The 72089-nt window shown below is 36.4% G+C and overlaps 1 protein-coding gene across 7 annotated transcripts; it reads left to right on the top strand.

Annotated features, from left to right (window-relative positions):
* Positions 1–47837: 47837 nt before the first annotated feature.
* Positions 47838–71255, top strand: LOC145057687 (homeobox protein knotted-1-like 7). Of its 7 annotated transcripts, none has more exons than XM_079005557.1 (8): positions 47838–48556; positions 58353–58655; positions 59179–59299; positions 59411–59604; positions 59832–59963; positions 60072–60208; positions 60342–60464; positions 71018–71255. In XM_079005557.1, the coding sequence occupies exons 1-7, from the start codon at positions 48059–48061 to the stop codon at positions 60379–60381; spliced, it is 1425 nt and encodes a 474-aa protein (XP_078861683.1). In that variant the 5' UTR covers positions 47838–48058; the 3' UTR covers positions 60382–60464; positions 71018–71255. The 7 variants fall into 7 exon arrangements, with proteins under 7 accessions (XP_078861683.1, XP_078861684.1, XP_078861688.1 ...); XM_079005558.1 differs by lacking the exon at positions 71018–71255 and adding an exon at positions 61438–61669; XM_079005562.1 differs by having other exon boundaries at positions 47840–48556; positions 60353–60464.
* The last annotated feature ends 834 nt before the right edge of the window (positions 71256–72089 follow it).

Here is a 72089-nt window from a genome sequence, read left to right as displayed (position 1 = left end):
TGGAAGAAATGATGGAGCATTACCCCGAGCTGTTTCAGGATCGAGCAGCAGACTTCGAGGATGAAGTCTAAAATAAGTAGAGGAGATTTGTAGCACCTGGTTCCTGGTACGTAAAATTTATCTAAGTATCTTACATTTTTAGCCTTGGACTCGGCGAGTTGTAGGCCCGAATCGCCGAGTAGAGACGGGTTTGGGGGCACGTTTAAGTTGGCGACTCGGCGAGTCCACATTCTGGACTCGGCGAGTCCCCGCTGTTTGATGAAACCCTAAATTCCATGGGTTTGCACCCTATTTAAACCAACCTTATGCGCCCCAACCTCGCCCCCTTCACCCTCAGAGCTCCCAACATTGTTCAAACCCTTATTCCTTGTGAGATTGAAGTGCTTTGGTGTGTTTCTTGAAGATTTTGAGAAGAAAGAAGAGTAGATCAAGAAGAGAAGAAGGAGGCCAGGCATCCTTGTGTTATCTCAGTGATTTCCTTGAGGTATAACTCGGTTTCCCTCTGTTTTCATGCTTGTAGTCCCTTATAGCTCCATTAAAGTCCTTCTTGAGCCTTTCCCCAAGCTTGAATGTGTATTAGGGTTTGTAATAAGTTGCTTAGCCTTTAGATCTAGGCATGATTGAGCTCCAGGAGCTTGCATCTACTGCCTTTATGGAGCCATATTGCATGAAATCCCTAGATCTACCCTTTTAGTGCATTTTGAGCCCTAAAACCATCTTTGGTGATTATTTACACGTAAAGTTGGAAACTTTACGTGTTATTCATGCCCTAGAAACCCAGATCTATGAATGGCATGAGCTGGATTCAAGCAAAATCGAGTATATAGTATTTGCATGTGACAGACTCGGCGAGTTGTTCATCGGACTCGGCGAGTCGAGTCGCGAGTCCCCGAGTTTTCCCCCTTTTAGTGTTTGCGGGGTGGAGTAGTGAGTTATGGGGTGTGACTCAGTGGGTCGGAAGCCGGACTCACTCATGAAGGAACTCGATGAGTTGATGCCCTGACTCGGCGAGTTCAAGGCAATCTTCTTGCCTCAAGAACAAACTCAGCGAGTTGTTCATACAACTCGACGAGTCACAGCATAGAATGTTCTTCTGATGAAGATGAACTCGGTGAGTTGTTCATACAACTCGGCAAGTAGGATGAAGGACTATTGGCCTTTGGTTTAGAAGGAAAAGTCGTCGAGTCAATGCCTAACTCGACGAGTAGAGACGGGTTTATGGTCAGACTAAGGGATAGGGATGTTGGGTTTTGAGCATTCTAACACTCCTATGGTGTACATGCAACCCTATAAACCTTGGATCTATGTTTTCTCTATTATACATGCAAATAAGAACTTTCCAAGGCTTTAATCCTAACTAGCATATTATGAAGTTCTTATACTACAAAGTACTAGTTAGATGACATACCTTTTGATGTAGCTTGATGTCTTCAAGCTTTAAGAGCTTAGCGCCAATAGTGTGGAAGCCTCAAATGGAATCACAAATCACCAAAACACCTTGGAAGACTTTAGAGAATATGAATACTTGGTTCTCTCTAGCCCTCTTAGTGTACCCACACTAGTGCCCATTTCACCAACCAAAGACATCTTTATATAGTGTGGAGAATTAGGGTTAAACCCTAATACCCATGACCTTTCATTTCCTAGGATCCATGGGTTAATGTTCCATGGACTATCCATGAAGACTTAGCCCAAGCTAAATGAACTTGGCCCACTACACATATATATCTAAGAGTCCATATTTAATTAGTTCATTTTGATCACTTAATTAATTATAAATTAATTCTTGATCAATACTAATTAAATAATATGATTATATTAATATATTAGAACTTATAATATATTAATATAAATCATAAATATACTATTCTCAAAATACTATCCATATAAATTGTGTCGGTGAAGTGCAACCCAAATGGACCATGCCAGGTCGGGTCAAGTACATACCAAATATAGTTATGGACTTAGACATTAATCCAACAGTCTCCCACTTGGATAAGTCTAAAACTATTATTGAGTATGACTTCAAAACCTAACTGGCAATCGTAGCTCTTACAGCCGCTGTCGAACTCTGATCTTGTCAACGAACTTGTGCATTAGATAAGGGATCAAATATTCCTCCATTCTAGATATCATATGGACTGAGACATGGATTATAATCATGCCATTTGTTGTTTCCCGATTTCCGATTCATGATGACTGACTGATTGAACAAATCAAATCAGTCCTGGCTTGGCCAAGCACTCACATGTATCATCATTAAATCATCGAGGGGCCCATAGATATCGCTTTTATCCTGAAGGTAAAAGGAATGGATAAACTTCGACTCATATGGCTTGTTCTACTACTTGTTGAATCATACACAAAGGCACGTTTTATAACACTGAGTTACCGAATGCGTTTTCGTGCAATCAATGTACAACCAACTCATAGTAACAACTCATATCTCTAGGTTTGAAGAATATAAGATATTATCGTCTCATGATCACTCGTGATAAAATCCATGAAGTGATTCCAATGAACGCGGGTTGAATCCAATACTCATAACTTATGAGCACTCATGAGTGTTGTAGCCTTTTGTCCAACATCTTAGACCTCTACAAGCCAACCCGTGAAAGTCTTAATTCATATCTACTTCCAACATATGACCGACTGTGGATGGTTTGAATAACTTAGTCATTCCAGAAGAATAACCTAGTTTATTCTGGAAGTCAAAACATGCAAAGTGAAACACAAGAATAATTGAATCAAATATGGTATCAAACCCTATGAATATAAATAAACACTTTTATTTATCACCATACTTATTACGGCTTATTCATTGTTTCGGTTTTATCAACTTTATACTTGAATTTAAACAATAGTTGTCCCATGCTCCAAGCATGTACACTATGTTTTCTAAACACTAGTCATGCCATACACAAAGTATGCATAAAATGTTTGTCTATGATCTTTACTTTGTGAAATATATCAATTGATCATAACTCCAATGATCATCTTTTCACAGTCCCAAACCCTTACTGCAAATGCAAGAATTCCAAATTCATGCCATTTACTGAAATCTGTTAGATTCTAAACTTATATGAATTGATCCTCTTGTAATGATTATGCACAAATTCAACCAGACTTGGCAACAATCATTAAAGAGTATTCCAACGGAGATCAACTCCTTGGAAACATCCTTCTTGCATTAAGTTTCCTAATCTTACAGATTGAATACTTTCTAACTTTGAACCATTTCCATATTCCATTTTGACTATCACTTCCGAACAAGAGTTGCCTCTTTTCAGACTATATCAATATGGTCCTTCCAAATTCAACACTATACTTCCAACTATCCTTGAGCAACCAATCCTTGGTAAACCTTAGATTATCCTCAACAATTGCTTAATCATTTAGTCATATCCAATTCTAGACCTTTACCCTTCTTAATGCCCCAGGCATTTGGAAAATTTTAGAAAGGATGAATATAGCACATGTAATCGATCCTATATCCGAAGCATATGGGACACGATTCATGATGTCTCACATAAAGACTAAACCAGTCTTTTGCTATAATATTTCCATTTCTATTTGCCAAGTTCTCATAATTCAAATTATGAAAAGGGATGCCGTAATCATAATCGAATTTTAGAACGCAAATAATGAACCCATACATAGAATTTCCTTATGTTGAGCCATTCCAACATGAAATTCATATATATATATATATATATATATATATATATATATTCTCGACTAAATACGATTAAGACCTCAATCTAATCTTTTAGATTTGAGATGAAGTATAACTTCCTCTCCCTTAATTATAGCAAAACAACTTTTCCCAATTGAGACCTTTTGTTTTCTATAATTAACATTGCTAACTTGCAACCTTTATCATGCTCCCACTAACATGATGATTAATAGCATAAGACTTATGCTCCCACTAGCTTCGACATGTACCCAAAAATCAACTGGACTTCTATAAATCAATACTTTATTGACTTTCTTACCAAAGTTCAGATTTTTGATACTAGATTTCCTTGATAAGACTTTATCAATATCATACACCTCTCTTAGATAGCTCACATGTGTGTCTAAACAATTTCAGAACTATGAAAAGGGATGTCGTAATCATAGTCTAAATTGTTTAGACCATTTTCCATTTCTCATAAGTCAATGTTAGTGTGCCGGTTAACCACGCACGCTCCACTAACGACTTTGAGAACTGCAAATATCACAATTGCTATCTACTTAAAATCTACTTAGTGAAAGAGTTTCCTTACCATCATTTTCATGAATCGAAGAGAAACCTTATGACACTTAGATTTTATGGTGTAAGCGTTCCTATCCATGTGAATTTGTCAAAACCATAACCGCATGACTAGGTTAGTGACAAATCCTAATTCATATGGATTGAACTTGTGCAATCTTAACTTCTTGCCACCTGGCAGCTCAACGGCCTGCCATTGCTTCCAAGTAGTTATCCAAACAATTGAGAACATGTAGAACTCAAATGTATAGCCAATTTAACTGGAATGGGCACAGAAATGTCAACACGATAGGTTATAAACCTCTAGTTGTGTGCTAGTGATGAAATACATGTTTTTGTTCTTGATTACTTCTTGAAACCTTTTCTGGATCTTTTAGACTCCCACTGTCTCCTTGACCTATAAGACTTTCTTGCCAAATATTCAAGAGATAGTGTGTGGATTCTAATCAAGATAGACACTTAACACAATTAGCCTTAGTTGATCTTTGTTTTATCCAAAACATCACAACTTACCTATTTCAAATGTACAAGAGTAGAAAAATTTTACTCTTACATTTGACAAGTGTTTTAAACCTTCTTTAAGATATGCCACTCAAGTTACAATCTTAGAGTATAACTCTATGAACTGTTTTCGAATGAAGTATGAATCATCTTCTTGATTTAACCACTTCAACAATTCATAACTCCTCTTCTTAACTCTCAGAATGTACTTAGAGGATGAATTGTGATAAGGTCTCAAAATCATTAAGATGATCTTAAAACATGATACTAAAGTACTCTCCCACCTTTTCAGATTTGAGAAACTTTTATCCTTCTACCTAATTTGATTCTTCTTATTCGCTCTGCCTTACATTGGAACCTTTTCCAATGTCTCATAATTACACTTTAAGCTTGTAAGTATAACCATATTTACTGAGCTTTAGTAAATTATGATGAATAATCTTATCGATCTTTTGTGGTGGACTTGACCAGTGCACAAGAATGTGTACTCGATCCCTTAGTCCTTCACTTGACTCACACATCCATGTGAACAAGTAATTAGTATTAATTTTCCAATACTTGAAAGTTCTCATTCATCATACTATACAACTTGCATGATTCCAAGTTTCTATCCAACTGAAACTTGGGTGATGAGAATCTTTCCTTATTTGGTAAATTTGGACACTACCACAAATGAAAGAATCAAATTCATATTTCCAATATTGCTATCAATGGAATCATATAAACAACATCTTTTTTCCCAAATGCCATTGTAAGGATATTCTAAAATAAATAAAATTAAAAACTTTTCTTTTATTTTAAAACTTTGCGGAAAAACTAATCCTTACAATGCAGATGTATATGAAAACTTGTTGTCATCTATTCTTAAGCAATCTATCATAACTCTTAAGCACGTGCTCAAAATTCTGATCACCGAACCATGCGATTGAAATCCATCTTCGCGATCAGAATCAGCATATACTTCCTTTAAGTTTCTTTACTTTCTTTGATTCTTAAAACATCAACATGTGACCCAGCCACATCATGTAATAAGAATCTCCAAGTAGGAACTTAACAGAGTTAGACAATGGACTTTACCTGAAATAAAGTCAAACTTATTGACTTTACCATCCTTAGGTAAGTTTGGCAGCTTCGTAACCAAAGCCCCTTTCTTTGGCAATAGAAACATATGGACCCTTAGGTAATAGTACATGGGACTATCTCAGACTCAGCCTTTCTCTTTACCATTTGGTCAACCAAGTTGATTATGACCAATCCCTTTCCATTGGGAAGAGAATGCATTTCTGGATTTCCTGTATTACTATTGTCCCTGTCCATAAAGTTTTGGGAAGTTGATCTCCTAATCAAATTTGCTTTACTAGTACACTGAATCATTTCTAATTTAGTAGCACCAAGCAAATAGATAAGATCATTAAGGGTCTTGTCATAGTCTATTTCATAGGAGTCCCAAAGGAACTCACTATGTGACTTAGAAAGTGATTGAACCAATAATTTTCTCAAGACTTTGACACCCAACTCTCCCGGCTTGTCAGTATGTGACTTCATCTCCAAGATGTGATCACACCTAGACCTTGACTTGCCAATAGGGTTTGAGTGACCTTGAACTTGTGGGTTAGGGAGAATAATTGGAGGAGGTGGAGGAAGTAAAGTTCCAAGATATCTGAGAAGATCATAGATGTCTGAACTAGACATCTTTTGGGAGATATTCAAGATAGTTGATTTAAAGTCTTTAATATAACACTCAATATGAAATATTAAGGCTAGGACCAACAAACTATTTTATAACTTGGAAGAGGGATGCCGTAATCCAAGCTATAGAATATTTGAAGGTAGGTGAATGACGATTCACCAATTTCCACCATGAAAAACGAAATAATTAATTAGGTTTTAATTGGATTTGAAATTCCTAGATCTTTGAGATTCATTAAAATTTCAATGGCATGTTTCAATCTCGAGTGTGCCCTTCAGGTTTTGTGACTGGGATGCCGAGGATCACAAAACAAGGTGTGAAGTAACCATGCAAATTACTTGGTACACTTAAGTGTTTACCCCTCAATCGATGTGCCGGTTAACCACACACGCTCCATCGATACTATGATAAGCATTAAGTTACCCTTTTCCTACCTTGTTAAATACGAGTTAGTGTGTCGGTTAACCACACACGCTCCACTAACTGACTTAAACAAAGTGCAAAGTCTAATTTCATGGATTAGCACCTTATTCACATTTTCCTAAGTAACTAAGATTGGGTATTATTAAGAGTTTAGTTACTTAGTATTTATCATTAATACTTTTAATGAAGGGATAATTATAGTCCTGTCAAACCCGTTCGGCTAACGACCCTCCACCAGTCAAGGAAGCAGTGGGTGAGAGTGGACACCCATTAAACTGCCATTTTATAGGCAGTAACCTTATACCCCCCTTATAGACCGGCTTCGTGAATGAGACATACTAACGGTAAGACTAACTTTACTCTTATACATAGATATATATATATATATATATATATATATATATATATATATATATATATTATTAACTTATAAAATTATAAAGTATAAAGGTTGAATTTTAACTCTTTAAAATTCTAAGGGCTTAACATGGAATTAAAGTATTCATAAAAGAAAACTTTTCAAATTCCAAAACTTGAGGGAAAGTTTTGAAACTATTCAAAACTCTTGGATTTTCATAACTTATGAGTTTTAATTAAAGTATTAAAACTTTTAACGAAGAGACTCTTGGACATCCATAACTTGAGTACAAGTTATGGAGCCATAAAAACTATTTATAAGAAAAGTCTCTTCATTTTTTTATAACCTAAGGCATTTTTATGAGTTTTTAAGATTCATAAATGTGAATTTTCATATAACTTGAGGACAAGTTACAAAAACACATTTTATGAACAACTTTTAGATTAATTTGGATTGAAAACATCTAACACATATTTTTCATTAATCTAAAAAATAACTCATAAAACAAGGAAACATAAAACTTTTGGTAATGCATAACTTATGGAGTTTAATGTTTCTTTTATGATGAAACTTTTCATGTTCCATAACTTAAGAACAAGTTATGGAATTCTTTAAAACATTAAGACCAAGTTTTGTAACTCCATAAAAAACTTTGAATCAATTTTTTTTTAAAACCTTTTCATATCCATAACTTATGGAGGTTTCAAAAAACTCTTTAGATCAAACTTTTAAAACTAATAAAATAATCATATAATTTTATCTTTTACTAAATTTGACCTAATCCAACTCATATAGAAAATGATTCAAAGTTTACAAATAATTAGTTTTTCACAAAAACAAGTAATTATGTTAAAATTTGACAAACGTCATGTTTTTTTTCCTTTTTTTTCAACTTTGAAAAAAAAAACATTTGCATTAATATAACAGAAAACAACCCATGGCTCTGATACCACTGTTGGGTTTTGAGCATTCTAACACTCCTATGGTGTACATGCAACCCTATAAACCTTGGATCTATGTTTTCTCTATTATACATGCAAATAAGAACTTTCCAAGGCTTTAATCCTAACTAGCATATTATGAAGTTCTTATACTACAAAGTACTAGTTAGATGACATACCTTTTGATGTAGCTTGATGTCTTCAAGCTTTAAGAGCTTAGCCCCAATAGTGTTGAAGCCTCAAATGGAATCACAAATCACCAAAACACCTTGGAAGACTTTAGAGAATATGAATACTTGGTTCTCTCTAGTGAAATTGGCTAGCCCTCTTAGTGTACCCACACTAGTGCCCATTTCACCAACCAAGGACATCTTTATATAGTGTGGAGAATTAGGGTTAAACCCTAATACCCATGACCTTTCATTTCCTAGGATCCATGGGTTAATGTTCCATGGACTATCCATGAAGACTTAGCCCAAGCTAAATGAACTTGGCCCACTACACATATATATATCTAAGAGTCCATATTTAATTAGTTCATTTTGATCACTTAATTAATTATAAATTAATTCTTGATCAATACTAATTAAATAATATGATTATATTAATATATTAGAACTTTTAATATATTAATATAAATCATAAATATACTATTCTCAAAATACTATCCATATAAATTGTGCCGGTGAAGTGCAACCAAAATGGACCATGCCAGGTCGGGTCAAGTACATACCAAATATAGTTATGGACTTAGACATTAATCCAACAAGGGACTCGGCGAGTTGGCAAGCCAACTCGGCGAGTCGGGTCAACTGGCAGTTGACTTTGACTTTGAATTTGACCCTTGGTTTGGTTAGGGGTAAATGGTCATTTTACCCTGAGGTCGGTTAGCAGTATTTGACTAAGTGTTTTGTGGGAATTATTAGCCGGAGGATTTCCGGAGCAGCGGCAGCAGAAGACAGTCAGTTCCCACACAGATCAGCAGCTACTTTGAGGTGAGTTACCTTCCAGTAGCGGTGGGTCTACAGACACAATGTCGGCCCACCAGTAGGACTTGTATGTTAGATGATTGTCTTTGTGATATCATCTAGGTTTGCTACTACCTGATATGTTATATGATGGCATGATATGTATATGTGATAGTAGTAGAGTTCGGTTGTCAGAACCGAAGGGTAGGTCAGACACCCCAGATATGTTTGACAGTATGTAATGATATGTTTATATGCTGGCATGATATGTTATATGTAATAGTGGTAGTAGGAGGGGAATAGTCCCCAAGTTTCGATCGTTAGGACCGAAGGGTAGATTGGACATCCCAGATATGTCTGATAACATGTAATGTTATGATATATGTGATAGTAGCAGTAGGGGGTGAAATAGTCCCCGAGGATCGGTTGTTAGGACCGATGGGTAGTCAGCACCCCAGAATGGCTTGACATGGGTAGTCAGCACCCCAGAACGGTTTGACACGGGTAGGTCGGCACCCCAGAATGGCCGTACCGGGTAGGTTGGGCACCCCAGAATTGTCCGGCAGTATGTATGATATGTGATTGTATGGTATGTGGTATGATGGGGGAACTCACTAAGCTTCGTGCTTACAGTTTTCAGTTTTGGTTTCAGGTACCTCTTCTTCGAAGGGGAAGGAGCTGGCACGGTAGCGGTACATCACACACATGCTTTGTATTCCGCATTAATAGATCTTCCTGGGGAATTGTACTCTGACACTTTTATGTTTTATAAAAATGTTTTCCAGACATGCAATATCTTTTGTGAAATGATATGATCGTTGAACGTTTTATTCCTAATGTTTTGCTAAGTACATGTTTTAAAAATGAAATTTTTGGCTTGTATTTTTGGGACGTTACATTACAAAAGGTAAGTGTCTCATGGCTCAAATCCGTGAGTGTCACACCCCCAAACCGGAACGACGGAAACGTTTAGGGGCGGAGGATGTCATATGTAGTATCACAACACATGTATCATAGTAATCGTAGTAACAAACAACTATTGTATTAATATTAAAGTGTTTACAAAGTAGTGATTCACAAAAGATTGAATCCAAAAGCAGATAACAAAACAAGACATTAAGCTACTATGCTCCATCTTCTGAATCCCAGTATGCGTACATGTCTACTAGTTTCCTGAGAATACAAGTTATTTTGAAAGAGTAGATCAACATTTAAGCTGGTGAGTTCATAAGTATTTTAGTGATGTAAAGTATGTTGAAGTTCTTTTTTAGAAAAGTTCGCCCGTTCCTCCAGAAAATCCTATATTTCTTGATAGGATAAATGAAAGTAAAATGAATCTACAATTCCTTTTATGAGTACTAAATGGATACAAGTTATATACAATTTAGAGTAAACAGACAATCGATTGTGTGAATCTACCCTAAGCCCACAACCAAACAAAGAACAAGAAATGAGTCGGAAATCACACATCCAATTGTTTGTTAGATCTTCACTGTATATAACCCTGGTGTATTCATTTGGTACTTACAGAGTTAATTGTAATAGTTCCTTTATTTGATGAAAACATTCTTTAAGAAAATCATATATTTCCTTTAGGAAAAATGGTAACCACAATAGTTTCTTCTATAATCAATTATTTATACTAGCTATATATAATCTAATATCGAACGGATAGTTAGTTGTGTGGATCTGCCCTAAGCCCACAACCAAACAAGGAACATTAAATGAGGCGGAAAGCACACATCCAACTACCTATCGGATATTAATTATATATAACCCTAATGTATAAACTAAGGTTTTATAGAATTAACCACTAGATGTCATTTAAGTTATATTGGTTTAATGAAATCAATTAAACCCTTTCACTGATAAGTTTCTAGTTTAGCCTACTAAATGTCCTGTTTGAAAAGTATGTTTTTGTACGAGAAAACAGTGTATTGAATTTGTATGTTATGACCTGACCTACACCTTGTACTCTTTATGATTACTTGGTGTATATGGAATATATATATATATATATATATATATATATATATATATATATATATATATATATATAGCTAAGATCGAATAGATAGTAGACTGGGTGAATCTGCTCTAAGCCCACAACCAAACAAGGAACATGAAATGAAGCAGAAAGAACACATTCTACTGTCTGCCGGATCCGATTAATATATATCCCTGATGTATCTACCGAGGAATCATAAAGTTAGCATTATAGGGCCCTTTCTAAATGAATGTACTAAGACTCGAGTGTACTGTTTGTCCTTTTTAAGTTTTCCCAAGTTTAAGACTATCTTTGCTAGAAAATAGTTTGCATTACCTTTTATGTGAGAAGATCACAATATGAATGTAATGGGAAAAAATGAAAGTATTCAGTAATGTTGTATAAAGTAACTACTAAACACTTGTTGGGTTTTGAGCATTCTAACACTCCTATGTTGTACATGCAACCCTATAAACCTTGGATCTATGTTTTCTCTATTATACATGCAAATAAGAATTTTTGAAGGCTTTAATCCTAACTAGCATACTATGAGGCAACTAGACTACAAAGACTAGTTAGATGACATACCTTTTGGTGTAGTTTGATGTCTTCAAGCTTTAAGAGCTTAGCCCCAATAGTGTGGAAGCCTCAAGTGGAATCACAAATCACCAAAACACCTTGGAAGACATTGAGAATAAGAATACTTTTGTTCTCTCTAGTGAAATCGGCTAGCCCTCTTAGTGTACCCACACTAGTGCCAATTTCACCAACCAAAAACATCTTCATATAGTGTGTAGACTAGGGTTAAACCCATGACCTTTCACCTTTGATTTCATATGATCCATGGGTTAAACACTCCATGGACTATCCATGAAAGCTTAGCCCACCCTAAATGAACTTGACCCATCACACACATATATCTAAGAGTCTATATTTAATTAGTTCATTTTGATCACTTAATTAATTCTAAATTAATTCTTGATCATTACTAATTAAAATAATATGATTATATATTAATATATTAGAATTTATAATATATTAATATAAATCATAAATATACTATTCTCAAAAGACTATCCATATAAAATGTGCCGGTGAAGTGCAACCCAAATGGATCATACCGTGTCGGGTCAAGTACATACCAAATATAGTTATGGACTTAGACATAAATCCAACAACACTTACTACATTAAAACCATTTTGTTAATTAACGTTAAAATGTGAGATGGTTGTAACTATAGTGATATGACTAGTGTTTAACACGACGACCTAATGGCGCCGAAACTGATGTGACATTTGTCATCCGTAGACTTGCAAGTCCCACTGTAGCAAGCAGCAAGGTATGGGGTGTCAATCTCGTATAGATCTATACACAAACTCATGCTCTCCCTCCAGGAGACTCTGTTTACAAAACGCGGCCTAACAAGTATATTGCTAAGCCGTGAAGTAGTGGTTTCACATCATTGTTATCTTGTTCTTGTTATCGTATGTTCCTTCTGTTCTAGTGTATAGTATGTTCCTCCTTGTTTCTCTTTATAATATGTTCTTTCTGTTTCTCGTTATAGTATGTTCTGAACCCCTAAACTATACCTATTATAGTTTACTAGTATGTTTGATTTGAACTGTCTCTAATTTGCAGAAAAGACTCGATTATCTATTGAGTTATGCTCGTACTTTAAAAACGGTGTTTTATAAACAATAAAGTAACATAACTTAACAAGGATTTTTGAAATGATTATGATCACTTATAAAAGCATAAGAAATCCTTTAACATGATGGTTATCGCAAATAACATTTACACAATTATCATTGTGTTCAACTTGTATTCCCCCCCCCCCCCCCCCACCTTAAAAGCATTTAAAACATTTAAAAGATTGATTATATGGGTATGAACTCACCTTATGTGGGTGATTCAATTGAAGATTTGCGTAAGGATGAAAAGTTCCACGAATAAAGTCCCGAGACACAAACGAGTCCGAAATGACATATATTGATACATATATGCATGTAATTAGCAAATCTAACTACAAAGGTGATTGGGAAACAACCTAGGATGCAAGGATAACTCACCAAAGAAGTGTTGGAAACAAGATAGGAGGTTGATTGGATGTTCACGGCCCAATGGAGTTCACGACCCAAATGGATGAATGGTTCACGGCCCAAGTTGGTTCACAGCTCAAACTTGAAGATCACTTGAAGATCTAGGTGTTTTAGCAAGTGTTTGAAGATCCTAAGTTGTATTCTAAGGAGATACAAAGGAAAGAGGGTGAAAAGAGTGGAAATGGTGTTCTTGAACTATGATACTTGAGAGAGAAAGGGGTTGTTTGTGGCCAAGAGAAAGAAAATTGAGGAATAAATGAAATAAAAGTGTGTGTGTCTTTATATATATATATATATATATATATATATAGGAGGGGTCATGACCACCCTTGGGTTCACGGCCGTGAACACCCTTTGATGGGTTTTCCGGATCAATTTCATTCCTCTAATCCTAAGCTAACATTTCTCAACATCCAATCCAAAAGTGTACTAGGCTTAGAACTCTTTAGAATGACCCTTAATAGGCTAGAATGTAATGGAAATTAAGTCTGCCTTTTGGTTGATTGGTTGGGCTTACAAGATAAAAAAAAATATTTGGTTGTCACAGTGAGTCTCATTCTGAAGTACCAAGGGACAACATCAGTTCTTTTGATGCTGACCTTTCTCAAGTTGAAAAGGACTCTAAGTCTTAGGACTGGGATTCAACTTCAATGTATCGGGTAAAAAATTTTGTTAACTACTATTTTGTTCAAAAAGCTGACATGTTTGATCATTTACGTCTTGATCTTTCTATCTCTAACAAAGAGAGATTCTATTAATTTAAATAACCAAGAGTAACTGATCTAAGTAATTTATGAGAATCTGAGTAGATAAACTATACTAGGATTTTATAACATGGGAATGGTTGATTCAGTCTTATTTCATGTTCCTTGTTTGGTTGTAGGCTTAGGGTAGAATCAAATTTTTGAATGTCTATCGAATCCGATGTTATTTACAATCACGATGTATACACCTAGAAACTACAACAATAATGTCTATCGAAGTGACTGAAGTTAATCTAAGAAACTATAAACTTATAAGAGAAACAATTTCATAACTGGGTATGAAAAAGGATCTGGAGAATGATCGGTTAAAATGATCAATTAATAATTTGAGTATAGTTAATAATTGGACTAAATAATTCGATTAATTGATTATATTGCATTAAGTGAATGATTCGAATGATTGAGTGAGATTAAACATAATGATTAATATTGATTAGAGCGATTGATTGGAGTGGTTGATCAATCAGAGTAATTTAAGTGATTCAATCGAGTGATTTATAGTGATCGAAGAGATAAATATGAACGATTGATATTGATCTGAGCAATTAAAATTAATATGAATAATTGATATCAATCGGAGTGATTGATTAGACTAATTAATTTGAGTGAATGATCTGAAAAAATGACTTGGTGATATAAGAAATTGAATAGAACAATAAATCATTAATTATAATAATCCAAGTGATTAACCCAAGTGATTTATAGATATTTGACGTGATTAACTACATTTTAAGTACTGTAGGGGATAACAATATTAATTTGGGTATTATGAGAACAAGTAGAACTACTGAGAAATGAGTGATACCAGTTGATATGTGATCCGACATGGATCAATTTGTGGAGTGCTTAACCTATATTCATTATGTGATAAACTTAATAAATTTTTAGTTTACATGCTTTATAATTAGTGATACATTCGTAGCTTAGAAATGAGTTGTAAGTCGAGTACCAGACGATAATTGAGTAAATGATAAGAGAAAATAGCCGACTTTGAGTGATGATACGTGAAGTAATACCAGTTTTGAATGAGATGATTAAGATTCTGAATATTAATAGGAATATTGATTGCTCTTGATAATTGATAAAAATGTTAATGATTTAGTGGAATATCAATTTGTAATGGTCAGACTATTTTCCCTAGAAATTCAAATCTATTATTACGAAAATGTTGAATATAAAAAGATAGTAAATTAAGGACGCATGAAGTGTCTAAATATATGATAGTTGAGATGAGTGAACAGTTATAGTTTGAGACTATAAGTAATGAGTTAATGGAGAAGATTTAACAGAAATATTAATTTAAAATACTTACAAGTATTTTATGATATAAGAAAAGAGATTTAGTTGATACACCCTTACTTATCAAGATTCTGAGGAAGGAATCTTTTAAGGGGGATAGAACTTGTAATACCTATCTTCCGTGACCAAGTATAATTTCAAAAGCTATAAAATGATATGAAACGAATAAGATAAATAGAGTATGGAGTTTATTTAAAACTAGAAATGCTATTTAGCAAAAGATAATTAAGGCATATCTTATAGCTTGTGGAGAGGATTTCATGGATATAAATATCGTCGAAAACGGAGTTTGTATGAGAAAGTTATGACTATTTGAAGTTTAGAAGAAAGTACATTACTATTTTGAGAAAGTCAACGAAAATCAAGTCTATGGTCAAACCCTTGACCATCACGACATGAAAATATAGTGTCATGAAATGAAAACATGATCCTCACGCCATGAAGGATGCTTCCTCACAAAGTGACAAAGGTTGAGTCATCGATACATGCAACGAGAGAGTGCAACACATGGCAGAACCAGATTCTTTTGGATGTCATGATGTGGCACATACATTGTCACAACGTGAAGTATTCCAAAGTATAAATATGATTGATTTTGAATTCATGTGGAGGGTTTTGGCACAGGTGATCGAAAATGCTGCTCGGGATCCATTCTCAGGAGATTATACTGGAAATGTCATACCATTATACGGGTGATACGTGGCCAAGTACGACATGTCAAGGTATCTTTTACACCGTTAATTTATGATTTCGATATGTTATATTTATTCATATATATTTAAGTTGGGTATGGATTATAGGTATTCGTGATATGGTGTTGCTACAAATTCGTTGGTAAGATCAGTGAGTAAATCTTACGATTAAATATTTAGTTGAGACTATGAGGATCATAAACCCTAATATTTTTGAAAACTGCATTATGAGAGATTTAACTAATGGCTTACGAGTTAATCCTAATATGATAATATTATGAGATTTGATTAGTTTGGTGACAAGAGGTCCATGAGGGTAGCTAGTAGTGAGTTATCACAAGTTTTGAGAAACTTGTTATTTAATGATTAGGTGGTACATCATGACGAGCTGATAGGCAAGGAAGGATTAAAACCGATATTAGACTTAGTCTGCTAACTAGCCAGGTAAGTAACACTACTCTAACATCCATTGATGTGTTATTTGTGTTATACATTACATGATTTATATGATTAGTTGTTGAAGAGAAATTAATTGATATCAAAGAAATCAATTATTCCGAGGGATAAATATCTGACCGAAAGATTGATTCTGATTGATGAGATAGATTATAATTGAGAAATAGATTACATTAAACGATAGAGTATTTATGAGTAATTGCATTTGTTTGATATGTGATGTGTGTGTGTGTGTGTGTGTGTATATATATATATATATATATATATATATATATATATATTATAAGATTTGTGATATGCGATACATAAATTATACAGAAATCTAAATAATTGATTTTATTGAGAAATTAGTCATTACTATAAGTTGGAACATTATTGAGAAATACATTATAACTAATAGATTAATTACGATTAACAAATAGATCATGATTGGCGGATTGGTCATGAACAAGTGATAGATTAGGATAGAGAGATTAATTCCCATTGTAAAGATATATCTTGATAGAGAGACTTATTAATATTGATAAAGATAGATTATTATAGTGAGAGATGCGTTATGAACAAGAGATAAATCATTGATGAGGATTAGATCATCGATTGAGAGACAGATTGTTGATTGAGAAATAAATCTTAATTGATAGTTTGATTATAAATGAAAGATTTATCTTGATATATATATATATATATATATATATATACACACACACACACACACTTAATCGAGAAAGTGATCACCATTGAGATATAGATTATTGATTTAGAGATAAATTATGAATGCGCGACACATTATTACTGAGAGGTTAATTATGAGAATACCACTAACTGATATAAATTAAAATCTATTGAGAAAAATAAGTGATAATATGATTTATTTGATTTATCTAATTATGTTTTTAATAGTTATTATTCACTAAGCCACAAGGCTTTTTTTTTGATGATTTGTTTTGCAGGTATATTATTGTGACACTTGGCTCATTCTTGTACTTAAGGACAGTATGATCCTTGTGATAACAACTCCAGAGTACTAATGTACACTAAAACTATTATAAACTTTTAAAAGATAAATACATTTTTTTTGTGGTGTACTTGGTATGAGATCATGGGCATTACATAATGTAACTCATTCATCTTTCATGATTTCACCATGTATAATTCATATACTCAATCAAGTTCTATCAAGTACTAACATCAATTATATGATTACTATCTAAACAATTTCACAATCTATAGTAGATAGGTTCAAACTCTGTTTATCAAATTCATGAACTAAATCAAGAATTACTCACCTTTTTTATGTCCTATGCGGATGGTATTCCAAACTTGATAGTTCCTTATTTACCCTCTTCTCTTGATTTCCTATTCACAAAAACATTTTATACTCATCATTGATTAAGTCATATTCATGGTGTAACTCATATAAACCATATCCCGTTTAAGAAATCATATCACCATCTCAATTTTGCACAATCTTTCACATATCAAATATTTAATACTCTTTAGAGAGTTCATTTTATCAATTATGACCATTAGATACCTCTTATTTTACTACTAAATGGCTTAATCCATTAAGTCATATTCTTCTTCTATAAGCTCTTAAACTCATGGATTAGGTTTCTACCTTAACTCCTACTTCTCACATATAAGGTTCATAAACATTTGAATAAGCAGTAATTGATATATATATATATATATATATATATATATATATATATATATATATATATATATAACATCAGCTATTACCTCAGTTTCATCATTCAAGTTTATACCCTTCACTTAGGATTTTATCATTAACATCATAACGTTTCTCTAAATCAAATTTGATGTGTTAGAAGTAGTAATTCTTACCTCAATCTTCCAAATAGAAGCTTAAATCCAATCAACAATCAGACTCCTAGGGCTTGGATGGGCAAAATCGCACCTTGATGTGTGTTTTTGGGATTGTTTATCGAACTAACTAGTTTACAGGTCATATTTTTTTTATCTGCTCCAGTAGCCACGTCATGGCGTGTCTTTTATGACACCTCTCACTGACGACAATACTCGATCTGTCACTAAAAATAATGGGTAATCAACATTCTTCCACATCGCAGCCAGACACCTCTATGTTGTGGAAATTTCAAAGTACGTTGCTATCACTATTCATTTTATGTCACTCAATATACCTTTGTGAGCCCATGTCGTGACCTTATTCTTTCCATGTTGGGGCTAACAAAAAAATGTGTTATTCTTCACATTTGATCATTAGGCTATAACCAATTGTACTTTTACACTGTGTTACTTATTTTAATTAAGGAAAAACACATAATACTCCTATTAAGATCATATTTATATAATATAACTCATGTTTTTAAAATGGGTATTACATTTTTGGAGGTGGACATGGGTGTGAAAATGAGTGGTGGTTGCCAATTATAAGCTGTGTTGATTGTCGAATCTTTGATCAATGAAGGGTTGGTTTTCGATGATGCTGGCCAGAGTTGGAGACCAATGATATTGTTCGGATGTAGTGATCGGTGAGGTGGTGTGAACTAGTGTTGCTAGTCGTGGCCAGTGATGGATTGGTAGTTCAAGTTTAGAGATGGTTGGGAGGGTAAGGGTGTAAGGTGGCTCCCATCTCATGAATCAATTGGATTTTTAATAAAATACATAACAAATAACCATAAATTACATGGATCGTCCTCGTGCAAGGCCTAAAAGGCACGTTCAGTACCTATTTTCAAAAATTAACTCGGACCATCCGTCATTTGATTTAAACTTGCACGCTTGATCCCTTGAGACATAAAACGACTATATTGTCCTTGCAAATTTCTTTTAATGTTTTCATTTCATTTAAAATGCCTCTAATTTATTTATATATTTATTTTAATAGATATTAAATATTTATGGGTCTCATCTCTCTCTACTTTGAATCAGCCCTCCAACTAATTGTTTTTGAAGATTCAATACCACCAACCACCTCTGTCTAAAAAAATACCTGGAATCCAACCACAATAGCGACAAAGATCACAAACCTAAAAGTTGTTGAAGCTTTAGTCCTAAACCCGATCAAATGATACCATCAAAAACACACAAAGGAAATCGACATTTAAAAGCCAATCCAAATAAATCCAACCCATAAAATTATTTCAAAAATCAAAATAAATAAATAAATCAACTTGAAATCCAGATGGTTCCAACAATCGAAAATGGTTGTGCATCTTAGACGATGTGGTAGGGTAAGAGACAGCAGTGATGGCGAAGTTCAGTAGTGATGGCATTGTTCATTGTTGATGGCGGAGAATATAACCATGGTAGAGAGAGAGAGAGAAAAAAAAAACCCTCACCAGAAACCTATAAAATCGTTGTATTCAATCGAAACACTTGCTCAACAAAAAAAACAATAAAATCATCCCCATAAAACCCTAGAATCATTTTTTTCATGTGTGACATTTGACATGGTGGATTGCAAGGGACGAAGAGATAACTTGAAAGTGGCGTAGATGATCTATTATCAAACGACAGCAGTGGCTTACTGGAGAGGACAGTGTTGGTTTGGAAGCGAAGCTAGTAGATTGGAGGCTAATGATGATGGTGGTTTGAGGGGGAAAACAACTACAACTATGACATCCTGCTATATCTTTGTCTCTCTTGGTATCGCATCAATAGATACACACATGTGTGTGTATCTCCGATCAGTCGACTTGAGGTTTAGGGAAGTGATGGAGGAGGTTGTTGTTGTGAGACTTTTTTTTTCAATAGGAGTAAGCATAAAAACATAAAACTAATCGGAAATAAAATTACAAGGATATCATGGTCATTCTAATTCTGGCACGGACTAAGATTGCAAAAAAATCGTCTTCCAATGATGAAGCATACAAGTCTAAACAAAACGAATGTCAATCCGGACTAATTTTTAAAATATGAACTTTTGGTACGTGCATGAAGTACAATTTGTATAATTTACTCAATACACTACAAACAAATTAAAAAATAAATGAGGGTACTTTAGTCATTTTATATCTGTGAGGGACACAACACGTAATAAAAATCTCTTAAGGATCTCCGAGTTAACAAAAAGAATTAGACACCAAACGCATAGATTACCCCAAATTGTAGGGACCATTTGCATAATTTAAATTATATAAATAAAATTATAAAAGTTTAAAGTTACTGTTTTCCAATAAAAATGGTTAAAAATATTTTGACTAAATAAAAGAAACAAGAACTCATTTTAATAAAAATATAAATAAAATGCTACCTATGAAACCCACACATTTAAATATATTATTCGACATGGGAAAGTGTCGAAACCAACTGGTCTCGTAACCAAACATGCTAATTTTAAATTTGATTTGGGTTGGATTTTTGGGTTAAATCGATTTTTGCCTTGTCTAAATTACGTCCAGTGTGTCATCTATGCTCAAGCATGTTTAAAAAAAACGCACCAAAATCATTTTGAAGTTTAAATATACAATATTATTTAAAACTTCTATACACTAAAAAGAATATTATTAATCACGAAAAACGCCAATATTTTTAAATGGAATCTATAATTCCTTACAAAAAAAACTATGATTAAAGCTTTTGCCATATCCAACAAGTAAAAGCAACCTTCTTTCTATTCGTCACTTGGGGTCCACGTAAAATAAACTCAAACAAAAATAATTAAATATAAATGGTCCCGCCATCTGTCGTACCTCTATTTTTACTGGCGGCGCGCATATCACTATGCTTTTCTGCCACGTGTCTGTGGTCCCAATGCGTGATTTGACTTCGTCCTATTGTATAAGGTACAAATCTTAGGCTGGAAGGAGTCGTGTCACCGAAACCGCACTCCCTCCCTCGCCACATAAGCGTCACGTCATATTTTACCGCTTAAATGTGGTTTCTTGCCACACCAAGGGTGTTGTGCCACAGTTTTAGTTTTATTTTTTTTTCCTTTTTTTTTTATTAACTATTTTAATTTAATAAAACTTATTTTTTAATAAAAAAAACATAATTTTAAAAACATAATAGTTCATTAATTAAAAATACAAATATCATACATTACTTAATTTTTAAAAAAAAAACTAAAAATTTAGAAAAACAAAGTAAAGTTGTGTAAAAATATTGTGTAGATTGGTAATATATATATATATATATATATATATATATATATATATATATATATATATATATATATATATATATGATGCAACGCTTAGACTCAGGTCTTTTAGAGTCAAATTCTAGAATGGAATATATATTCCTTCATATTCTAATTTGATATAATCACATTCTAGCAGGTAGCACTTCTAACTACAAGCTTCTTTACTTTAACGGTGAACACTTTGATTATCTTTCACTTCAATCTTATGGCTTAAGTCGAATGTGCTGGGTTTTGGTCATAAGACATCCTATGTGCTCATACAAACCCTAATGCTTGGATCTAGGTTTCTCTATTGTACATGCTTTGAATCCAAAACTATAAAACCTAATTCTAGCATATGGAAATCAATATTAACATATAATTAGGTTTATGATATTACCTTGATTGTTATGTAGCAATAACAATCTCAATTCCTCCTTGAATTGACTTTGGAAGGCTTAGAGTCACAAGTGTCACTCCTCTAATGGCTTACAAACACCAAGAGCAAATGGAGAAGGTATAAAGAGAGAGGAGAGAGGTAGGAATTCGTCCTTAGGACATCTTGGGAAGGCTTAGACAAATTCATGAGCCTTAGGGGGTTTATATAGGTGTAAAGATTAGGGTTTTAGTCCTTATCCTTATCTAGTTGCTTGCCCACCAAGCAACCATAAGATAAGTCTTAGAAACCCTTATCCTAGTCGAATTCTAAGGCATTATCTCCTTAAATTCGTTCACCCTATATTTAAGATAATCCTTACCTTATTTTGTAACTATCACATAATTACAATTCAGCCCCTCTAGTTTAATTAATTACACTTGATCACAAAATTAATTCTTAATTAATTATTGACCAATATTAATTAAACAAATATGATTTCTCCTTTAATATATTATTCTTATAACATATTAATAAATCATAATAACCTCTCTCTCTTTATTTATTTCTCCAATCAAGTTGCTTTGGTGAAGGCAACCCAAAAGGACCATGCACCATCGGGTCAAGTACATACCAAAATCGTTATGGACTTAGACACTAATCGAACAGTCTCCTACTTGGATAAGTCTAACAACTATTCTGCGTATGACTTCAGATCCTGATCTGCAATCGTAGCTTTCCAAAGCCGCTGTCAACTCTGATCCTATCAGATACGTGTGTCCTTAGATAAGGGATCACATATTCCTCCATTCTAGATATCATATGAGACATGATTTCAAATCATTCTCTTTGTACTACTTCTCGATTTCTGATTTATGACGACTGACTAATTGAACAAATCAAATTAGCCCTAGCCCGGCCGAGCATTTACGTTTGTCATCACTAAACCATCGAGGGGCCCAAAGATATCGCCTTTATCCTACTTTGAATAAAAGGAACGGATAAACCTTGATACAATGCTTGCTTGCACTCACTCACCGAATCACACACAACAATATGTTTTATAACACCAAGTTACTAGTGCATTTACATATTATCAATGTGCAACCGATTCGCAAGATACAACTCACACATCTCGGTTTCAAGAATATAAGATGTTATCGTCTCACCAATCACTCGTGATACAATTCATGGAGTGATCCAAGTGAGTGTGGGTTTAATCCAATGTTGAAATTCATATTCATAAGCACTCATGAACGTTGCAGCAAACATTTGCTTATGTCTAATGCTCTTTAGACAATCCACACACCAATTCATGACAGTCTTCTTTCATACCTACTTCCAACATATGAACAACCGTGGCCCTTTCGAATAATTCTATTATTCTTAATAAACTCAATTGTTCTGGAAGTCAAAACATGCAAATGTGAAACACAAGAATAATACTAATCCCATATGGCCTCAAACCTTTGAGTATAAATAAAATGCCTTTTATTTATCACCATATTGATTACTCATTATTTGTTGTTTCGGGTAATCAACTTCTTACTTGAATTACAACACTTGTCCCATGCTCCTAGCATGCACACAATGTTTACCTATGGTTCTTACTTTGTGAAATAGATCACATTGAACACATTTCCAATAATTCTCATTTCACAACTCCAAATCCTTTACATAAGTGAAAGAATATCAAATTCTTGCTACTTATAGAATATGCTAGATTCTAACATTTTATGCAATGATCCTTTTGTGATTTCACTGCACCAAAGTCACAAAGACTATTGCCAATGATATTACAAAGTCCTCTATCGGAGATTGTTACAAGACAATTCCTTAGATATGATGTCTCTCACTCAAAGTACATTCCTTTGAACATCCTTTTGCATAAAAGTTTCTAATCTAGACATAAATTTTCAATATTCAATTCCTAATGTGGATACATTTCCATAATTTTCATATGACAACTTATTCTTAATAGAATCTTATCTATTCCTAATAATGTCGATATGGTCCATCCAATATGAAAACATTTCCATATCTTCCAATACTATACTTCCAACTACTCACAAGCGACCAATCCTCGTCGAACTTTGGATTGTCCTTTGATAGTTGTTTAATTCTTTTAGTCAAAACCAATTCTAGTCCCTTTTCCCTCTAAATGCGCTCGACATTTGGAAAATTTTAGAATGGTCAATCATTAAAGCATTTGCAATCGATCCTATACCCGAAGCGTATGGGACATGACGCATAATGTTTTATTTGCTATGTTCTCAAAATTCGAATTGTGAAAAGGAATGTCGTAATCATAATCGAAATTTTAAGAACACACTATGTACCCTTGACTAAATTTATTAACATTTCTCAACCTAAACCTTTAAATTTGAAATGAAGCATAATATTCTCTCCCTTAATTATAGCAAAACAACTTTACAACCCTTACGACTTTGCAAGGTATAACTCTTGTTTTCTATAATTAATATTGCCAACTTGCAATACATTCCTTAATAATCATATAATCATAACATTTATGCTCCCACTATCATGATGATTATTATAAAACATAACACTTATGCTCCCACTAGCTTCGACATGTATTTAGAAACAGCTTAACTTTCAGAAAAACAATACTTATTGAATTTCTTAAGTTCATGTTTCTAATACTTAGTGCTTTGATAATCTTTTATCAATGCTTCTTGAACTTATACACCTTTGCCTTAGATAGTTTATATGTGTGTGTAAACAATTGTCAAACCTCACAATTCAAATTATGGAAAGGGATACCATAACCATAATCGAATTCGAGAATGCAATTTTGCAATCACTATCTTCTTAAAATCTTTCTTAGTGAAAGCATTTCCTCACAATCATTTTCATGAAGGAGGAAATCTTATGACACTTAGATTTAATGGTGTATTTGTTCCTATCCATGTGAATTTGTCAAAACCAAAGTTTACGACAAATTCAAACTCATATGGATCGAACTTTCTTGATCTCGATTTCTTGCCTTATGGTAGCACAGCTGCCCACCACGTCTTCCAAGTAGTTAAGCAGCTCACCTTTTCCTATCAATGTACCTTTCATTGATTAAGGTGCCTTGCCTTTTATGAGTTCAAAATGAGAATTCATAGAACTCACATGCATAATTAACTCAATTGGAACAGCACATAAACCAAATAATGTCAACACGATAGGTTGCAAACCTCAACTCGTGCGCTAGTGATGATCGATAAGGTCTATTTGATTTGTTCTTGAAGCCTTTCAAGACCAATAAGACTCCCATTGACTCCTTGACATATAAGATTCTCTTGTCAATAATCATTTCTTGACAAACAAATATTCAAGAGTTAGTGTATCTTTTATTAAAACAAAACACTTCATAACTTTGGTCCTAGTTGGTCTATGTCTTATCCAAGACATCACAACTTTCCACAATTGATGAATGTTATAAACCTTACTTTTTCACTCGATGTCACAATCTTAACTTTAAGACTTGTTTTCGGAACGAAGTATGATTGACTTCTTGATTTAACCATTTCTTCAATTCTTGATTCCTCTTCTTAGACATACAATTGTACTAAGACTCACTTAGAGGATCAATTGAGATATGGTTCTTAATCATTAAGACCTATCATAAAGCATAAAAGGTACTCTCCCATCTTCTTAGAATGGAGAAACTTTTATCTTTCTGCCTACTTGATTCTTCTTATTCGTTCTGCTATTGATCTAAACCCTTTAATCAATTCAGAATTACACTTAATCTTGTAAGTATAATCATATTTACTAAACCTTTAGTAAATCATGACGAATATCATTGTTACTCTTATGGTGGACTTGATCAACATACAACATTGTGTGCTCGATCTCTTAGCCCTTCACTTGACACTTTGTCAATGAATTTGTCTAATTTCCAAATATGAAATTTCTCATTCGTCATGCAACCAAGTTGCGTGATTCCAAATTTCTGTCCAATTGAAACTTGGGCGATGAGAAACTCTCCCTATTTTGTAAACTCTCGACTTTCCATAAATAACATAATAAGAACCAAATCCATTATTGCTAATAATAGAAACATTCAAACATCAATTTTTCATATACGCCATTGAAAGGATAAATAAATAAAATTTAAAATCAAAAATTTATTTTATTGCGGAAAAATTTGTCCTTACAATGCAACTCATTGAAAAACTTATGCTAATACATCTTTCTTAGCAATCTAATTCTAACTCTAATTAGTAGCTCAAGAATCTAATCTTCGAGAAATGCGATCGAAATCCATTCCTTCATGGTTAGATTCTACTCACTTCTTCCCTTAAGCTTCCTTTATTTTCTTCGATTCTACAAAACACCAATTGTAATCTTATCACATTATGTATTAAGAATCTAGAATGAAGCTTAAAAGAGTTAGTCAATGGATTTTACCTAAAGCAAAGCCATACGTTTTGACTCTCCCATCTCTTAGATCTCTTAGGTAAATAGGGCAGCTTCGTCTCCAATGCCCTTTCTCTTGGAAATAAAAGCAAATCGACTCTTTTGGAACAACACATGGAACTACTTCAGACATTGCCTTTCTCTTATGATCAAACTTTTCGATCATAGCATGTCTTTCGTTGCCATTGTCTATATCCATAGAGGTCTTGAAGGCAGATTCACCAATCAACTTTGCTTTTCTATTGCGCTAAATCATTGCCGATTCAGCAGCAATAAGCATATAGGTGAGATCTATAAGGGTCACGTCGTAGTTCATCATATAGTACTCTCTTACGAACTCACTATATGAGTTAGGAAGTGACTGAAGAACCCAATCAACAACCATTTCCTCACAGACAACGGATCCCAACATTCTTAACCTATCAATGTGTGACTTCATCCCTAGGACGTGTGCACACACTGGCTTTCCTTCTTTATGTTTACTTGCCAAAAGGGCTTGAGTGATCTTGAACTTTTCAAGCCTTTGAACTTGTGGGTTAGGGAGAATAATTGGAGGAGGAGGAGGAAGTGAAGCATTATTTCTCGTTCCTCGATCGAATCGTGGAATATCATCTTCATGTGGAAAGCTTGTTCCACGGGATTCGGGAAGACCATAGTTGTCAAACTTTGACATCTACAAAACGGGAGAAAACGAATTCAAGTTAGTTGATTGTGTAACAACCCAAAAATACCACCCAAAAATTTCAATTTTTATTATAACAAAACCCATGAGACTGAGTATCACATAATAAAACCATATGCTGCGTGTTTCAAAAACCATAATAAAATACTGTGAGAAAAACTGTATCACGACTGTATCCAAACATATCAAGAAAACTAAATCAACTCCCAGGACAAAACTGAAGCTGTGGTGTGTGCGATGCCATCATCCCGAGCTCTTCCCTTTGCTTGTGGAAGTACCTGAAACCAAAACTGAAACTGTAAGCACAAAGCTTAGTGAGCTCCCCCAAACTACCACATACCACATGATAACATATAAGCACATACTGGGCCTTGCCCACTGCATCGAACCGAAGTCCGGGCTAACTGGGGCCTTGCCCCCTACATCGGACCGAAGTCCGAAGCTGACTGGGACCTCTGTCCCCTACATCGGACCGAAGTCCGAAGCTGACTGGGACCTTCGTCCCCTACATCGGACCGAAGTCCGAAGTTGACTGGGACCTCTGTCCCCTACATCAGACCGAAGTCCGAAGCTGACTGGGACCTTCGTCCCCTACATTGGACCGAAGTCTGAAGCTGACTGGGACCTCTGTCCCCTACATCGGACCGAAGTCCGAAGCTGACTGAACATAGCATAAACATATCAACTAGCATAAACACATAAAATCCTGTACGAGCCACGGAGGCGTCAAACATACTAGCTACTGCATTGGACCGAAGTCCAGAAACTACGGCTAACTGAACGGGCCGGCATTGTGGCCTTAGACCCGTTCCTACCGAAGGGAAACTCACCTCGTGAACTAGCTGCTGTGTGAATGGCTCTGGAAGCTAACTGCTGCTGCTCCGGTATCTCCCCGGCTACAAGTCCATAAACACACTCAATCAAATGCTAAATACTGCACTGGGGTAAAATGACTCTTTTACCCTAGGTCAAAGTCAACCCACAGTTGACCTGACTCGCCGAGTCTCTAGTCTCACTTCTCAACCCTACTCGTGTCTACTCGTCGAGTATGGCATCGACTCGACGAGTACCCTCTCGATCCAAGAACTCAAACAATCTTCATCCGACTCGCCGAGTCATATGAACAACTCGACGAGTTGTTCTTCGATCTAAGAAGATTGCCTTGGACTCGCCGAGTTGTATGAACAACTCGTCGAGTCCCACCATTACTGATTCCACCCTCCGACTCACTGAGTCCATCCTACTACTCACTGACCTCCACTCGGAATCACTCAAAGGGGTAAAGATCGGGGACTCGCGACCGGACTCGCCGAGTCCGAAGAATGACTCGCCGAGTCACATGCATGCAGATCCTAAAAACTCGATTCTGCTCAACACCACCGCATACAAATTATAGATCTGAGTTCCTAAGGCTGATTTACCACGTAAAGTTTCCAACTTTACGTGTACATCTACATGAAAAAGGAGATAAAGGCTAAAAAGGCACTTAGAAGAGTAGATCTAGGGTTATCATGCAAAATGGCTCCATAAAGGTGATAGATCTACGATTTTGGAACTGAAACATGGCTAGATCCGAAGGCTAATCAATCTAATGTGATCCCTCTACCAAGAACAAGCTAAGAAATGGCTAAAAGAGGCTAAATATGCTTGCTAAAGAGAAATCAATCATAGAAACAGAAGGAATTCGGCTAATACCTCAATGAACTCTGAAATGGGAGCAAGACCTTGGATCTTCTTCTTCTCCTTTGGATCTAGCCTCCTTCTTCTCTTCAAAACTTCAAGATTCACACAAGAAATGCACAAATAACCAAATGTGATTTTTGGATTCGTGAAGTCCAATTCTTGGGTCACGTGGTCAACCAAGAGGGGATAATGGTTGATCCAACGAAGATCGAAGCTGTGATGAAGTGGGAACAACCGAAAAGTCCCACGGAGGTTCGAAGCTTTTTGGGATTAGCCGGATATTACCGAAGGTTTATCCAAGGCTTTTCTTCGATCGCTAGTCCATTAACAGCTTTGACCCACAAAGGAGCTACTTATGCTTGGAGTGATAAGCATAAAGAAGCATTCGAGAAGTTAAAGAAGAAGCTATGCGAGACACCGATACTTTCTTTACCCGATGGAGTTGAAGACTTCGCTGTTTATAGCGATGCGTCTGTGGTTGGATTGGGTTGTGTTTTGACCCAAAGAGAAAAGGTGATAGCATATGCGTCTCGACAGCTGAAAGAGCATGAAAAGAATTACCCGACTCATGATTTGGAGTTGGCAGCGGTAGTTTTCGCTCTGAAAATATGGAGGCATTACCTCTATGGCCCGAAGTGCAAACTTTTTACTGATCATAAGAGTCTCCAATATCTCTTTAATCAGAAAGAATTGAATATGAGGCAACGACGCTGGCTAGAATTACTTAAAGACTACGACTGTGAGATACTTTACCACCCCGGTAAAGCTAATGTTGTTGCTGATGCTCTCAGTCGGAAAGTCAATCTTGAAAGGAGAAGGCCAAGAGCGTTGAGAATTGAAGTTGTCTCGACTATTGTGGAGAGTATAAAGAAAGCTCAAGAGGAAGCTTCTGAGAAAAATGACCGAAAAGAGGAACGTTTGGGTAAAACGTTGGTGTTTGGTACTAACGGTCAAGGACTGAAGGTATTCCAAGATAGTATTTGGGTACCTAAGTCAGGAGGAATTAGGGATCTTCTGATGGAAGAAGCTCACAAGACCATGTACTCGATTCATCCGGGTAGCACTAAAATGTATAGGGACCTGAAACCCTACTACTGGTGGCCGACGATGAAGCTTGATGTTGCAAAGTATGTGGCTGAGTGTGTGACTTGTGCGAGAGTAAAGACACAACATCAGAGACCTTACGGGAGTTTAGAACCATTGCCCGTGCCTATGGGTAAGTGGGAAGACATTGCTATGGATTTTGTTACTAAACTGCCCAGAACAAAGAATGATCACGACATGATTTGGGTGGTCGTTGATCGATTCACTAAGAGTGCGCATTTCATAGCGGCCAAGGAGAAATGGTCTATGGAGAAGCTTGCGAATTCTTACGTGAAGGAAATTGTGAGGCTTCACGGTGTTCCGTTAACGATTGTATCGGATCGTGATAGCCGTTTCACCTCAAGGTTTTGGAAAAGTCTACAAGAGGAATTGGGTACCAAGTTATGTTTAAGCACAGCTTACCATCCGCAGACTGATGGTCAGAGTGAAAGAACAATACAAACACTTGAAGATATGCTGAGAGCATGTACCTTGGAATTCCTAGGTAATTGGGATAAACATTTACCATTGGTAGAATTTTCCTACAATAATAGTTTTCACTCGAGCATTAAGATGGCACCTTATCAAGCTTTGTATGGACAGAAGTGTCGTACGCCATCTTGTTGGCTTGAGGATGGGGAAAAGTAGTTTATGGGACCGGATTTGGTTCATCAAACTGCTGAAAAGTTGAAAATAATTAGGGAAAGAATGTTAGCAGCTCAAGATCGTCAAAAGAGCTATGCTGACAAAAAGCGAAGACCGATGACTTTTGAGGTTGGAGATTCGGTTTTGCTTAAAGTCTCACCGTGGAAGGGACTTATAGGATTTGGTAAAAGGGGAAAGTTGAGTCCAAGGTTTATTGGACCGTTTAAAGTTCTTCAGAGAGTTGGGAACCAAGCTTACAAGCTCGAATTACCCGAAGAACTGAATGGAATTCACAACACTTTTCATGTGTGTTATTTAAGGAAGTTCACGGGAGAAGTTCCCGATATAATTCCAATTTCTGAATTGACAATTGATGAGAACAAAAGGTTGATTGAAGAACCAGAGGCAATTGTTGACCGAAAGACTAAGAAGTTGCGACGCAAAATGGTTGGGTTAGTGCTTGTCCGATGGAAACACACGAATGGGCCGAATCTCACCTGGGAGACGGAGAGTGACATGTTGAGTTGCTATCCGCATTTGTTTGTTGATGTGTGATTCCGGGGACGGGATCATTCTAAGGTGGAGAGAATTGTAACGCCTGTGTTTCCGAGCTTGCCATTTTTAACAATGTAATAGTCTAGGTTAACCTCTGTAACCCGTTTTGAAATAATAAGAGTGTATTATTTGAGTATTATGTGTTTTGTGCTTAATTGCTTAATTATGTGGTTTGATTAATTAAGAATAAAAATAAGCGTCAAAATTTAAGTGTAAAATAAACTTAATATCTTTGAATAATGTTGTAGTAGTTGAAACGAGGTTTCCGAATATATTTAGAACGCCCAAATCTGACTTCGTATGAGGAAGTTATGATTTATCGAAGTTTCGGCTTAGCGGTGAGCAGCCTGTTTTACTCGATTTGAGATCGAGGGGTTTTTAGCCGAAGCAATCTAAATGAGAATCGAAGATCTCATTGTTTGTATCGAAGCGATAAAAAGTTAGGCGAGAACGGACGTCAAACGAAGAAGTTATGAATTTATAACGAAGTTCTTCTGTCGCGGCCTATTAAAAATAAATAATAAAAATAAAGTCAAAATTATCCAACGGAGTCTAAACGAAAGTTGTAGAGCGTAGTCTCACCTTCGCGTGGATATAAAGAACGTCGAAAATGGAGTTCGTATGCGAAAGTTATGAATTTCCGAAGTTTATTAATTATTTTGTATTTAAATTTAAATGGAAATTCGGAGGCATTATCCGAAGGCGAGTCACCGGTCTGATCCGACTTACGCCCCGCGTACTCCGAAGAGTGTCGATATTTCGGATGACGCATGCAGTGACGATTTCGGAAGCAGTACGCGCTGCGTATTGCAGTACGCCCCGCGTACTCCGAGGCTCCAGCCTCCTATAAATAGGAACCGAAGGCAGCCGACCCAATTGCCAATTTATTCTCTTCTCTCTCCCGTTTTGCATCGTTTTGCGTGCCAGAAATATCCCGAAGCCCTGGTATTATTCTCAAGCCCCGAGGCAAGTCCCGAGATCCCGACGATCCCGAGAAGTGCGGTTCCCGAGCCGAAGCTCTGCCCGCGAGAAGTTCGATTTTTGTGAAGATCTTCCAGATTTGCTGAGGATTACTACTTCTGCAAGTCGTAGTGCTGTCCGATCATCTTCTGATCAAGTGAGTGTATACTACCTTTCATAAACACGATAATAATACAAGTTTGGTTCGAGTGTATTAAGTATATTGTTGTTTATAAGTGTGATTGTGTAGTTACCTTTTTCAAATACAATAATAGGAAGTATTTTAAATAAAATGCGTGCTCTGTGTATATATTTGGTTGTGTTATGTGTGAATGTGTATTCACTCTCCTCTATCTCATAGATATGATTTATTCTCTATGAGATATGTGTTATGTGTGTGTGCCTCATCTGTTATGTGGATTATGTGTTGATTAAAGCATGCTATACAGGTTTTCAAAAATATGTATAAAAATGTATATTTTATCTACTAATATGTTGGGTAGAACATGGGTAGATAGTTGGTGTGTAATAAACAGATGAGAGGCCTCGTTGTTGTTTGATTTAGTCATCTAGCGGAGTTTAGATGACGACCACTGGCTATTCTAGACAGTCTTATGGAAACATTAGCAGGTTCGCCACCTGTAGGTGTTAATGAACTCGGGTGTTCATTTGCTGTACTCCATCCCCCTCATGGTTGCCTTATTTGACTTATATTGCTGAGGTACCCCCGAAGCATGTGTTGTCGCCCCGATGAAATATTCTTAGACTAGGTCCCTTGTGTTAGTTGTTTTAGGGACATAAAGTGACAATAACGGGAATGGGTAATTGGGTTATTGTTGGTTGGTGAAAATTAAATATGATTATTTATTGTGGGTTGAAAACCCTATATGCTCACCAGGCTCCCAAGCCTGACCCACTCAGTTTTAATTGTATTACAGGAAGTGGCGCAAGGGCATGAGATGGATGAACCATCAGTTGTTTTGATTACAAGTCTGCATATGTTTATATTTGTTGAATGACTTGTAATGTATTTCGTTTATGCTTATTGGTCTGTATCGGAACATGACACCCCGAGTTTTGATTATAATGAAAATACATTTCTTTTATGAAATGCTTTGGTAAACATTGTTTTATCATGTTTTGTTTTTGGGAACAAATTCCGCAACTCTTTCAAATCAAAAGGATTTACTCTGAAAATATTTTAAAAGCATAAATGAAAATCGGTCTTTTCAGGCCGAGATTTTGGGGATGTCACACGCAATCAAGGAAGACACTCATAGCAAACAACTTATGTTCGTCGGTGATGGAAACTTGCAATGGACTGTAACGACCCGTCTCCGGTATGATAATTCCTTGGTATTTATTTTGAAGTTTTGCAAGATGGACTCGGCGAGTTCATAGCCTGACTCGCCGAGTAGGGTCGGGATTTCGAGCACGTGATTAGCTGGCGACTCGGCGAGTCCATATTCTGGACTCGGCGAGTCTGCCCGTCTGGGAGAAACCCTAAATCCCCGGGTTGCCCACTATTTAAGCCACCTTATAGCCCCCAATCTCGCCTCCTTCACCCTCTAAAGCTGTGAGAAAACCCTAATTCGATCTTGAGTGTTTGTTTTAGTGATCTTGTGTGCATTTGTGAAGGCTTGAAGAAGGAGGAGAAGAAAGGAGCAAGGAGAAGGATTCCAGAACAGAGATTCAAGGGAAAGCAAGAGCTCTTTGAGGTATTCTTCAGTTTTCCCTCTCTTTTATGCCTTAAAACCCTTTCTAGATCTTGTTAATGCCTTTCTCAAAGCTTTATGTTGATATGGAAGCTCTCTTATGCCGAGATAACCTTAGATCTGTTCCTTTAGGAGTTGTAGAGCCTAGATCTATTGCCTTTATGGAGCTATTTTTGCATATTAACCCTAGATCTACCCGTTTTAAGCATCTTTTAGCCTTTATTCCCTTGTTCATGCGTTTGTACACGTAAAGTTGGAAACTTTACGTGGTAAATCAGCTTATTGGACTCAGATCTATCATTTGGATGTATTGGATTCGAGCAGAGTCAAGTGTAGATTAGTTGCATGGCGGTGACTCGGCGAGTCGGAAGAACGACTCGGCGAGTCGAGTCGTGAGTCCCCGATTTCTTCCTTTTTGAGCGGTGTCGAGTGGGACCAGTGAGTAGTGGAGTGGACTCAGCGAGGTTGAGGGTAGACTCAGTAATCGGGGGACTCGGCGAGTTGTTCATACAACTCGGCGAGTCCAAGGCAATCTTCTTAAGCTCAAGAACAACTCGTCGAGTTGTTCATAGGACTCGGCGAGTCGGATGAAGATTGTCTGAGTTCTTGGATCGGGAGAGTACTCGTCGAGTCGATGCCATACTCGTCGAGTAGCAGCGAATAGAGTCGAGGAGTGAGAATAGGGACTTGGCGAGTTGGCGGCCCAACTCGGCGAGTCAGGTCAACTGTGGGTTGACTTTGACCGAGAGTTGACTTTGTCTGAGAGTTGACCTTGACCAAGGGTAAAAGAGTCATTTTACCCAACGCAGTGTTTAGTATTTGATTGAGTGTGTTTATGGACTTGTAGCCGGGGAGATACCGAAGCAGCAGCAGTTAGCCCTCAGAGCTATTCACTCAGCAGCCAGTTCACGAGGTGAGTTTCCCTTCAGTAGGAACGAGTCTACGGCCTCAATGCCGGTCCGTTTAATTATCAGTAGTTCCGGACTCTGGTCTGATGCAGTAGCTAGAGTGCTTGATGTCTTTGTGATTCAAGCATATTTGTGTTATGTGTTCCGGACTCGGTTCCGATGCAGTATGCAGTTTATGTGTTTATAATAGTTGTTATGTTTTATGCTATGCCATGATCGATCAGTTCCGGACTTCGGTCCGATGCAGTTAGTTCCGGACTTCGGTCCGATGCAGTTAGTTCCAGACTCCGGTCCGATGCAGTCAGTTCCGGACTTCGGTCCGACGCAGTTAGTTCCGGACTCAGGTCCGATGCAGGGGACAAGGTCCCAGTCAGTTCCGGACTTCGGTCCGATGCAGCTAGTTCCAGACTTCGGTCTGATGCAGTGGGCAAGGCCCAGTATGTGCTTTATATATGTATCGTATGGTATGTGGTAGTTTGGGGGAGCTCACTAAGCTTCGTGCTTACAGTTTCAGTTTTGGTTTCAGGTACTTCCGCAAGCAGAGGGAAGAGCTCGGGATGATGGCATCGCACACACCACAGCTTCAGCTTTTATCCTGGGAGCTGATTTAGTTCCTGATTTTCTTTATATATAACATGGATATGATACAGTTTTCCGCACAATGTTTTATTATTATTTTGAGATACATCATGTATGGTTTTATGATATCACACTCAGATTATGGTTTTTGGTTATGGTGAAAAACGAAATTTTTGGGTCGTATTTTTGGGTGTGTTACAAGTTGGTATCAGAGCCCTGGTTTGAGGGATTCGGATACACTTCCGGGTGTATCTGAACTCAAACTAAGGGGGAAATAAAAAGATTTTTAAAAGAAAAATGTTTCTAAAAGAATTTTGAAAGCTCTTAGAAAGAAAGAAAATTTTTAAAAACGAGATAAGGGTGTGGTGCATGCGATCAGCCGAGCTCAAGTAAGTACTCCCAAATTACCAATACAAGTTTTATTATTATGATTAATTGTTCCAGCTTCAGTAGAACAACATGCTAGTATAGGACTAAGGATCTAGGAGGATGCCTTATGTGCCTGCTTTATGTGTTACAGTTTTATGAGAATTGCATGTTAGTATTAAGTAAACAGCAGTAGGATAGCCTGTTTAGGTTATGCCTGGTAGCGCGAGCTTAGCATTGTATGCTAGAGTAGCTTCTCGTTATGAGAATAGTTTTGCCTGAGTATGTTTCCCTTATCCGAATGTTGCTTGCTTTGTGCTTTGTGGGACTCTGAGTGGTGGGAGTTAGCCATTAGGTGAATACGCCACATCACATGTGATCAGGGTTGAATAATCTCAAAGTGCTGGAATTGGCCCTATTGCGCAGCTCTTGTTTGAGTCCAACCGTTATAGGGACGAGTCTTTTACTTGAAGGATTATTTGATCCTCGTCACATGTGATGGTGTTCAGGTGGTGGCTAATTAGCATTATAAGGAGACCTTCAGCAGCTGAGGACTAGTTGAGTTGAGTCTGAGGTTCCCCTAGGGCAAGCCTAGGATGAGGGTAGCAGAGATCAGTAGTAGTAAAAGTGACTTGGTGGAGTCAAGGCAGTTCTTGAAGAAAGTACGGATAGATGTGGAAGGTAGTATGGGCCCGTACTATTGAAAGCAGAGGATCCGTACTCGAATCAAGAAAGGCTGAGACAAGACCAGGAAGCTAGTTGAAGTAATTAATGATCCCTTGAGATATTTCGGTTTTCTGATGTAGTTGTGATATGTTTCAGAATGGTGGTTTTACGTTCGAGGCCAGCAGCCGGCAGTGGAGGTGTCGGGGAGGGATCAGGTTCAGGCTCGGGGGGTGAGCGCATTGATGAGCAGACCCGAGAGTTTCTTTCTTCGGAGATTACGCGCATCATTATAGAGCAGACTCCTGTGATCTTCGGTTCGATCAAGGAGGGGATTCTAGAGCTGATGGATGAGAGATTGGGCACCTTCCGTGCCGAGGTGGCGACCATGATGGGGTCGCGCACCCTTACTTTCAGGGAGTTCAGGGCATGTGGAGCTCCGGACTATCATGGGGCACGGGACCCCATAGCGAGTACCAGATGGTTGGCGGATGTGGCCAACGCTTTCCGCACTAGCAGGTGTCCCAAGGGGGACAAGGTCAGATTGGCATCCTGTCTTCTGAAGGACAGGGCACGGGATTGGTGGGAGGAGGTCGGACACTCCATTGGAGATGACGCAACCTTGGACGCCATGACTTGGGCTGATTTCTCCACCAGGTTCAGGGCGGAGTTCGCACCGGTTATTAAGGTGCAGCAGTTAGCTAGGGAGTTTCAGGACCTCACCCAGACTACAGAGACAGTGGCGGAGATCACCGCCAAGTTCAGGGAGAGGGCTCTTCTCGTTCCTCAGTACGTGGCTGATGAGGAAATGAAGAAGGCCCGTTATCATGAGATGTTGCGGAGCGATATCCGCCAGTTTGTGAGCCGGTCCAGCTGTAAAACGCTGGAAGATATGATTGCTAGGGCTCGGGAGAGGGAGATCGATCTCGAGATGGAGAAGAAGAGGAAACCAGAGGCGGTTTCGGGTTCAGGCGGTTCGGGCAAAAAGCCCAAGGTTTCGGATCACAGATCTAGGAGTCAGCAGAGCCACGGTCGATGTGGCAAGTGTGGGAGATTGCACGAGGGAGCGTGCAAGGCAGGGAGTTCCGGCTGCTACAAGTGCGGTTGGATTGGGCATTTGAGTAGGGATTGCACGGCCCCTGCTACTACCGTCGCAACATCAGATCTGATTTGCTTTCAGTGCAATCAGAGGGGACATAAAAAGTCCCAGTGTCCGAGTTTAGCTGCAGCAGGGAAGGTGGTTGCACCTGCCCCTGCTACCTTGAGGATTACAGATGGCCGGCAGGGCCGAGCCGAGACGCCGGTGGCGAAGAGCAGGGCGTTTCAGATGACAGCAGAGGAGGCGCGGGCGACTCCTGATGTGGTGACGGGTATGTATTTTCCATTTATCTCTTTATTATTATTGATTGAATATTGCTTATGATTGTATGTTTTATTCAGGGTCGTTCTCTGTGAATGGCATTTCTGCTTTGGTATTATTCGATTCGGGGGCTACCCGATCATTCGTATCACTTGCGCTTAGGAAGAGATTTAGTAGAGCTCCAGGGGAGCTGGATGGTCCATTAGAGGTTGAGATAGCAGATGATAGGACCGTGAGGGTCGACAGAGTGCATAGAGGGTGTTCTCTTCAGTTATTTGACGAGCAGTTTTCAGTGGATCTGGTACTTATTCCTCTGCGAGGGAATAAGGTTATTGTGGGCATGGATTGGTTAAGCCCCAATGGGGCAGTGATTGATTGTGAGCTTCAGCTAGTGAGGGTCCGCACTCCCAGTGGGGGAGAGTTAGTGATTCAGGGCGAGAGGCCACAGCGAAGACCGACCTTTTGTTCCGCCGCAAGGGCGAGGCGCTATGTTCAGCAGGGTTGCGCCGGTTTTGTAGCTTACGTCTTGGATGCCCGGGAGAAGGGCAAGACGACAGTTGATGATGTTCCTATTGTTCGAGACTACCCGGACGTGTTTCCCGAGGATTTGCCGGGGATACCTCCTGAGAGACAGGTCGAATTCAGGATCGACCTAATTCCTGGTGCGGCTCCGATAGCCAAAGCACCGTATCGATTAGCTCCCCCTGAGATGCAGGAGTTGTCTACACAGCTGCAGGAGCTGTTAGACAAGGGTTTCATTCGGCCGAGTAGTTCGCCTTGGGGAGCGCCGACCCTGTTTGTGAGGAAGAAGGATGGGTCGCATCGTATGTGTATTGATTATCGGGAGTTGAATAAGGTAACGGTGAAGAACCGTTACCCACTTCCGAGGATAGATGATTTGTTTGATCAGCTTCAGGGAGCGTCTTGGTTCTCCAAGATCGATCTACGCTCCGGTTATCGTCAGATGCGGGTTAGAGATGAGGATGTACAGAAGACTGCTTTCAGGACCAGGTATGGTCATTATGAGTTTGTGGTGATGCCATTTGGGCTCACCAATGCTCCAGCCGCGTTCATGGATCTCATGAACCGCGTGTGTAGGCCGATGCTGGATCGGTCAGTGATAGTGTTCATAGATGATATCTTGGTATATTCCAAGACGCAGGAGCAGCACGAAGAGCACCTGCGGGAGGTGTTGGAGGCTTTGAGGAGGGAGAGACTTTTCGCAAAGTTCTCCAAATGTGAGTTCTGGTTGCGCGAGGTGCAGTTCCTTGGTCACCTCGTCAACCAGAAGGGTATTTTGGTAGATCCGGCCAAGATTGAGGCCGTGATGCAGTGGGAGGTCCCGAAGTCTCCATCTGAGATTCGGAGCTTCCTAGGGTTGGCAGGGTATTATCGGAGATTTATTCAGGATTTCTCCAAGATAGCAGTGCCGCTCACCCGACTGACCAAGAAGTCGGTGGTATTTCGTTGGGGGCCTGAGCAGCAGGCAGCGTTCGAGACCCTCAGGCAGAGATTGTGCGAGGCTCCGATCCTTACCTTGCCAGAGGGAGTAGAGGACTTCGTAGTCTACTGTGATGCCTCGATCACAGGTATGGGAGCAGTATTGATGCAGCGAGGCCATGTGATAGCTTATGCCTCGAGACAGTTGAAGCCTCACGAGGCTAATTATCCTACCCATGATTTGGAGCTGGGGGCAGTTGTGTTTGCCCTCAAGATTTGGAGGCATTACCTCTATGGGGTCCGTTGTACTATTTACACGGATCACAAGAGTTTGAGGTACCTTATGGATCAGCCGAGTCTGAACATGAGGCAGAGGAGGTGGTTGGATGTGCTAAAGGATTACGATTGTGAGATCCTTTACCATCCAGGGAAGGCCAACGTGGTGGCCGACGCCCTAAGCCGCAAAGTGTCGGCGGCCCCTATCAGGGATCTATGTTTGAGGATGACAGTGATCACTCCGTTGTTGGAGCGGATCAAGGAGGCTCAGGTGGAGGGCCTCAAGGAGGAGAGACAGAAGTGTGAGAGGATCGTGGGCCGAGTAGCCTCGTTTGATTATGATAGTCGTGGTTTGCTGACGCTTCACGGGAGAGTGTGGGTACCGTACTAGGGTGGAGTACGACAGGTGTTGATGGATGAGGCTCATAAGTCTCGGTTTTCTATCCACCCAGGGGCGACGAAGATGTATCGAGATCTTCGACCTGATTATTGGTGGCCCTGCATGAAGCGGGACGTCGCCTGGTACGTCGAGAGATGCCTGACCTGCCGGAAGGTCAAGGCGGAGCACCAGAGACCTCACGGCAAGATGCAGCCGTTAGACATTCCCGTGTGGAAATGGGAGGACATCACCATGGATTTTGTCACCAAGCTTCCCAGGACCGCACGAGGAGTGGATTCGATATGGGTAGTAGTGGATCGGTTGACGAAGAGTGCCCATTTTATCCCGATCCAGGAGAGTATATCGGCGGAGAAGTTAGCCGATATCTATGTACGAGAGATTGTGGCACGTCATTGAGTGCCGGTATCGGTGGTGTCAGACCGAGATGTCCGTTTCACATCCAGATTCTGGAAGCGGTTTCACGACGAGATGGGTACTCGTCTCCTTTTCAGCACCGCTTTCCACCCTCAGACAGACGGGCAGAGCGAGAGGACGATTCAGACTCTCGAGGACATGCTTAGGGCATGTGTTCTTGATTTCGGTGGCAGTTGGGATACGTATCTTCCGTTGGCGGAATTTTCGTATAACAACAGTTATCATGCGAGCATTGATCGACCTCCCTTTGAGATGCTGTATGGGAGGAAGTGTAGGACCCCGATTTATTGGGGCGAGGTCGGTCAGCGGGTCATCGGGAGCACGGAGGTGGTGCTCAAGACGACTGAGTTGATCCAGCAGGTCCGTAGTAGACTGCAGACTGCTCAGAGTCGGCAGAAAAGCTACGCCGATAGGAGGCGTTCGGACCTGGATTTCCAAGTGGGGGATATGGTCCTTCTGAAGGTCTCACCTTGGAAGGGTGTCATCAGGTTCCGGAAGAGGGGCAAGTTGGGCCCCAGATTTATTGGTCCTTTCAGGGTTTTGGCCCGGGTGGGTCGGGTTGCTTATCGGTTAGATCTTCCTGAGGAGCTTAGTCAGATCCACAACACTTTCCATGTGTCTCAGTTGAGGAAGTGTTTGGTGGATGAGTCAGCAGTCGTTCCCCTAGAGGATATTCAGGTTGATAGCAGCCTGAATTATATTGAGAGATCGGTCGCGATTCTAGACCGGAAGACCAAGACCTTGAGGAACAAGGAAATCCAGTTAGTGAAGGTGCAGTGGCAGCACCGGAAGGGGTCTGAGTGGACGTGGGAGGCGGAGGAGGAGATGAGGGAGCACTACCCAGAGTTATTTGCAGATTCAGCCGTAGCAGACTTCGAGGACGAAGTCTGAGATAAGTGGGGGAGAATTGTAACGACCCGTCTCCGGTATGATAATTCCTTGGTATTTATTTTGAAGTTTTGCAAGATGGACTCGGCGAGTTCATAGCCTGACTCGCCGAGTAGGGTCGGGATTTCGAGCACGTGATTAGCTGGCGACTCGGCGAGTCCATATTTTGGACTCGGCGAGTCTGCCCGTCTGGGAGAAACCCTAAATCCCCGGGTTGCCCACTATTTAAGCCACCTTATAGCCCCCAATCTCGCCTCCTTCACCCTCTAAAGCTGTGAGAAAACCCTAATTCGATCTTGAGTGTTTGTTTTAGTGATCTTGTGTGCATTTGTGAAGGCTTGAAGAAGGAGGAGAAGAAAGGAGCAAGGAGAAGGATTCCAGAACAGAGATTCAAGGGAAAGCAAGATCTCTTTGAGGTATTCTTCAGTTTTCCCTCTCTTTTATGCCTTAAAACCCTTTCTAGATCTTGTTAATGCCTTTCTCAAAGCTTTATGTTGATATGGAAGCTCTCTTATGCCGAGATAACCTTAGATCTGTTCCTTTAGGAGTTGTAGAGCCCAGATCTATTGCCTTTATGGAGCTATTTTTGCATATTAACCCTAGATCTACCCCTTTTAAGCATCTTTTAGCCTTTATTCCCTTGTTCATGCGTTTGTACATGTAAAGTTGGAAACTTTACGTGGTAAATCAGCTTATTGGACTCAGATCTATCATTTGGATGTATTGGATTCGAGCAGAGTCAAGTGTAGATTAGTTGCATGGCGGTGACTCGGCGATTCGGAAGAACGACTCGGCGAGTCGAGTCGTGAGTCCCCGATTTCTTCCTTTTTGAGCGGTGTCGAGTGGGACCAGTGAGGAGTGGAGTGGACTCAACGAGGTTGAGGGTAGACTCAGTAATCGGGGGACTCGGCGAGTTGTTCATACAACTCGGCGAGTCCAAGGCAATCTTCTTAAGCTCAAGAACAACTCGTCGAGTTGTTCATAGGACTCGGCGAGTCGGATGAAGATTGTCTGAGTTCTTGGATCGGGAGAGTACTCGTCGAGTCGATGCCATACTCGACGAGTAGCAACGAGTAGAGTCGAGGAGTGAGAATAGGGACTTGGCGAGTTGGCGGCCCAACTCGGCGAGTCAGGTCAACTGTGGGTTGACTTTGACCGAGAGTTGGCTTTGTCTGAGAGTTGACCAACAGTGTTTTATTATTATTTTGAGATACATCATGTATGGTTTTATGATATGACGCTCAGATTATGGTTTTTGGTTATGGTGAAAAACGAAATTTTTGGGTCGTATTTTTGGGTGTGTTACATGGACACTCTAGTACCTCAAGAGCTACATCGAATTGCATACTAAATGACAGTGATACAAAATACCAACTTGCACCCGAATCAAACAATGCTAAAGTAGGCAAATAATTCACTAGAAATGTGCCTAAGAAAAACATAAGCCTAAGCAGGTAGATTAAAAAGAGATAACATAAACATAGATAGATACATACCAGTAATAACATCAGGCACCAGTCCTTGCACTGGCCTAGCAACAAGTAGGGTAGAATTGGCCTTTGCATGGACCACATGATCAAAATGATAACAAACTCTCGTACTCGGCTTCTATTATTGTTGCTGCTGGAAATCCCTTGTGTATTGGCCCTCTTTGCCACACTTATGGCCCCCGGTCCCTGACCAACAAAAACGCTCATGAACCTTACTATACTTGTTGCAAGTGAGGCCCTTCTGGCCTCTGTATCAATAATGAGTAGACTTGAACCACTTAGTTGTTGGTTGGGTCTGAATCGGGGTATGCCTATTCTCCCTCCTCAATGTCTCAAACTCTATCTCCATTTTTCAAGCATGCAATTGTAGCTCTTCTAGGGTCCAATGCTGAGTAGCCGATAAGAACTTCTGAATTTTTGTATTGATAATTCTCAAGTACCTCGACATATGAACCTGCTCGGAAGTGGCATACTTAGGAAAAAAATAGGGCCTTCTTAGTGAACATCTTGGTGATCTCCATCACTGACTATATTGTCTGCTTGAGTGAAAAATACTCCTGAGCCAATCTCTCTCTCTTTCTCTCTCTCTCTCTCTCACTCTCTCTCTCCTCATGGAAACAATTGGGTCCTTGACCCCATCAAAATTTAGGGGCTTCATGTTACCAAACTCCCGATACTACATCGATCTATATCTCTGAAGTCCTGCAGCAGCGGTGAAAACGACATAAACGCTCGTCGAACATCTCAATCAATGTGGTCTTCACATACTCAAAAAGCTTTGGAATTGCCTCCCTGACTGCTAGGGTCACCTGAGTGGAAATCAACTCTTGAATCTCATCATCAATCACTCCCAACCTCTTTGGGCCACCCGCACCTGAACCAGAATGCCTTCTCATCATTATGCTGAAAATAGATAGGAGATAAATCAAAATCAATTCATAGTGTTAACACACCATACACGCAGGTACTTACTTTTTAGAATCATGTGGATGTCCTTGACACTCGTACAGGTCCTGTGTTTCCAATAGTACGTGCCCATACTACCTTCCACACCTACCCATATTTTTCTCAAGGATTGCCTCGAAATTCTAAGTTACTAAGCTCACTACAGCTAGTTGTACTACCAGGCACAATAATTATACACTCCAAGGAGTCACCAACTATATCCTAGTTTTCATTTTAGGACTCTCACAGGCACACTCTCGAGTGGAAAGAAACCTTTATTATCTTTGTTAGTCGCCTTGAGTATGTCAATCGTACACAATACAAGGCTTGATAGAGATTCGAATAAATGCTTCTACCCTAAGCCCACAACCAAACAAGGAACAAGAAGTAAGGCCAAATCAAGAATTCTAAGGCTATAAAACTCTAATTGTGCATAATTATTAGGCACACACTTAGTTACCAATAGTAATAATATTAGTTCTATAAAGCACAACCAAGAAATTCCCTAGGCTACCAGGCATCACAGTATCAAACAATTCTATCATGCAATTCTTGAGGATCCCTAGCCTATATACTTGCATGCAGTTCTAGCAATCCACATATCAACATATATCCATATAATACATGTGGATATTTTGTGGGATTACTTTTCCTTGAGCTCCGGTTGACTGTACACACCACACCCTCCTTTTTTAAGTTTACTTTTTTTTTAAATGGTTATAAATTTTTTTTGTAGATCCTTAGTTTGAGTTTGGAATCATACGAGTGTTCATCCAAATCCCTCAAACCAGAGCTCTAATACCAACTTGTAACGTCCGAAAAATAATGGTAACATTTTTCAATTTTTAAAAAAGAGTAGAATCCATTTTTCATAAAAGTTAAACATTATAAAGATGATTGTTTCACAACGTAGAATCAAAATCAGTGTGTCTTATAAAAACATTTGTCAAATCACGAAGTCTACTGGATGATATGTACAGTTATGCCTTTACCTTTCCCTGATCCTCATAAGTACCTGAAACATTTAAATCCACAACTATAAGCTAAAGCTTAGTGAGTTTCCGAAAATACCACACACAACAATACATATACAATGCATCCACATCACAGTCGAGTAGAAAAACACCGCAACACACAGAGAAGTAAATATTGGTACTACAAACCACCTACACATCAATTAAAGATAAATCCTAGGTCTACCACCTAAACACCTTAAGCTCGCGAAAACTCAACCTGGTCAAAAGTCAATGGTCAAATTGAACTGCCAACTACTGCGCCGTGGCCAACGATAGACCATGTCGTAACAGATACAAGACAAAACAGTCGTGGTGAAACCCGTTTCCGCGTCCTAGCAAGAAGAAGACCACACCACGAGAAGCGACCAAAATAACTAAATGGATTAATCCATTATCCCATAATTTCTAGGGTTTAAAACTTAGATATGGTCCTTCTAAAGGTCTTGATGGATAAAGTTTCCAATTTATCCATTAAGACATCCCAATAAGTCAAGACCTCAAAACCTAAGTCCTTAATGGACACACCGAGTGCATGGGTATCAAAATAGGTCATGCAAGTAACATTTCTAACAACCACCAAGGTACATAAGTCATAAAATGCATCAAGGGGTTTTGAGTTCACTCAAACTCCAAGAACATGAAGATTTGGACAAAAAAGCTCATAAAGTGACCTAAGCTAGATCTAATGAAATAATGAACATGGTAGAAGCTTTATACCTCCAAATGGTTAGAAATACATTGAAGATGGAGGATCTATGCTGAAACAAGCACTTAAGCAACAAAAGGGACTCCTTTTTCCTTCAACCTTTACAATAAGAAGCTCAATAACTCGAAACACACATATAGAGGCTAGGGTTTGGGAGGGAAGGTTTCTCAGATGATGGAGGTTGGCAAATGAGGCAAACCTAGAAGTTAGTGCCTTTAAATAGGGCTTCAGTCCCGAGGTCTAGGGTTTTGGACCCCAACAGCTACTACGTTGTAGCCATTGCTTCACCATCTTGTGGTCAGTCGAGAATATGCATCCATAATAATGTAGTGGCCACATCGTGGTGATCCTCCATCACTACGTCGTGGTCACCATAATTCCTCAAAATTTATGATTTAAACAATTCAACTTAAATAAAGATTATAACTGAAAATGGATGCTAAAATTCTCCCCCACTTGAATCAAATTTCGTCCTCGAAATATGTGGCAGTAAATAAATATGGATAGTGAGTGTGTATTTCCTCCTTAGGCTCCCAAGTCCACTCAGAACCCTTCCGGTGCTGCCACTGAACCTTTACCAAGGTCACCACCTTGTTGCAAGGCTCTTGCTTTTATGTCCAAAATGGCTATCTGTCTCTCCAGATAGTTCATGCGCTCATCTACCTAAATGTCATCTAAAGGAACAACTTTTGAATCGTTTAACAAACACTTTCGAAGCTAACAAACATGGAAAGAGGTATGAATTTGACTGAACCCCTCTAGTAAATCCAAATGGGTAACCCACCTTGCTCACCATTGCAATCACTAAGAAAGGCTCGATAAACCTGGGGCGTAGCTTGCCCCACTTCCTGAACCAGATAACACCATTTCAAGGTGATGCTTTCAGCAACACCATATCCCCAACCTGAAACTCTAACTGAGATCGACGTGTGTCTACATAACTCTTATGTCCGCTCTATGCTTCTGTAATATCTTCCTGAACTATTGAATAAGCTTTGTCGTCTTGAGTACCTCTCAGTATTCCCTATGACTCTTTGCCTCCCCTCTCCCCAATAAATAGTGTTCCGACACTTCCTTCCATAAATAAGCTCGTATCATGGTGATGATAACTTTTGTTGTATGAAAACTCAGCCAAGGGAAGGTAGGAATCCTATCTCCCACCAAAACCGATGACACATGTTCTCAACATATCTTCAAGTGTATGAATAGTCCACTCACTCCGCTCATCAATCGGCGAATGATATGCAATGCTAAATTGTAGCCGAGTACTCAACTCCTAATGGAACCTCTTCCAAAACATGGAAGTAAACCAAATATCTCATTCTTAAACTATAGAAATAGGCACACCGTGACGAACAACAATCTCACAAATGCAGATGTCGGTTAGTTTCTCGATAGGCGAGCTCTCCTTAATAGCAAAGAAGTGGACATTCTTGGTCAAATGGTGCATGATCACCCAAATAGCATCAAAACCCTTGGTCGTCCTCGATAATTTCGTCATAAAATCCATGGTGATATGTTCCTATTTTTTTTAATTTCAGCGAATATATATATATATATATATATATATATATATATATATATATATATATGAAAGTATTTTTTTATGTATTTCTATTATTTTTCTTTGGTTTCTAGAATTTCTAGGGTTCATGTATTTTTTATTGAACTATCCATCTCACTATGTATATATATATATATATATATATATATATATATATATATATATATATATATATATATATATATAAATCTCCGATAAAGTCTCAATAGTGTGCGTCAGATTATGATTTAATCTCAACTTTTATTTTTGAACAGAAAAGTCACAACTATTTTATATTTGACCTAATTATTTTTTACAATAGAAAATGACATATTATCATATAAAATTAGATAATCATACCTTTTCTGCTAGAAAAAAATAAATATTGATATTAAATATCAACTATTCCAAAATATTGAGATTTTTTCGAAGATTTCTCATATATATATATATATATATATATATATATATATATATATATATATATATAATCCAAAGAAACCTCTTTTTAATGAGATAAATAATTTTTGTATAATATTTAGTTATTAAGTTTCATAATAATAACTAGAAAGGTTACCCCCAGCTATGCGGGGGCCAGAAGCTTTCAATGTTGTTTTCGAATCGATAAATATAACAGACGTAGAAAGTGCAATGATGAAAAGCACGGGCTTTGCCCCGGACCGTTTTTTTCATGTTTTTATGAAAAAATCTAAAAGTTTTGACTGCAAGGACCAGAAGTGTCAAAATGGCTAAAGAGTTAAAGGGGTAGGAATTAACAACTTTTTCGAAAAGGGATCAAAGTTGTCAAACCATTCAAGTTTTGTGACCAAACTTTAAATATTAAAAGGTTCATAAAAAGTATAAAATTATTGATTGCAATGACCAAAAGTGTCAAAATGGCAAAAAATGAGGAGCAAAGTTGCCAAAAAAATGACAAGTTTACTATTCTTAAGATTCATTTTGTTTAATATAATAATAATAATAATAATAATAATACGAATGAATGAATAAATAAAAATCATATTGCAAATGTTGTAATGAATGAATAAATAAAAATCATATTGCAAATGTTGTAATGCATGTAAATAACTATATATAATTATATATGTTCATAATTTACCCGGCAATCGTTAAACTGTGACTCGCGCTATAGGTGTATGTATAGTGTAGACAGTACACCTTCAAATTATTTTATTCATATCTCTCTCTCTCTCTCTCTCTCTCTCTCTCTCTCTCTCTCTCTCTCTCTCTCTCTCTCTCTCTCTCTCTCTCTCTCTCTCTCCTGATTGTCCTGATTGGTAGAAAGCAAAGACTGCAGCACCTCCGCCGCATCATCGTCACCGGCCAGATCGATTGTTATACAAGCTACAGTATAGGGTGTAGTCTTCTAATGGCATATCATCCTAACCATATCTCGCAAGATATGGGCCTACAACAACATTTCTCCGACACCGACAACAATTCCGTCCTCCGAACGATTCTTCCAGAACATCACCACCTCGCATCCGCCGCACAATCTTCCTCTTCTTCCCGTTCCGCCGGAAAAGACCACTGGCTCAATAACGCAATTCTCCGGCAACAAGGCAGATTCGGTGGCGGAACTGGCGACGGTAACAATAATATCTTCCTCAACCTGCAAACGAACCACAATAATTCAGATTCTGCAGCTACGACGTCATCTCAGCATCACCACCATCAACAGGTTGCTAACAATAACAACAATCAGTGGCTATCGAGATCGATATTGCAGAGGAACGTTAGTGATGTTAGAGGAGACGACGGAGTTGCGGAAGTTTCTACTGACTCAATTATCGCCGCCGCCGCCGTGATGTCTTCTCACAGTTCACCTGATCTGAACAATCATTCTAGAAACATCGCTGCAAGTCAGGTTTGAACGTTTCCACTATGAATTTCAGATTTACACAAGTTTTCGTATATCCTTCATTTTCAACTACTTCCGGTATCATTCAAAAATGAAGTATAGATTTAACTTTTTAAGTTCATGTAGGTTTATTAATTCATAAATTATTAATTAAGTCTCTCGTTTTTCCCCATATTTCATCTAAAAAATAATTTCCACTAATAACAATTAACAACCATTCATATAATATTATGATTCTGATTGAAAGATACGATCGAAATATTAGGTTTTCCCCTTACCTTATTGTTTCACGTCATTAACTTGAATAGTAGTATTTGATTTGAAACAAATTTCTGACTTCCAAAATTATGCATATATAATAAGTTTGCAGTAATATTCTATAGGACTGTTTTGATAAAAAAAAAAAAGAATCATATACATTTTCAAAATTAAACGTACAAAAACAGGTGTTGGCATTTCAATTCATTATGATTTGTTTTTAAGTAACTAACCAAACTATTTTGTAGAATGAAAAGGAAAAGATTTCATTTAACAAAAAATATATGATGCCAATCATTAAATCATAGTACTGATAATCGTATACCACAGTTCTTATCTCGATATTCTTTCACCGAAAACCGATGACACAAGATTCATAAAAGCAAAAGTTAAAAAAAAAAAAAAAAAGACGTGTTATTCGTAAAAAAAATAAAAATAAAAAATATATGTTAATGTTTTCTTTTCTTCAACTTTCCTGAGATAATGCCTTGATTTTTCTGATAAGAGGATCTAAATTTATTTATTTGGCCATTTTAAGTCATTAAAGGGTGTTGGTGACATCGATTTTAATGCATGGAGTTTTCTTCGTTTTCTATTGCTGAAAGTAACAATAAATATTAGATAATTAATGATGAATATTACTATTTTTTATTGATGAAATCATTTTAAACACAAATTCGCTGACAGCCATCAAAATGATAGTGAACCTAAATATATAATGTTTATTTTTTATAAAAATAAAAATAAAAAAAATTATAACAATCTAAACAAAGAGAAAATATAAAAAAATTTATGAATCACGATAAGCACCTTCAGTTTATTTGTCTATTGATAATTGATAAAGAAATTTTTTACTATTAGTTTTCAAAAAAAAAAAATGCTACCTCTGTTCTCATTCTTATACCAGAGTCACATAATTAATGTCTATTTGTATTTGCATTTTAAAAGAGAAAATAGACAATTCTAGTCACAAAACTTTTCAGTGAAAGTAATAAGCAAATAAATTCTTATTTTGATTCTTTAAGCCTAAAATATAAACAATAATATTTTCTTATTATGTTTTTAGTATTGCAGTGTAACACTATTCTTTTTTTTTTTTCACGAAACTTAACTTAATTTCTATCTTGATAAATTATACGTACTAAATTATTTGATTTGGTTAATAAATTATTTGATTTGGTTAACTTTTAATTCTATATTATCTTTCTTGCAACTTTAGCATGTATAAGTTTGGTTTTTGGACTATGAATATATAAATTTTTATAGTGTATATCTTGATAGTATAGCTATTATTAATCAACATAACAATAAAATACCACATTGAACTTCATCAAAAGATTTTAATAACCACATTTATATCTAAATTATTCATAGACATATTTCATAACGAAAGTATATTGAGACAAAAGTTCAATATAGCATCTGGTGTGTAAATAGCAGAATATTTTCATATCTTCTACAAAATAAATTAAACATATTCATCAAAACTAAATGTGAAGTAAAGAAATATAAAAGGCATTACCATCTTATGTGGTTTCTGAAAGTTAATTTATTATATTGCTTGAATTTGTTATAGAGAAAAAAAAAATTAAATGTGGTATCCAAGTCGTACTCTTTGTAAGAATTTGCTAGTATCACATATTCGTGTTGAGTTTTATTGAAAATTATTAAATAAAATAGACTCAACATGTCAAAAATACTCTGAAAAAAGATTAAATTAATTCCTCGTTATTTTAACAAGGAATAAGAATTTAGTTTTATATATATATACCTGTAATGAGTACATAACAATTAATACAAATTAATCTAAACTTAATTGTACTATGATGTAATTGATTAGCTTGTATAAAAGATAAACTGAAAAAAAAAACATACCTTAATATTTGTCAATAAAACTAATCACATTTAGATTCATTATTAGTAAAAATAGTCATATTTAAACTTAATTTGTAGTTAAATAATTAAACAATCATGTTTTAACAAGTGTGTATATATATATAAAAAAAATTGCACATACATGTGAAACATTAATGATTTCTTTTATAAACCTATCTAAAATGTGAGTTTTTACGACAAATCTTAAAACACAATCAGTTTTACAATGATGAACTTTACAAAGACTTACAACAAATCTTAAAACACAATCCGTTTTACAATGATGAACTTTACAAAGGCTTACAATAAATCTATATGTTAGTTGTTTCTATGATTACAAATGTGTTTTGTTTTATAATCTACTTCATAAAACCAATCATTGCTTTAATATTGCAATTGTTAAATCATTTAAATTTTAACTTTGTCCTTGGCTAAAAATAGTCACGCCTGCCAAAAAAAATTCATATGAAGTAATCATGTTTTAAGATCGAACTATATATATTATCATATAAGTAGTTATATAAAAAACTACATGATCAAAATAAGTTATATTTTAAATTTTTATATTATTATATTATTATTTTTTAGAGTACGTAGCAGTGGAAATTAATCCTATTTATATATTGTGTGCTGTTAAAAAAATATCACCATTTTTTATATGATGAAGTTCATTTAAAGTTTCCATATCCGAACTAATTTATCTAGTTGGATATAAATAAATCATTAAGTACGTAGTAAATATGTATAATGTATTACGTATGAGTTAAACATAATGTAAAAACTCTCTCCGAAAAATAAATAAATACAGATATAAAATTTGTTTGTTGTTGTATTTAGTGCAATTATTTAAGTCAAGGGCACTATCAAGACTTAACCCTACAATAAAACAAATGTTCAAATGTAAACAAATCAACATCCTTTAATTAAACCAAACTACATAACTATTTACTAAATGTGAGAAAATGTAGAAAAAAAATAAAAATAAATGGTAAAGATATTCTTACGTAGATAAAACTAAATGATGAGCATGGAAATAATAATAAAAAATGTTCTTGTTTAGCATTTATTGGTTTCACGTCTTTATGCGAAGAATCAATATGAGTAGAATTAATACATTATGTTGTTGCTTAACTTTTTTAAGTGAATGATGCCATAACACTTATCGTCCTTTATGACTTGTTAGTATCAACCTTAAGAAAGAAAAACATGTCACATGGAGTATGAAAGAAGAATGTAGGAGGATATGTCCAAAAACTACTTTGATTACCTTCATTTGGATGTGTGGTTGTTATAAACGAGGGGATGTCTTCTATTTATGGTGTGATACCATCTCTTGGAAGAATCTAGGATTCTACTTTTGTCCTCATTCTACAAAGTTCTTACATAGAGCATTACACTGTGGATTAACTATATTACAAATTTTAGAATTCTACATTCCAGGATAATCGATGCTAACCATCATCTGAGTGGCCTAGAGTAGAGGAGTACAAGAATAAGCCCTTCACAAAAGAGGTCTTGAGTTCAAATCTCCTCCTTAAAACCTCAAAACTTAGGGACCTCGTAGTGGATAAACCCTAAACCCATGATAATCTATCGTTTTGTCCTAAGTTTTCAATATAGAAATCCATGTCACCAATATTATATTATAACAATGAATTATCTTCGTCGTTAAATTGATCAACATTGTTGTTTTTAGTTTTCTAGTGTTGGTAAGAGACTCGTTCTCTACAATTTCTTAGCTAGGTCATTGTAGAATATTTTGTCTACTCAAATGCAATATTTTGAATGGTAAGTGACACTCTTGATCTTCCCACTTATTCTTGTGATGCGTTTGTGAACATCTTGTAGCGTTGAATTGCGTCAAGGAATTTCCCAATTTGGATCTTATTCAATCTTCCAAATCGATTCACTTAGTAGTAATCCTTCATTTGATCAAGCATTGAGTTCTTGGCGGCTTACATATCTGTCTTGTGACTTTACTTGTCATCACTTCTTCAACTTCCTTATTGAACGATTTGATTATACTTGTGAAAGCTTGTATCGTGTCTTCATCTCATCTAGTTAAAGTTTTCTCTTAAAGTGTCTTAAGTAACATCCGGTTATGCATTCATATATTATTTTGACCATCCATTTAGGGTGAAGACTTATAATATAATATATTTATACGGTTATTGTTAGTGATTAGGGTTTAGACCCAAGCTCTTTAGGGTTTAGATTAGGTTTCTTATCTATTTCTATTTATATGAGGTTTAACCTCACTATTTATCAATAAAAACAATCTACTATCTTACATGGTATCAGAGTTCTAGGTTAAAAACCATACTGCTGACAACAATAGTCGTCGGAGGTGTCTTCATTATGTTCCTTATTTTTCCGTTTCTTCTCTTCTCTGCCTAAATAATAAAACAGTCGGCTGACACCAAATCAGAGCCCTTTCATCAACTTTTCTACTGCCTTGTCTACTTATGCCTCCTCACCTTACGCCTCCTCCTCAGTTGGCCACTTCTTTAGATCTCTTTTCCGATTCATCCCCTTCTAATGTTGCGGCTGCTTCTCTCCGATGGCACCTTCTCCACTGAGTAGTCTCTGATCTACAATCGTTTCTTTCTCTATCCACATTGCAGTCGCCGATCTCGCCGGAATTGGTTCCGTCCGCCACAGCTCAAGCCCTCTTTCTTTCTCGTTGTCTTTCTTCGGACTCCTCTATTGCTTATCGTTGTCGTATGATCTTCATCGTCATTGCCGCTCCTCTCTTCTTATACAAAGGAACTGTTGTTGGCCATTGCTTCTTCTCTCTTCTTCTCCAACGAGCAATTGTTGTTAGCTGTCATCGTTAGAGCTCTATCATCGTCGTTGCTATTGTCTTCATTTATGTTATGTTATGTTTTTGTTTTTTCAGTTTAATCGTCCTCTCCCGATCAAACTGCACGGGGATGTTAGTGATTAGTGTTTAGGCCCAAGCCCTTTAGTGTTTAAATTAGGTATTTTATGTATCCCTATTTATATGAAGTTTAACCTCACTATTTATCAATAAAAACAATAAGTTATATCCATGAGATACCTTCATATACCTTTATCGTGACCAGATGACATCAATCATTTATAAATTCTATGAGAGATCGCAGGGCCGGTCCATTGATTTTGAGGGCCCTGTTTGACAAATAATATTTGGGCCCTAAGTATAATTTTTTAGATATATGCAAAATTTATTAATACTACTTATGGGTTCTGTAAATCAATTAAGGTGGGTGAGGATGAAAAAAATATATATTTAATAAAGAAAACGATTGATTAAGATGGATAAGAGCGATTTAAAAAAAAAAAAAAACAAAAAAAAAACAAAACATTATTGATAAATTAAAAAGAAAAAATTCTAAAAACTTTAATTAAAAAATGAGTTAATGGGGAGCCAAGAATTGAAACCATTGAAAATTAAAGTAAATACAGACACTTTGGCCGGTTGAACTAACAAGCATATTTGAATTTGCATAGTATAGTTTTATATATTAATATCAAACTGATAAATAGAAAAAAGAAAAAAAATGAGCAAATTAGGAATCAAAACCTAGTCCATTAGCTGCCGAGATACAGAACGAGTTTTGACCACTTGAACTACAAATGCTTATGGAACTTGTTTACGTAAAATATTATGTATATTAACATTAACTATATAATTTGAGAAAAATTGGGCCCTATTTTTCTCGGAGCCCTGTGCGGCTGCACACCCCGCACCCCTTTAGGGCCGGGTCTGAGAGATCGTAGCGTTTCACCGTATTCTTAAAAGATACTAAGGTTGCCTCATCAATTATACAACCTTTAGACATTTTAGAACGAGCTTATATATAATTATATAAATATAACCATATTTACTAGGATTGTCACTAATTATGTGTACATAGCATACCCCAAATCCATAACAAATCAAGTGACATTGTCTCTATAAGGATGTGTCATATTTAAAAAAAAATATTAATTTTATGTATTTGGGAAGAAAAACCTCAGCAAGCAAAAATGATCCTTCAAGGTCAATTTAGATATAAGGAAGAGGTAGAATATATATATATATATATATATATATATATATATATATATATATATAGTGTTGTAAAACTCGCCGAGTTGGTTGATTACTCTTCCGAGTACTCGCTACTCGGCCCCTTACCGAGGCGAGTTATAGAATCTCGAGTACTCCCCGATCGGCCCCTTACTGAACTGAACAATGTTGTAAAACTCGGTCAACTTGGTGGTTAATATGTATAATATACTTAATGATTTATTATTTAACACACAAATATGTGATTATCACTACATATATATTTTAAATTTTCAGTAATTACTCACGAAGTGAGACCATTATGTGTTTTTCGGTTTTTTTGTATTCACATTCATCTAATTTTGTTATATATTTCAATTAACTTATGGTTTTAACATTTGATTTTGACATATATAATTTCTCTAAAAATATTTATACATGAATTACTAAATCCGAGTACTCCCTGAGTACTCCCGGGTACTCGCTACTCGGTAGTCGGCCGAACAGATACCGAGTAACGAGTTCTACAACCTTGATATATATATATATATATATATATATATATATATATATATATATATATATATATATATATATATATATATATATATATATATATAGGGTTAGGTTCATGTGAGACGGCCTAATTTTGTGAGACCGTGAGACGCATTTTTTTTTTTAGTTAACTCAAGTTCCGAAAATAATATTTAAAAAAAGAATTTTTGGATTTTTCCATTTATTTTGCATTTTAAAATTATTTTTTAGAATATGTACAGTGTAATATTCTATTAGAATATTTCACGTATTTTTCAAAAAAAATAGAATTTTATTTTTATTTTTTTAGTTAATTCAAGTTTCGAAAATAATATTTAAAAAAAAGAATTTTTAGATTTTTCCATTTGTTTTGCATTTTAAAATTATTTTTTAGAATATGTCAGTGTAATATTCTATTAGAATATTTCACGTATTTTTCAAAAAAAACAAGATTTATTTATTTATTTTTTATTTTTTTAGTTAATTCAAGTTCCGAAAATAATATTTAAAAAAAAAAGAATTTTTGGGTTTTTCCTTTTATTTTGCATTTTAAAATTATTTTTAGGTTTGGTATCACAAAATTAGAATGGTCTCAAATGAACCTGAACATATATATATATATATATATATATATATATATATATATATATATATATATATATATATATATATATATATATAGTCCGGTTCTAGTGAAGACTCTTTTTAAAATGATGTCACCTTAAAAAAATTGAAAAAAAATACAATTCATAAAATCAAGCATGGTACTATATTTGGAAGAAAAGAAATTGGAGAAAAACTTTTGCATCATGAAAATTGAATCATGGATCATAAAAATTATTCATGCTTCAATTTTAATGATCCAAAAAAAATCTTAATTTTTTTCTCTTTGATATTGTACTATGCTCGATTTATAATTTGTATTTTTTTATATTTTTTTAAGGTGTACTCACGAGTTTTCACTTTAAAAAGAGTCCTTACCCAATGATCCATATGAATGAAACTTTTTTTTCCTTAAAGGCTCATTGACGCTCTAAAATGCTATAAATCTATTGTCAATAAACCTCGAATTTGATGGATATTAGATGTTGTTGCCAATAGCGATGACAAGAAAGGTATTGCAACGGAGAGGACTGGAAACCATAGAAAAGGCAACGTTTTCTACTTCCATCGTTCAACAAAAATTAAAGAAGATAAGATTAATCAAATCTCTTGATAGAGGCTTTGTAAGGGGACCAACCATGTTTACATACGAATTGACAAAATAAACATTGATACAACTTTGAATTGTCTCACATAATTTTATTTTAAAAACGAGTATGTCTAACTTCCCCTCATATACAACATTATACATTTCAGACAATATACCATCATTATTATAGTGCATGGAAATAAAGGGAATTTAAGCATCATACATGCGAATATCAACAAGAATTTATGTAACTTTACTTGGCTTTTCCGTACACACATAAGGCAATAAAGTCGACTTCCATAATCACGTGCTTTATATATTTTTGTTTTTTGTTTGACTAATAAATCGCTCCTCTAGTAAGGGTATAAATCCATCCACTGGGGATTTAGAATCACTTGTGTCATTTATCTCGTTTGTGTCATAGTATCCTTCATAAACTTCTAGATACAACCAGTTGCGAATCTAAACTAAAAAACCATACGGTTCACTAATTTTTCTATAGAAATTTTTATATACAAATTCAAATATTTTTTTTGTAAGATAAATCCTAATTTTTTCGAAGATAGGTATAGAAATTTTAGATAAATTAAAAATATTAGGTGAATCATTTGACCAACTTTACTTATGCAAAACATCGTCATGGAATATCATGTGTATTTCAATTTCATACACATTTATGAGTCCCAGTGAGATATTCCAACCAAATCACAATATTTGATTAGAATTCAGATTCTACTGTCTTTTGAAAACTTATCTTTGAAGAATTTCACATATGCAGATTGTAGATTATACGATAATACATGGTTACTTATCTAAGAGACATTAAGCTTTTTTTTTTTTGGCATAACCAACAAATATTATTTTGGTAGATTTGGCTCCTAACTTATAACTCTTAGGATCAATTGTTTGATAATATGCTGTACAATATTGAGAACTGAGAAGTAGCTGGAAGTTTGTTCTATCCAAACATCTCCTATTTTCATTTCAAAATAAATTAAAATAAGTTGTTAATTATACTTAATATATTGATATTTTGTGATTGTTGAAAATTTTGATGAATCTATGAATAAAATGACTGTATTTTTCATGAAGCGAATAGGACATTTCTTTATAAATTTCTAAGTCTAGTATTTGTTTTCATTTAAAAGCAATATTACTAGAAAATTGATAAGATTGATTTTTCTTAGAGTTTGGTTTTTTCTTTTCTTCTTTACAGTTAAATTTTATAAAACTCAGTGTCTTTTTTTTTTAACCACTGATTTTTTTTATTAAACCACTATAGTTTTATTTTGTTAAAATCCTTTTTTTTCAATTTTCCCCGATAGAACTTTTTTCTTTTCCTAGTAATGAATGGCAAAAATTAATCGTAAGATTAACTTTCTAGTTAAAGATGGTTTTTATATAAAAATTCAAAATTTTAATGGTTAATTCATAAAAAAAAAATCTTCAAAGTGGTAAATTCAAAATTTTAAGGTTTTATTTAGTGATTTTGTTTTTTTAAAAAGAAAAAAGATTAAAATAGAAAAATTCTTTTGATGGTTAAAACAGAATAAAATCCAAAATACGGAAACTATTATCGAATTTGCTCTTAATTTTTTGTTCAAATTTTGATTAATAATATACTAATATTTTTTAAATTATACATAAATATGTTCTTTTTTAAGTGAAATGGGGAATGAGTTTTTTTTTTTTTTCAAAACAAAAGGTAAAAAAGTGTTCTGGACGTTTTTACCGTTTCTCCCACCTTTTCTCAACAAATCTATCAGTAATTCTATCATTTGTGCATTAATAATTGTTCTTTTCGCATGATTGCTTGTACATTAATGACAAACCCAAGCAACCAAAAGGTGTCATTCCTCTAAAAACCAAATCCGTCGGTTACGATTCTCATAATAATGAACCCATCACAGGTGGATAATAATGTCGGAGGAGAGCTCGGAGAGAGTGAGGCAGGTGGCACCGACGGCGGTGGTGGTGGTGGATCGTTAATGAATTGGCAAAATGCGAGACAAAAAGCAGAGGTACTGTCGCATCCGTTGTACGAACAGTTATTAGCGGCTCATGTGGCTTGTCTGCGCATCGCAACGCCGGTGGATCAGCTGCCGAGAATCGATGCACAGCTTGCGCAGTCGCAGCAGGTGGTTTCGAAGTATTCCGCTCTTGGAGGCCATGGTAATCTTGTTCATGATGATAAGGAGCTTGATCAATTCATGGTACGTTTCTTCATTTCATTTTTTTCGTTTTAGTAACTTCTGCTTAATCTGAATCTGTATGTTGCAATGGATTTATCGGTTTAAGCTGTGAAGAAAAAGCATAGCCTTAGAGAATTTGTTAATTCTGATGTCGAATGCCATAATTGCTTCTAATTCCATTGAATCAGTAAACTGTTGGTGTATCAAAAACCAAAAGCACTCTTATCGTTTCCATAATGAGAGCCTTCTGATCTTTGATCTAGACATCTAGGACCACATATAATTGACAAAAGTTTCAGAAAAGTTTATGCCCACATATAATTGTGTGAAGATGTAGATGGCGTTTACAAAAAAAAAAATTGATTTTAAAAGATAAAAGTATCAATAATTGATCGTTGTCATTGTGAATGTGTAATCATCACAATTATGCTAGTTATAATATTGTTTTATATTCATTTTTCACAATTAATTAGATCTTAAAAAGGCACAAAAGTAAAATTGATGTAACAATGATATTATGTACTCTTATATATTCATAATGCAGACACATTATGTTCTGTTGCTTTGTTCTTTCAAAGAACAATTACAGCAACATGTTCGAGTTCACGCAATGGAAGCAGTAATGGCCTGTTGGGAGATTGAGCAATCCCTACAAAGCTTAACAGGTGACGTATAAGGTTTTTCTCTTCTTTCCCAAAATCACTTCAAACACATGTTACATTCTTGAGTTGTTACAAAAATGCCCTCATTTATTCTTTTCTTTTTGGTTGGAACAGGAGTGTCCCCTGGAGAAGGCACAGGGGCAACAATGTCCGATGATGATGAAGATCAGGTGGATAGTGATGCCAATTTATTTGATGGAAGTCTTGATGGACATGACACCATGGGATTCGGCCCTCTTGTCCCAACAGAGAGTGAGAGGTCATTGATGGAACGTGTTAGGCAAGAGCTAAAGCATGAACTCAAACAGGTGAGACAATTGAGCTCCACACCTATTTTAATTGGTGACGGTAACAAGGGCATTTTCGTCTTTTCACATACAATAAATCAATAGCCAATCCTTGTCCCATCTTTTTACATCATTCTGAGCTCTCACAAATGCATGTCAAACCAGTATAATCTGTTTTGTCATGTACTTATCATTACATTAAATCCTTGGTTTTTTTTTAATCTTTTTTTTTTAATTTTTGTTATTAGGGTTACAAGGAGAAGATTGTGGACATAAGGGAGGAAATATTACGCAAAAGGAGGGCAGGAAAACTACCTGGTGATACTACCTCTGTTTTAAAAGCTTGGTGGCAATCACATGCCAAATGGCCATACCCTACTGTAATTTTTCAGCCTACAACTCTTTTAAGCTTCCTTTAAAATCAAGAACTACTACTTTACTTTACCACTTTAAAAGCTTGATAGCTTTTGAATTACTTTATTGTGTAGGAAGAAGACAAAGCACGATTGGTTCAAGAAACAGGGCTACAGTTGAAGCAGATAAACAATTGGTTTATCAATCAGAGAAAACGCAACTGGCATAGTAATCCTTCCTCTTCTACAGTCTTGAAGAGCAAACGCAAAAGGTATTACTCATTATATTTTAATGCAACATCATCATCGTCTATTTAATTTGTATAAAAGAATTATAGAAATTAGTTTTTATGTACTTTTTATAAAATAATAAAAGGGGCAACCATCAACACTAATCACAAAAAGAAGCAATGCAGGTGATCGTGATGGTGATCATATCATGTAAATCAAGCAAACCTGTACATGTAATCTACGAGCCCAACCCACACACAGATATGCAACAAATCTCCAACCAAAAAGATGAAAATGGTAAGATTTGCATTTTTAAAGTTATATATATATATATATATATATATATATATATATATATATATATATATATATATATATATATATATATATATATATATATATATGATGATCGATTAATACTATATATATATATTGCTTTTAACTGTATTATTGTTGTGTTTTTGATAGCAGTTGTATATCATAATAATTATGCTAGTGATTCTTATAGTTTCTATGTGTGCCCATTCATAGGCACTCTTCGTATGGCGTATGATATTATGTTTTTTTATTGATTTTTAACTAATAAACTTTACAAATGGTTATGTGAAAAATTAAGCTTACAAAATCAAACTGTTTTTAACTAAACTGTCTCAAAGATACCTTTTGGAAATATATATGAATGAAAAAAGAGTCAAATTACATAAAAACCAACCACTGTGTTTTGGTCATTTGGTTTAACCAATATGTTTTTAGTTTTCACAATGAATGTCACCAAAGTTTTACAATGTTGATCGCTTTGATATGCTATAATAAGGTAAAGTAGTCACAATAGAAAACTGTCTGACTTTAGTAAAAATTTTGACATTATCAATTAAGGCCATTAAATTTTTGATAAATTTTTTATTGTGACTACTTTAACCTACAATTGAACAAATTGGCAAACTTGGTGATCTTCATTAACCTCAAGTAATAATTAACCAACAAAAATTGCCAAAGTATAGTTGTTTTTATGTATTTTGCCAAATAAATGATAAATCATTTGATGGAACAATGATTAAAAAATGGTAGAATATGTATAAGTCATTGTATTTTGGTATTTTTTATGGTTTAAAACTTTGACAATTGTTTCCTATTTCGACCGGTTTGACATGCTAAAACGGGTTAAAGTGATTCCTATATAAAATTTTGTCCATTGTCTTAAATTTAGATACTAAACTATCCACGAAAATCACTAAACTTTGATAATAGATCTATTCAAATTCATTGGAAGGAACTGAGAGAGATGTGGGGTTGAACGGAGCTTCTTGGAATTTGGGGATGGTATTGGTGGGAGATTCGTGATTTTACTTTACGTTATTCATCCCCTATTAGTTTGGAAATATTAACGCATGTCTTTTTCAACCCCTAATCAAAAATTTTAATTAATTTAGTTGACATGGATGATTAATTTTTAATAAAAGTAACAAAAATTGTTCAATAAAATGGTAATCTCAATTGATCAATTGTAATTAGTAACTTTGTTAAAATCAACATTCTTATTGAAACATAAGTTTATCATCATTAAAAGATTTGCAAACAATAAAATGTTATGTTTTATTGCTTGATGTATGGTTACATTTTTTTAGGTAAATTATAAAAATATGTAACACTGTGTATTAAAAGCTTCTCCAAAGGTTATTATTGTTTTTATTTACCACTTAGGTACCCATATCATTCGAGATAACCTTTTTTTACCACTAAGTGCTCAATACTTAGATACAATTACACAAATTGTATCCATAGTTTACTAAAAGTCTCAAAAAAATTATGCGAATAGTCCCTATAGTAAAAGTCATATGGTTTTGCTAGAAACAACAAGAAACAATGGGGAAACATTGGTATTGAAACAAGACGGGATTGATAAGATCGAATTGGTAATCCTAGGTTCTTGTCAGGCCTTTGGGTTTTTTTATGCAGAATTTCTTGAACACACTAAGACCAATAACTTTGTCAAAGCCAACAATTAAGCAAAACATGCCTACTATTTAACGTGATATGAAAGTGTAACATCTCAAAATTCATGATAAAATTTCTTGTTTTTAAAACCATTTAATAATCCATAAGTCTTACAAAACATTGTCTCCAAACAGTATAACCATAAATCAGAAAATCTCAAAATCATCTATCAATAAAATATCCAAGGATGATGTGTACGATCACGCATTTGTCTTGCCAAGATCATCTGATGTACCTGAAACCATGAAACCAAACTGTAAGTCAAAGCTTAGTGAGTTCCCCCACAAAACCCCACACAAAATACAATAACAATTACAATAAATGCATATAAGGTTTGTTGACCCAAAGCCTTAACCCAACCATCCGAGTTTGTTGGTCCACCGCACGAAGCAGTACCTCAACCCAACTACTAATATCTCAACATATGCAACAGAAAAACAATAATCAGCAAGTGCAGATAATCATACAGATCTACCAATATAACAGGTAACTACAACATAAAAACATCCTATATACCAGGATACATAACCTAGTAGGCTGACATTGGTGCCTTCGACTCACGAGTACATCGAGAAGAACTCACCCGAACAACTTTACAGAAGCCCAACAGCTACCTCAACAACACCATAACCAACCCAAGCTTCCCAAAACCAAACCGAGACCATCCCTTAGTCAAATACTCAATTTTACCCTAGTTTGACCAAATATCAAACTGGTCAAAAAGTCAACGGTCAAAGATAAGGTCAAAATTGCCAACAACAGATCTCCATGTCGTGGCCTTCCTTGGCTACGTCATGGGATGCCAAAATAATTGTTGACTCTCCAATCTCCACGTCTTGGTAACCTAAGGCCACGTCGTGGGGACCAGTCTGAACCGCTCAAACGAGATTAATCCATTTTCTTCCGATTTCAATAGCTCCAAAGCTCATATATGATCCTTTCCAAGGTCTTAATGGATAAAGTTTATAACTTTATCCATTAGGAAGGTCCAAACCACCAAGATGTGGACTTTAAGTCTCAAAGGGGCCCAAAATGCATCTTTCTTAACTTAATCCATTAAGTCCAAGTCTCTAACCTTCTGATCTGGATCAACATGTGTTTAGATGGATAAAGTTTCCAATTTTATTCATAATAAATTCACTAACTTTCAAGATCTGAACTCTAATACACCAAAATGTCCTAAAGAACTAAGATAACTTGCATGGCTAAAAGGAAAGGCAAAAGATCATAACTTTCTTAGTCCATGAGGTCCAAGAAGCATTCTAAATTGATCAAAAGATGTTGGAGTCCACTCAACTCCAAGATCATCCATAAAATGGACCAAAAGTGCCAAAAACCCCAAATGACAAGATCTAAAGAACTAGATAGCAAGATTGGAACTTTATACTTACAATAGTCTAGAAATATAGTGTCTTTAAACTTCATCAAAATAACATAAAAAGCATCCAAATGATGAGATAAAAGAGAGAAGAAGCTCAAATCTTGAAGGTGGAGGCTAGGGTTTCTCCCAAGGGGTCCTAGAGGTGTGGAGGCTGCTAAAATGCCCAAAAATACGGAACCTTATGCTTAAATACGTTGAAACCCCTAAAATCATGGGCTTGGGTCTGAAAGACGACCACGCCGGGGGCTCTGATCCCCACATAGTGGCGACGGTTTTCACCCAAATCCACCTCAATTTCAAACAACCATAACTTCTTCGTTTCAACTCCGTTTTCGATGACATTTATATCCACAGAAAGGTATTGATGAGCCTCACACTTCTATCTAGTTAATTTTGGCTTAACACATGTCAAACTAAAAACCACAATCCATGAAGGAAGTTCAAAACATTATTTTCTCATTTTACTCTTTGACTCCAAAACACAAACCAAGGGCTTAGATCACATAATTAATATTATCAACATCCAATAGGGTCTAAACCCTATTCCCTTGAAGCCCAAGGCCTTTACTTGATCCATTTATTATCCACAATCCAAAATAATAAACTCCTCGAAACATGATGTTACAGAAAGAGTACGTCACATAGTATACTCGCTCTTCAGTGTCGCCCCTGGGTGCGTGCGAGTTGTGCGGTCGCAAGAGGCCTCCGATTTTAAGGGGGCTCCAAATTTAGGGAACATATATAGTAATGGTGTTGCTTTTTTCATATAATACATTTTTATGTACTTTTATTAAAGAACAATAGCAATTAGTTCTATACACAATGTAACATTTGGTTGCAATCTTAAAGTAATTTTAAATGTGAAAAAAAAATCAACGAAAAAGAAAAAAAATCAAAATCTTACCATAAATTCTATAATCTATCAAAACTTTAAGGAAAGTATCTATATAAGAAAAATACATATATGTTTCTAATATAAGTTCAAGCAAATGTTATAGTTTTTATAAAACTCGTCAAAAGATCAAACCCTAACAAACCTAAAAATGGTACCAGTAGATTGTCGATGTTGCTCGTCTCTCTTGGTGAAAAATGCCGTTTTTCTATCTTGAATCTTGATATCTCGCTAAGTTGTTGATAGTCTCCTTGTCCTTCTGCAATCGTCTAATTGACTCCTAAACTATGGGTTATTGTCTCTTATGTCTTTAAATTTCCCAAATCCCACCCGTACTTAACTTCTTTCTCTCCCATGCTAAATGACCCTTTTTTATTTGAATGATTTATTTATGAATTCATAATGAAGTAGAGAAAGTAAAAAAAAATGTTGTTGGTTTTCCCTTATATATAGTATAGTGTCTTGTGAATTGTGTTTATCATTCGATCACTATGTTTTATAGCTTTTGCTTTTCAATGTTTGGTATAGAGGAGTCATAGTAGAGCGTTGACAAATTTTAGGGTAGGATAGGGGAGGGTGGCAATGGCTTCTAATATTAATATTAGGGGTGTGCAATAACCCGCATAAACCGCCCGCACCGCACCAAACCGCATCGCATAACGCGGTTTAAGATACTCGCGGTGCGGTTTGCGGTTTGTATTTTTGTTAAACCGCATTATGTGGTGCGGTTTGCGGTTTACGATTACAAAATTATGGTTTAAACCGCACCGCATTGATAAAATCAATTAATGATTATATATATATATATATATATATATATATATATATATATATATATATATATATATTCGAAAATATTTTGACATGTCCTAAATTAGTGACATTATCTTACGTTTTTAAAATGTAATCTTAATTAATCCAAAATTTAACGTAGTTACCATATTTTTTTTTGTCTCAAATTCATTTTCAACTAAGATTCAGTGACCATTATTTTATGGTCACTATGTTTTCTTAACTTATGTATATTCATAACTAGTTAATGACCACAATTGTTTGACCACCAAATTTCTTAATGACCACTTAGTGAGCCGTTAGTGATGACAATGATAGTATTATCATTAGATTTAAAGTAAATAATTAGTCAAACCGCAAACCGCATGTAAACCGCATAATGCGGTTTTGAACGTTCGTGGTGCGGTTTGCGATTTCTAAATAACTCAAACCGCATATGCGGTGCGGTTTGCGGTTTTGGCTCTATACTACACCAAACCGCACCGCACATACCCCTAATTAATATAATATAGTCTAATACTTAGAAAGGTTATAAAACAAAATTTTGTTGATGCTCTAACTGTTTTAAACATTAATTTTTGATAAATATTACAAATATTTATTGTTAAGTTATTAACATTGATTATTTTTTTGTTAAAAAATAAAAAATACCTCTAGCTTTAAATCGAGCTGTTCTGAACATAAAAGAAAACAAAAAAGAATAACAATTTATTCATTGTCAAAGATGATATATCAATCGATTTATCGTCAAACAAATGTCGGAATACCATCGTAACAAAGAATTAGTTGTGAAAGAATATAGAGAAGAAGAAGCTGAATTACGTGTGTCAGAAAACATGGATGAAGCTCATGAAGCTGTGGAAAAACCTAGAGAAAAAGTTCATGATGGTGTGGACGAACCTAGAGACGAAGAAGTTGAACTTCAAGTGCCACAAGATATGCCTTGTGTGAATGAATACATAGCCATCTTGAATGGTAATGATGATGACAAAGAAGATATTCCACGAACACGTATGATCCTAGAAACTAGAACATCTAACAAGTAAATACATTCAAGAAACTAGAACACGTATGATCCTAGAAACTATAACATCTAACGAGTGGATACATGATGTTATGGTAATGAATTTACGAGATGTTTGTTAGCAACTTTGAGTTTTAAATTTAGTGATAGCAAATTTACTTAATAATATTTTACAAGAAAGATTTTATGCGGTTTCACTTTGATTTTCGCACAAAGTCTTTGACATGTCAAGGTCGGTTATGTCTCTCCTAGCTAACACCCTTTGGGAACCCAACTTTATTTAGACTAAAATTTATTTAAATGTTCAATAAAAACAAGTTGGTTGCTGAAAACCAGTCATTAAATTATATTATATGGTGAGTGGTTAAGATCTTAATGAAATGTTCCTTTGGTAATTAAAGGATTTCACCAATTCAGTAAAATTATATATGGTATTGAATAACGTCCTCAAATTGATTTCATTGCTTTTGTTTGTCTAAAATTTCTAGAACTTTTGTATTAAGCTTGTAATAAGAGTTAAATGTCTCTACCTCTTTAGGTTTCCAACTGCCTATTAATTTTTTACTAAAGATCCGAACCGATACCTAAAACTCCATGAGAAATGAAAGGACATGAACTGGCCCGTTAACACTGCATTGGACTTTTGCTCATAAATCAGGCCCAACGAAACTACAAATGTTAATCCACCAATCCACGTGATATATATTATTTAATTTTTATAGAATTAGATATTGACGTCTTATAGTGGATCGAAAACATGAAACGACCTGATCTATCAACATTGTTTGTGACCTTTTAATACTTTATATAAAAATATTAGTTTATCACTTTAAGATAAAAAAAACTATATAATTATGGTATAGCTATATTTTTTATAAAATAATTTATGATGTTATAATCAATTATGTATTTTCTTCTGTCCAATTGTATATAACTTCTACCGATAAAAGCAACACGTGTGTCGTCGATATGACTCAACCAAATGCATTATATATGCGGTGTGTGTTGCTTTGTCGTCACATAATCTCAATCGACATTATTTGTTTTCTTAAATCTTTGACATCTTATTTATGGGAAATTTTAGTTTTGTTATTTTTCGATTTAACCATTGAAAAATATATTTTTTATGTGAACCACTAAGACTAGAAGGAGCCATACCACACACACCGCATTAAGTTTTGAGAATCCTACTTGTAACACCCGGTTTTCAAGTATAACTTTGTACATTGTTTTGGAATCATTAAGTTTAGAGATTTCCTCTTAGTAGCAACGCAACCAAGTTAAGGGTCTCGATGCAAATTTTTCACAGTGCGACCTTTAATGAAGCTCGCGACGTGATGGACCCAACCCTTGAAGCCTCAATATTTGGGCTTATTTAGTGGCACAAACCCCTAGGCTTCATCATTCACTTAGCCTCTATCTCATAGAAACCATCACATGCAAACCCTAGCCTCCTCTTGAGTTTTTGAGTTGTTTTCTCCCTTTGGTGAAGCTTGAAGGTGTTCTTTGTTGCAATAAATTGTTGTTCAAGTCAAATGCAACAAGTGTCAACCCTCCTTCCTTACTTAAGACCTTTATGAGCATTCAAGTTACATGCTTTTTCTTCTTGAATGATAGATTTAGGCTATTTTGGCTCGGGTCTGGTGCTTTCTTGTTGTTTTGGTGGAGTTTGGAAAACTACAGACCCAAGGTTGAATCTTGGGGTCTTCTGGACCCTTTGTGACAGATTGAGATGATTGTTATCTTGCATTTGACGTCATGCAAGGTAATGGGCTTAATTTTGGTCTCTTTTGACATGGGTTAATATATTTTGGCATCTAAGGCACCTAAATGGACAAAAGTTTGGAATTTTATCCATTAGGACCATGTTTTGATAGGTTCTGGAAGGATAGAGTTTAGGTCTTGAAAGATTATGACCTTAAGGAAAAGGCGGATGTTAAGTTGGGTTTAGCGGCGCAACTACCTTGGTGTCACGACGCGACATTGAGGGTCTCGCGACTGTTTTGTTGCCTAGTAATCACGGCGTGAGAAATAGTTGGTCACAAAGTAATGGTTGTTGACTGTTGCCTTTTGTTGATTATTGTAACAACCGAAAAATACAATAAATTTTAAATTTTTCAAAAACCACTCGATTCCATTAAATCTTTACAAGAAGGTTTCCAATACAAAACATTTAACGTATTCCCAAAATCACATTACTACAAAATCATGAGGAGCGGTACGATCACGCCTTCGCCTTGCCACGGTCTCCTGAAGAACCTGAAAAACATAAAACCACAACTGTAAGCCCGAAAGCTTAGTGAGATACCCCCAAAATACCAACCACTATACCATACACGCATAACATGCCACAACATATCTGATCACAGAACAGCCATGTATTTCGGGTCTACTGTGTGACTGGTCCGCCGCACCGGCCTACAGTCCACCTGGTCCACCCTCTGAGTCTAGCCATAAACCTCGAGTCTACAATTGATTGGTCCGCCCCCACCGGGCCTTCAATCCACCTGGTCCACTCTCCGAATCTAACCACATACATCGAGTCTGCAGTGTGATTGGTCCGCCCGCACCGGGCCTTCAATACACCTGGTCCACTCTCTGAGTCTACAGTATGACTGGTCCGCCCGCACCGGGCCTTCAGTCGGCCTGGTCCACTCTCCGAGCCTCGGCACGTCTGGTCCGCCCTCTTGGGGCCTACAGCCTATCCGGACCGCTCGCTGGGCCTTCGGATCAACCGGTCCGCCCTGGGTATCTTGGCCTACAGCACAAAGCAGGACCCGCCTCAACCCAACTCCAGTCCAAACAACCATGTGCACATATACATACAATCATATAGCAATTCACAGTCAACAAGCAGATCAAACAGATCACATAACATATCACCATCTTAACCAGGATACCGACCTAACAGGTCACTAGCATAGCATCACCCTATCTCTCAGGATACCGATCTCAATCAGGTCTCTAACATATACCATCCTAGCTCTCAGGATGCAAACATATCAAAGCAATAACATAACAATAACTACCCGGATCTCAATCCGATAAGGGCCGGCCTTGGTGCCTTAGACCCTGTTGATATAGTGAGGATAACTCACCTCGAATATGTCGGCTGAAAGGATAAGATCCCGCTGCTCCAAACTCCGACACGAACTCCTCCACTAAACACCAAAATACTCAACTCAATAAATACCCTTAATTACCAAAATACCCATGGAAGACAATTGGTCAACCTTTGGACAAGGTCAAAGTCAACCCCTGACTGACTCTACTCGTCGAGTCAACCCGATGACTCGCCGAGTCCCCATACTCAGAACTTCCCTCAATCCGCGACCTAACTCGCCGAGTCACCCCGAGACTCGTCGAGTCCAACAACTCTGAGTCCACTCGCCCACAACTCACCGAGTCATCCCTTGACTCGCCGATTCTCGACTCAACCAGAAAATATTGGGACTCTTCGACAAGACTCGCTGAGTCCAAGGACAGACTCGCCAAGTCTAAGGCTATCTTCAACCTACTTGTCGAGTTGTTCATACAACTCGTCGAGTTCCAGGCCATCTTCATCCAACTCGCCGAGTTGTTCTTCCAACTCGTCGAGTTCCAACTCATCTTCAAGCAACTCGTCGAGTCCACCCATGTGACTCACCGAGTACCACCGGTCTGAATCCATACAGGAGCACTCCAAGCCATGCAATTGATCTAAAACATAGATATAGCCTCCTACATCCCATCCATCACGTAAAGTGGCAAACTTTACGTGAATCCAAGGAGATCTAGACCTTTAACACTTAGGGCTAGGGTTTAGGACATGATAGCTTCACTACACACTTGAACACAGAGACTTTCAGGCATTCCAACCCTTCTCCACTCTAGATCTGAGGTAGCAACCTCAGATCTAACCTTTAAACTCCAAAACCCCAAAAGATATGATTCCTAACACCCCCAAAATGAAGAATCTAGACAATAATAGCTCAACAATGGAATGATACCTCAAAAAGGAAGCCCAAGAGAAAATTAACCCGAATCCTTGCAAAGCCCTTTGATCCAAGCCTCTTCCTCTTCAAGATCTCTTCAACAACCACCTCTCCAAGCTCCAATTTGCTCAACAATGGGGTCTCTCCACGAAATTAGGGTTTCTGGGACTCTAGGGGTGATAAGGAGGTTGGGGAGGAAACATAATGTTCCTTATATAGGGCTCAACCCCGAGAATTAGGGTTTTCTCCATTCAGCGCCTACTCGTCGAGTCTATCTTACTGACTCGCCGAGTCGGCTACTTAACACGTGACCAAGTCGCGACTCTACTCGCCGATTCCACCCATGGACTCGCCGAGTCGCTCTTTCCCAATTTACTCTTTTAGCCCTTCAACTCCACTCTTGATATTTCAGGATGTTACAATTATTGACATTTTGGTCAGTTTGACTTTTTGTCAAACTAAGCGTTTTATGTTATAGACGGAGGTTTGACCTATGATTGGTTTAGGTGGTGCTTGTAGCTGATTGTGCGTGACTTTGAGTATTATCATTTCAGGTCTTTGATTCAAGTGAATCTTATTACTATACTATATAGGACACTAGGTGTCGATGTATGATTGTTGTATATATAGCTAGTTGTTTATATGCTTACATGTTTGTTGGGAGAGGCCCGTTGGGTTGGGCCCGCGTGAGTGAACAAACACGTTAGGTTAGGCTTGTTATTTGTGTGATATGTGGTGTTTTGTGCAACTCACTAAGCTTTGTGCTTACGGCTTAAAGTTTAAATGTTTCAGGTGCTTTATGTAGAAAAGGGAAGGGCATAGCGTGATTACATTGCATGTGTTGTTATGTAGCAAAGGGAAGTACATGCGGGCACAACTTTATGTTTTATTTTAGAATGTTGATTTGATTAACTTTATTCCGCTACTTTTAACCGTTTGTTTTTGGAACATAGTTGAATGTTATTATTATGATTATTTCTGGTTAAAGATTATGGTTTTTATTAATGGTGAAATGAACTCTATTTTAGTATTTTTATATTAAATAAATGGAGATTTAAAAACTTTAAATTTATTGTAATTTTTGGGACTTTACATGGGTTACATCACTAAAGTCGACCACACAGTCTGCTAATGCTTGCGACTTTATCGCCAATCTTGGTTCATACTTGATGTCATATGTGTTTAGCTTCACATACCATTTTGCCAATCTTCCTGGCATCTTAGATTTTCTCATAACATTTGAAAGATAGAGTAGGAGTGGTTCTCCATCTAATGGTTTTACCAATAGAGGTGTTGAACTTAAATACTTTTTTAAGTTCCTGGAAGGCATCTTCGTGCTCCTTGGTCCACTCGAATCTTTTATTCTTCTTCAAGGTGTCAGAGAAAGGTTTACACCTCTTTGAGGATCTTGAGATGAATTTATATAGGGCTGCCACTCTTACTGTTAGTTTTTGAATGTCCTTGGTCGAGGATGGGGATTTTAGATCAATGATGGCCTTCATCTGTTATGGGCTTGCTTCTATTCCTTTTTAATTGCCATTTAACCTAGGAACTTGCCAGATTTCATTCCAAAGTGACATTTGGAAGGATTCAACTTCATGTTATACCCGTCTAGTATATTAAAGGCTTCTTCAAGATCCTTGAGGTGATCTTCAGCTCTCTTGGATTTGACCACCATGTCATCAATATAGACTTCCATGGTGTCCCCTAATTTGTCCTTGAACATTTGCTTTACTAGCCTCTGGTATGTTGCTCCTTCATTTTTAAGACCTAAATACATGACAATATAACAATATATACATGTAGGGGTTATGAATGCAGTATCCTCTTGATCGGATGTTTCCATCTGTATTTGTTGGAATCC

The sequence above is a fragment of the Lactuca serriola genome, chromosome 6 (genome assembly GCF_051521515.1).
Source record: "Lactuca serriola cultivar US96UC23 chromosome 6, Lser_US96UC23_V15, whole genome shotgun sequence".
In the NCBI taxonomy this organism is placed as follows: Eukaryota; Viridiplantae; Streptophyta; class Magnoliopsida; order Asterales; family Asteraceae; genus Lactuca; species Lactuca serriola.
Note: the sequence above shows the minus strand (reverse complement) of the source record. Positions and strands in the feature narration are given on the sequence as shown.

Coding starts and splice junctions, on each gene's coding strand:
- LOC145057687 (XM_079005557.1), top strand. CDS start 48,059: ATGGCATATCATCCTAACCATATCTCGCAAGATATGGGCCTACAACAA. Junction 58,656..59,178: donor AGGAGCTTGATCAATTCATG/GTACGTTTCTTC, acceptor TTCATAATGCAG/ACACATTATGTTCTGTTGCT. Junction 59,605..59,831: donor TAAAGCATGAACTCAAACAG/GTGAGACAATTG, acceptor TTTTGTTATTAG/GGTTACAAGGAGAAGATTGT.